We start from the raw sequence: 70,564 nt of genomic DNA, 5'->3' as shown, positions 1-70,564 counted from the left end.
CCTAGTACACTAACTCTACCCCTAGTACTCTACCCCTAGTACTCTACCCCTCGTACCCTACCCCTAGTACTCTACCCCTCGTACCCCACCCCTCGTACCCTACCCCTAGTACAATAACCCTAGTACACTCACTCTACCCCTCATACCCTACCCCTAGTACACTCACTCTACCCCTCGTACCCTACCCCTAGTACCCCACCCCTAGTACTCTACCCCTCGTACCCTACCCCTAGTACTCTACCCCTAGTACCCCACCCCTAGTACTCTACCCCTCGTACCCCACCCCTAGTACTCTACCCCTCGTACCCTACCCCTAGTACACTCACTCTACCCCTCGTACCCCACCCCTAGTACTCTACCCCTCGTACCCCACCCCTAGTACTCTACCCCTCGTACCCTACCCCTAGTACACTCACTCTACCCCTAGTACCCCACCCCTAGTACTCTACCCCTCGTACCCTACCCCTAGTACACTCACTCTACCCCTAGTACCCCACCCCTAGTACTCTACCCCTAGTACCCCACCCCTAGTACTCTACCCCTCGTACCCCACCCCTTGTACTCTACCCCTCGTACCCTACCCATAGTACTCTACCCCTAGTACACTCACTCTACCCCTAGTACCCTACCCCTAGTACTCTACCCTTGGTACCCCACCCCTCGTACCCAGACTCTACCCCTCGTACCCTACCCCTAGTACTCTACCACTAGTACACTTACTCTACCCCTAATACCCCACCCGTCGTACCCCACCCCTAGTACACTCACTCTAGCCCTCGTACCCCACCCCTCGTACCCCACCCCTAGTACACTCACTCTACCCCTAGTACCCTACCCCTCGTACCCCCTAGTACCCAGACTCTACCCCTCATACCCTACCCCTAGTACACTCACCCTACCCCTAGTACTCTACCCCTCGTACCCCACCCCTAGTACTCTACCCCTCGTACCCCACCCCTAGTACTCTACCCCTCGTACTCTACCCCTATTACACTAACCCTACCCCTAGTACACTAACCCTAGTACACTCACTCTACCCCTCGTACCCTACCCCTCGTACTCTACCCCTCGTACCCTACCCCAGTACACTAACTCTACCCCTAGTACATTAACTCTACCCCTAGTACACTAACCCTACCCCTAGTACACTAACCCTACCCCTAGTACACTCACCCTACCCCTAGTACACTAACTCTACCCCTAGTACACTCACCCCACCCCTAGTACACTCACCCTACACCTAGTACACTCACCCTACCCCTAGTACACTCACCCTACCCCCAGTACACTAACCCTACCCCTAGTACACTCACCCCACCTCTAGTACACTCACCCTACCCCTAGTACACTCACCCTACCCCTAGTACACTCACCCTACCCCTAGTACACTCACCCTACCCCTAGTACACTCATTCTACCCCTAGAACACTCACCCTAACCCAGTACACTCACCCTACCCCTAGTACACTCACCCTACCCCTAGTACACTCACCCTACCCCTAGTACACTCACCCCACCCCTAGTACACTCACCTCACCCCTAGTACACTCACCCTACCCCTAGTACACTCACCCTACCCCTAGTACACTCACCTTACCCCTAGTACACTCACCCTACCCCTCATACCCTACCCCAGTACACTAACCCTACCCCTAGTACACTCACCCTACCCCTAGTACACTCACCCTACCCCTAGTACACTCACCCTACCCCTAGTACACTCACCCTACCCCTAGTACACTCACCCCACCCCTAGTACACTCACCCTACCCCTCATACCCTACCCCAGTACACTAACCGTACCCCTAGTACACTCACCCTACCCCCAGTACACTAACCCTACCCCTAGTACACTCACCCTACCCCTAGTACACTCACCCTACCCCTAGTACACTCACCCTACCCCTAGTACACTCACCCTACCCCTAGAACACTCACCCCACCCCTAGTACACTCACCCTACGCCTAGTACACTCACCCCACCCCTAGTACACTCACCCTACCCCCAGTACACTCACCCTACCCCTAGTACACTCACCCCACCCCTAGTACTCTACCCCTAGTACACTCACCCTACCCCTAGTACACTCACCCTACCCCTAGTACACTCACCCTACCCCTAGTACACTCACCCCACCCCTAGTACACTCACCCTACCCCTAGTACACTCACCCCACCCCTAGTACACTCACCCCACCCCTAGTACACTCACCCTACCCCTAGTACACTCACCCCACCCCTAGTACACTCACCCCACCCCTAGTACACTCACCCCACCCCTAGTACAGTCACCCTACCCCTAGTACACTCACCCCACCCCTAGTACACTCACCCCACCCCTAGTACACTCACCCTACCCCTAGTACACTCACCCTACCCCTAGTACACTCACCCTACCCCTAATACACTCACCCTACCCCTAGTACACTCACCCCACCCCTAGAATACTACCCCTAGTACACTCACCCTACCCCTAGTACACTCACCCTACCCCTAATACACTCACCCTACCCCTAGGACACTCACCCTACCCCTAGTACACTCACCCTACCCCTAGTATACTACCCCTAGTACACTCACCCTACCCCTAGTACACTCACCCTACCCCTAGTACACTCACCCTACCCCTAGTACACTCACCCTACCCCTAGTATACTACCCCTAGTACACTCACCCTACCCCTAATACACTCACCCTACCCCTAGTACACTCACCCTACCCCTAGTACACTCCCCCTACCCCTAGTATACTACCCCTAGTACACTCACCCTACCCCTAGTACACTCACCCTACCCCTAGTACACTCACCCCACCCCTAGTATACTACCCCTAGTACACTCACCCTACCCCTAGTACACTCACCCCACCCCTAGTACACTCACCCCACCCCTAGAATACTACCCCTAGTACACTCACCCTACCCCTAGTACACTCACCCTACCCCTAGTACACTCACCCTACCCCTAGTACACTCACCCCACCCCTAGTATACTACCCCTAGTACACTCACCCTACCCCTAGTACACTCACCCTACCCCTAATACACTCACCCCACCCCTAGTACACTCACTCTACCCCTAGTACACTCACCCTACCCCTAGTACACTACTCCTAGTACACTCACCCTACCCCTAGTGCACTCACCCTACCCCTAGTACACTCACCCTACCCCTAGTACACTTACCCTACCCCTAGTACACTCACCCCACCCCTAGTACACTCACCCTACCCCTAGTACACTCACCCTACCCCTAGTACACTCACCCTACTCCTAGTACACTCACTCCACCCCTAGTACACTCACCCCACCCCTAGTACACTCACCCTACCCCTAGTACACTCACCCCACCCCTAGTACACTAACCCCACCCCTAGTACACTCACCCCAACCCTAGTACACTCACCCCACCCCTAGTACACTCACCCTACCCCTAGTACACTCACCCTACCCCTAGTACACTCACCCTACCCCTAGTACACTCACCTCACCCATAGTACACTCACCCTACCCCTAGTACACTCACCCCACCCCTAGTACACTAACCCTACCCCTAGTACACTCACCCTACCCCTAGTACACTCACCCTACCCCTAGTACACTAACCCTACCCCTAGTACACTCACCCTACCCCTAGTACACTCACCCCACCCCTAGTACACTCACCCCACCCCTAGTACACTCACCCCACCCCTAGTACACTCACCCTACCCCTAGTACACTCACCCCACCCCTAGTACACTCACCCTACCTCTAGTACACTCACCCCACCCCTAGTACACTAACCCTACCCCTAGTACACTCACCCCACCCCTAGTACACTCACCCTACCTCTAGTACACTCACCCCACCCCTAGTACACTCACCCTACCCCTAGTACACTCACCCCACCCCTAGTACACTCACCCCACCCCTAGTACACTCACCCCACCCCTAGTACACTCACCCCACCCCTAGTACACTAACCCTACCCCTAGTACACTCACCCTACCCCTAGTACAGTAACCCTACCCCTAGTACACTCACCCTACCCCTAGTACACTCACCCTACCCCTAGTACACTCACCCCACCCCTAGTACACTCACCCCACCCCTAGTACACTCACCCCACCCCTAGTACACTCACCCTACCCCTAGTACACTCACCCTACCCCTAGTACACTCACCCACCCCTAGTACACTCACCCTACCCCTAGTACAGTAACCCTACCCCTAGTACACTCACCCCACCCCTAGTACACTCACCCTACCCCTAGTACACTCACCCCACCCCTAGTACACTAACCCTACCCCTAGTACACTCACCCTACCCCTAGTACACTCACCCTACCACTAGTACACTCACCCCACCCCTAGTACACTCACCCTACCCCTAGTACACTCACCCTACCCCTAGTACACTCACCCCACCCCCAGTACACTCACCCCACCCCTAGTACACTCACCCTACCCCTAGTACACTAACCCCACCCCTAGTACACTCACCCTACCCCTAGTACACTCACCCACCCCTAGTACACTCACCCTACCTCTAGTACACTCACCCTACCCCTAGTACACTCACCCTACCCCTAGTACACTAATCCCACCCCTAGTACACTCACCCCACCCCTAGTACACTCACACTACCCATAGTACACTCACCCTACCCCTAGTACACTAATCCCACCCCTAGTACACTCACCCCACCCCTAGTATACTCACCCCACCCCTACTACACTCACCCCACCCCTAGAACACTCACCCCACCCCTAGTACACTCACCCACCCCTAGTACACTCACCCTACCCCTAGTACACTCACCCCACCCCTAGTACACTCACCCACCCCTAGTACACTAACCCCACCCCTAGTACACTCACCCCACCCTTAGTACACTCACCCCACCCCTAGTACACTCACCCTACCCCTAGTACACTCACCCTACCCCTAGTATACTCACCCCACCCCTAGTACACTCACCCACCCCTAGTACACTCACCCTACCCCTAGTACACTCACCCTACCCCTAGTACACTCACCCCACCCCTAGTACACTCACCCCACCCCTAGTACACTCACCCTACCCCTAGTACACTCACCCACCCCTAGTACACTCACCCTACCTCTAGTACACTCACCCTACCCCTAGTACACTCACCCTACCCCTAGTACACTAACCCTACCCCTAGTACCCTCACCCACCCCTAGTACACTCACCCTACCTCTAGTACACTCACCCTACCCCTAGTACACTAACCCTACCCCTAGTACCCTCACCCACCCCTAGTACACTCACCCCACCCCTAGTACACTCACCCTACCCCTAGTACACTAACCCTACCCCTAGTACACTCACCCTACCCCTAGTATACTCACCCCACCCCTAGTACACTCACCCCACCCCTACTACACTCACCCCACCCCTAGTACTCACCCTACCCCTAGTACACTCACCCCACCCCTAGTACACTCACCCCACCCCTAGTACACTCACCCACCCCGAGTACACTCACCCTACCCCTAGTACACTCCCCCCACCCCTAGTGCACTCACCAACCCCTAGTACACTAACCCCACCCCTAGTACACTCACCCCACCCCTAGTACACTCACCCTACCCCTAGTACACTCACCCTACCCCTAGCATACTCACCCCACCCCTAGTACACTCACCCACCCCTAGTACACTCACCCTACCCCTAGTACACTCACCCTACCCATAGTACACTCACTCTACCCCTAGTACACTCACCCCACCCCTAGTACACTCACCCCACCTCTAGTACACTCACCCTACCCCTAGTACACTCACCCCACCCCTAGTACACTCACCCTACCCCTAGTACACTCACCCTACCCCTTGTACACTCACCCCACCCCTAGTACACTAACCCTACCCCTAGTACACTCACCCTACCCCTAGTACACTCACCCTACCCCTTGTACACTCACCCCACCCCTAGTACACTAACCCTACCTCTAGTACACTCACCCCACCGCTAGTACACTCACCCTACCCCTAGTACCCTCACCCACCCCTAGTACACTCACCCTACCTCTAGTACACTCACCCTACCCCTAGTACACTCACCCTACCCCTAGTACACTAACCCTACCCCTAGTACACTCACCCCACCCCTAGTACACTCACCCCACCCCTAGTACACTCACCCTTGTACACTCACCCCACCCCTAGTACACTCACCCCACCCCTAGTACACTCACCCCACCCCTAGTACACTCACCCTACCCCTTGTACACTCACCCCACCCCTAGTACACTAACCCTACCCCTAGTACACTCACCCTAACCCTAGTACACTCACCCTACCCCTAGTACACTAACCCTACCCCTAGTACACTCACCCCACCCCTAGTACACTCACCCTACCCCTAGTACACTCACCCTACCACTTGTACACTTACCCCACCCCTAGTACACTCACCCTACCCCTAGTACACTCACCCTACCCCTTGTACACTCACCCTACCCCTAGTACACTAACCCTACCCCTAGTACACTCACCCCACCCCTACTACACTCACCCCACCCCTAGTACTCACCCTACCCCTAGTACACTCACCCCACCCCTAGTACACTCACCCCACCCCTAGTACACTCACCCACCCCGAGTACACTCACCCTACCCCTAGTACACTCCCCCCACCCCTAGTGCACTCACCAACCCCTAGTACACTAACCCCACCCCTAGTACACTCACCCCACCCCTAGTACACTCACTCTACCCCTAGCATACTCACCCCACCCCTAGTACACTCACCCACCCCTAGTACACTCACCCTACCCCTAGTACACTCACCCTACCCCTAGTACACTCACCCTACCCCTAGTACACTCACCCCACCCCTAGTACACTCACCCCACCTCTAGTACACTCACCCTACCCCTAGTACACTCACCCCACCCCTAGTACACTCACCCTACCTCTAGTACTCACCCTACCCCTAGTACACTCACCCTACCCCTTGTACACTCACCCCACCCCTAGTACACTCACCCCACCGCTAGTACACTAACCCTACCCCTAGTACCCTCACCCACCCCTAGTACACTCACCCTACCTCTAGTACACTCACCCTACCCCTAGTACACTCACCCTACCCCTAGTACACTAACCCTACCCCTAGTACACTCACCCCACCCCTAGTACACTCACCCCACCCCTAGTACACTCACCCTTGTACACTCACCCCACCCCTAGTACACTCACCCCACCCCTAGTACACTCACCCCACCCCTAGTACACTCACCCTACCCCTTGTACACTCACCCCACCCCTAGTACACTAACCCTACCCCTAGTACACTCACCCTACCCCTAGTACACTCACCCTACCCCTAGTACACTAACCCTACCCCTAGTACACTCACCCCACCCCTAGTACACTCACCCTACCCCTAGTACACTCACCCTACCCCTTGTACACTTACCCCACCCCTAGTACACTCACCCTACCCCTAGTACACTCACCCTACCCCTTGTACACTCACCCTACCCCTAGTACACTAACCCTACCCCTAGTACACTCACCCCACCCCTAGTACACTCACCCCACCCCTAGTACACTCACCCTACCTCTAGTACACTCACCCTACCCCTAGTACACTAACCCTACCCCTAGTACACTCACCCCACCCCTAGTACACTCACCCTACCTCTTGTACACTCACCCCACCCCTAGTACACTCACCCTACCCCTAGTACACTCACCCTACCCCTTGTACACTCACCCTACCCCTAGTACACTAACCCTACCCCTAGTACACTCACCCCACCCCTAGTACACTCACCCCACCCCTAGTACACTCACCCTACCCCTTGTACACTCACCCTACCCCTTGTACACTCACCCCACCCCTAGTACACTCACCCCACCCCTAGTACACTCACCCTACCCCTAGTACACTCACCCTACCCCTTGTACACTCACCCCACCCCTAGTACACTCACCCCACCCCTAGTACACTCACCCCACCCCTAGTACACTCACCCTACCCCTTGTACACTCACCCCACCCCTAGTACACTAACCCTACCCCTAGTACACTCACCCTACCCTTAGTACACTCACCCCACCCCTAGTACACTCACCCTACCCCTAGTACACTCACCCTACCCCTAGTACACTCACCCCACCCCTAGTACACTCACCCTACCCCTAGTACACTCACCCTACCCCTAGTACACTCACCCTACCCCTAGTACACTCACCCCACCCCTAGTACACTCACCCCACCCCTAGTACACTCACCCTACCCCTTGTACACTCACCCCACCCCTAGTACACTCACCCTACCCCTAGTACACTCACCCTACCCCTAGTACACTAACCCTACCCCTAGTACACTCACCCCACCCCTAGTACACTCACCCTACACCTAGTACACTCACCCTACACCTAGTACACTCACCCCACCCCTAGTACACTCACCCTACCCCTAGTACACTAACCCTACCCCTAGTACACTCACCCCACCCCTAGTACACTAACCCTACCCCTAGTACACTCACCCTACCCCTTGTACACTCACCCCACCCCTAGTACACTCACCCCACCCCTAGTACACTAACCCTACCCCTAGTACACTCACCCCACCCCTAGTACACTCACCCTACCCCTAGTACACTCACCCTACCCCTAGTACACTAACCCTACCTCTAGTACACTCACCCTACCCCTAGTACACTCACCCTACCCCTAGTACACTCACCCTACCCCTAGTATACTACCCCTAGTACACTCACCCTACCCCTAATACACTCACCCTACCCCTAGTACACTCACCCTACCCCTAGTATACTACCCCTAGTACACTCACCCCACCCCTAGTACACTCACCCCACCCCTAGTACACTAACCCTACCCCTAGTACACTCACCCCACCCCTAGTACACTCACCCCACCCCTAGTACACTCACCCTACCCCTTGTACACTAACCCTACCCCTAGTACACTAACCCTACCCCTAGTACACTCACCCCACCCCTAGTACACTCACCCCACCCCTTGTACACTCACCCCACCCCTAGTACACTCACCCCACCCCTAGTACACTAACCCCACCCCTTGTACACTCACCCCACCCCTAGTACACTAACCCTACCCCTAGTAACCATAGCACCCTACCCCTAATACCGTAACCTTAGTATCCTAACCCAAACCGGTACCATAACCCTAACGCTACCGTAACCCTCACCCAGACGCGTGTGCCGCCTACGACGCCGCCGCCCGCCATCGCTCCGTCGTCAAGGCCGCCGTCATCGTCTCGCTGGCCCTGGGAGTGGCGGCGATCGCGGGGGTCCTCATCTTCGCCCGGTCCCGCCGCGGCGGAGGGGGGCCCTGCCCCCCGTGCCCCTCGCTCTCTCGTGACTGCTGCCCCGTCGGCTACCGGCGCCTCCGGACCGCCGTGGGGGGGGACGACGCCAATTCGCGGGTCGGGGAGGCCCCCCTGAAGTTCAGGGCGAACGGAGAGGGGGTCACGCTGGTGGGGGCCGAGGAGGGGGCCGAGGAGGGGGACGGAGGGGACAGCGGGGACGAGGCGGGGACGGGGTTCAAGGTGATGTACGTGTCCGGCGACGGGAAGGTCTACCGCAAGTTCTACTACGGGTCGGACGACGAGGGCGCGGTGGAGGATCTGTGAGCACGAAGAGGAGGAGGACGGGGTGGTGGGGGTGGGGGAGCGTTGAGGCGGAGGCAGTGGCGAGAGAAAGCTGGGAGCTCATCGCCTGGCCGCACCACCGGCACCGGGGGGTCCGTGCCCGTCCGCCCGGCCCCCAAACGGAACCGCGGCCATCCTTGACGCCACCCACCGTCGCGTTCACGCCGTCTGGATGGTGGCGGAGACCCCTGGGTTGCACCCCCCCACCCGCTCAGCCGATCGGCCCAGGCCACGGCGCGGGCTACGCCACCGTGTGGAAGCACGGAGACCGCTCATGAAACTACCCGCAACGTCCGTTACACCTGGGACCGCGTTACGGTTCGCCGCCAGCACTGGACTTGCGACCTGGACGTGTCGGTTCGACCCCATATCCCGAAGCGGCAGTTAAAAGAATGGGCGCAAGTTCTATGGACGAGTAGGCCGAGTATCATGGGGGGTGGTGGGGAGGCTCTCGTGTTGTGATCCGTAAGGGGAGAGATTGGGGGGGCAGTGTGTGTGCTGGATCCCCTGGTGGGGGGGGGCGGTAAGATGAATGAGTAATTCGGGGGATTGCCGTGGATGTAAATTATTGGTTAATTAAAGGCCCCAAAGTGTTTCTGGTGAATCGCGGTGAGAGATGGCTGCGTGATTTACATCGTTTGTGCGTGGTGCACCGGTACATTGCGAGTATGTAAGAGGGTGTGTGTGTATGTGAGGGTGACTGAAACGTGGACCCCTCGAATGGAACATCTTCGTCGGTTATAAACATTTAGGCTGGCCTGCCTACGATCTATTCTGGGTTTAACCAGGCTGGATCGTGTGAGGAGCTCACAAATCTGGACAAAGTCCCATCGGTAAGCTCTGGCATGCAAGGCTGCGTTGGCTAGGTCATGCAGCCCGCATGCCCAGCCACCGGCAGGATAGAGGGAGTGGGGGCTAAACGGGCGCGGCACGGGCTAGAGAGGAGATGGAGTGACGTGGTACAGGAGGACGTGGAGCTGAGTGGACCTGCCGATGACTGGTACCAGAGGTGTCAAGATCGGCCTCTGTGGAGGAGGCTCGTCAAGGACGCTACTGGACAGTTGTAGGCAGTCGCCCTCCAACAACAACGGAGAGCAGAGGAGCGACGCTCACAACAACGAGCCGAGTGCCGGGTGGCTAAAGCACAGCGAGTTGGCACAGTAAGGGGCACAGGTGGTGCATCGGCCAGTCATCTTAGTCAATCCATGGCATCTGGGTCTGTCCCGTGACCTATTTCCAGCGGGCGTTCGACACTTCACGTGGCCTTAACGTGCGCATAGCCTGGCACAAGCGCCGTGGTGACGTCACTGCCACTTCGTGGCGAATGGCGCTTGTTGTGGGGAGCGGTCGTGTACCGGTTATCGCGCTGCCGCTACGAACCCGGCGACTCGAGTTCGATTTCCGCTCACGGACAACACCAGCGACGATTATTTTGAACCGGTCCTGGGCTTCCCCTAGGTCGACTCAGCCTCAAATGAGTACCCGGTACTCGGGAGATAAAGGGGGCCGGGCGTGATGCTGGCCACCCACCCCCTCGTGTGCCGTGCCGTGCTTCATAGGTGCTCGCTAACAGCACTGCCCCTACAGTCTGTTCAGGCTATACTGTGGATCTTTGTCTTTTGAGGGTGTGTGCGTGTGAGAGTGTGTGTGAGGGTGTGAGTGAGGGTGTGTGCGCGTGAGAGTGTGTGTGAGGGTGTGAGTGAGGGTGTGTGCGCGTGAGAGTGTGTGTGAGGGTGTGAGTGAGGGTGTGTGCGCGTGAGAGTGTGTGTGAGGGTTTGAGTGAGGGTTGGCATCGTCCCCCACTCCTCCTGATGTCGAGGGTAAATGGGCGAGATTTAGGACTATGACTCATGCAGCTGCAATGGCTGCTTTGGGTACGCGGTCCAGAGACCCTGGCTGACAGGATGGTTCAGAAAAAACGACAGGCCCACTCTCATCGGCTACAGCATCCCACGCCACAGAATGAGGAGGCTTACCGCAGCCTTCGCTCGGAGGTTCGGAGAGCCGTGAGGCGCTGCAAGGATGGGTGGTGGTCGCGGATTGCTGTGGAGATGGAGTCTGCCTTAGTGGCCCACGATCACAAATCCCTATTTAACTCCATCAAAAAAGTAACCTGCAGCGCCACACCTATTACCATCATTAGGCGAAAAAACTGTGATCCAATCTCCGACCCCCAGGAACAGGTTTGCAGTTTTGCTGAGCATTTCTGTGAGGTCCTGGGGGAGGGGAAATCCCTCAGGCAGGAAAACATCGTGGCACAAAGTGGGAATGACCCTGCTGAGGCTGCGGTGCCTCAAATATTGGAAGAAGAAGTCACCCCCTGTGAGTGGCTGGCTGAGGTGCCATCTGTTGCGGAAGTACTGAAGGCGATCCAGAGTCTGAGACCAGGAAAGGCACCGGGCAGAGATGATCTCCCAAGCGAAATGCTGAGGGAGGGTGGCGTTTGTGCACAGACTGCCCTACATGACATTATAACAACAGTCTGGGCCACTGGACGGGTTCCGCAGGATTAGAAGGATGTCCTGGAGGTCCCCCTGTTTAAGAATGGGGACCGCACAGACTGTAACAACTACAGGGGCATCTCACTCCTCAGTGTGCCGGGAAAGGTCCTGGCAAGGATTATTCAACATCGCCTTGCTAGGCACGTTGAGGAGAGGCTTGCGGTGCCCCAATGCGGTTTCAGAAAAGGGCGGTCTTGCACAGATGCCATATTTTCTGTCCGTCTGCTACAGCAGAGGTGTAGGGAATTCTAACAAGACCTACATCTCTGCTTTATTGACCTGGTCAAGGCCTATAATACCATCAGTAGGCCTGGGCACTAGGTTGTTCTTCGTGCTTTCGGAGTCCCTGACCCTCTGCTCACGATGATTAAGGACCTTCATGATGGTGAGCGGGCCTGGGTAAAACTACGTGGCCTTGGGTGCGACAGGGGTGTCCTCTGGCCCCTACACGAGTGTGCCACTAAGAGGTGGGGCCTTACCATCAGCCCCACCAAACTAAGCACCTGCCTGGGTATGTTGTACCATCGGACACTCCACCCCCACAACTCCCAATCGGTGATGGGGCAGTTGTGGAGAGAGTGGAAAGTTTCCCATACCCGGGCAGTGTGCTCATGACCGGCTCCGGTTTGGCAGCGGAGGTCTCACTCCGAATCATTCGAGCGGCAATATATTTTCATCGGTTGCGTAACGTTGTGTGGAAGCTGCCTGGTCTGTCGTTCCGCACGAAGCTTCAGGTCTTCTCGGCCACAGTCATTCCCTCCCTTATCTACGCTTGCGAAACGCGGACCCTCCTAATGGAGCATCTTCGCCAGTTAGAAACATTTAGGCTGGTCTGCCTACGATGCATCCTGGGTTTAACCAGGCTGGATTGTGTGAGGAGCTCACAAATCCTTGACAGATCTGGGCAAAGGCCCATCTGTGATCTCCTCCAGCAGGCAAGGCTGCGTTGGCTGGGTCATGTAGCCCGCATGCCCAGCCACCGCATGCCTAAACAGCTTTTGTTCGGCCGGATCGAGAGGGCTAAAAGGGAGCAGCACGGGCTAGAGAAGATATGGAGTGATGTGGTACAGGAGGATGTGGAGCTGAGTGGACTTGCCGATGACTGGTACCAGCGGTGTCAAGATCGGCCTCAGTGGAGGAGGCTCGTGAAGGACGCTACTGGGCAGTTGGAGGCAGTCGCCCTCCAACAACAACGGAGGGCGGAGGAGCGACGCTCACAACAACGAGCGGAGCGCCGGGTGGCTAAAGCACAGCAAGTTGGCACAGTAGGGGGCACAGGTGGTAATTCAGCCAGTAATCTCAGTCATCTCAGTCAGTCGACCCGTGGCACCTGGGTCTGCCCCCGTGATCTCCTGCCAGCGGGCGTTCGACATTTCACGTGGCCTCAATGTGCACATGGCCTGGCACAAGCGTCGGGGTGACGTCACCGCCACTTAGTGGCGAATGGCGGTTGTTGTTGTTGAGGGTGTGTGCGTGTGTGTGAGGGTGTGAGTGAGGGTGCCTGTGTGTGTGTTTGAGGGTGAAGAGATGTATGAATGCGGTAAAGGAGGATGTGGAGCTAATTGGACTTGCCGATGACCGGTGTACCAGCGATGACACGGTCGACCTCTGTGCAGGAGGCTCGTGATGGACACTGCTGGGGAGTTGGAGGCAGTCGCTCCCCAACAACAGCGGGGGGGGGGCGGAGGAGCGACGCTCACAACAACGAGCGGAGCGCCGGGCGGGCAAAGCACAGCGAGTTGGCACAGTGGGGAGCAGCACAGGTGATGCATCTGCCGGTCATCCCGGTCATCTCAGGCAGTCAGCCCACGGCACCCGGGTCTGTCCCGTGACCTGTCAGCGACCCTTCCACACTTCACGTGGCGTCGGAGTGCACCTAGCCTGGCACAGGCGCCGTGGTGATGTCACCGCCACTTCGTGGCGAATGGTGGTTGTTGTTGGGTGTGTGAATGACCGAGGGTGTGTGTGGGTTTTGGGGGAGCGGTGGCGTGGGGGTTAGTGCGCTGCGCTTCGAACCCCCGTGACCCTAGTTCGATTCCCACTCACGGCCAACACCAGTGACGATTATCTGAACCGGCCCTGGGCTTCCCCTCCGTTGACTCAGTCCCAAATGAGGACCCAGCGTGATGTGTAAACATCGCCACTGGGGAGGCAAAGGCGGTCGGGCGTAGAACTGGCCACCCAACCCTTCGTGTACTGTTCCGGCTTTCATCGGTGCTCGCGAACAGCACTTGCCCTCAAAGTCTGGTAAGGCTATAGGGGGATATTTGTCTTTGTGTGGGAGCATACTGTGCGTGTTGCAGTGAGTGGGTTTGGTATTGAGTTCCCATAACCCTCGCGGAGTAGACCCCCCCCCCCCCCCGGCGGCCCCCTGTGAAGATTCCCCCACCACCCCCACCCTAAAACACCCCCCAGCCCCCCTCTCAGCCCCCCCCCCCCCCTTTCCTCCATCTCGTGCGCCCACCACGATGTCCACTACTCTAACCCCCCACGGAACCCCCCAATGGCTGGACCGGTTCATCTCCCCCCTGGCTCCACCTCCGCCCCAGCCACGACCCCGCGCGTCCCCGGTGTCGCGACCATGCTGATGAGACGCCGAATGGCGAAACCGGTCCAGCCTGTTTTGTTTTTATTGAAGCAATACACGCCCAGGAGAAAGGCCGTGCTGCTGATGGGATGTGTAAAATAAAATGCTTTCATTTTATTTGTCAGCGGACAGAGGAGGAGGCGGCTTTGTCTGCCCGTTCATCCCGGGCCACGGCGGTGGCGCCACGTGGCTCGGTGTGGCGCGTCTCCACAGCCGTTGGCAGGCGTGCTGGCTCGGCTCGTTGACGACCACGACGGCGGTCGCGTGCACGACGAGCCGAGTTCTCAGTCGTAAAATGCGTGACGGTACTTGTCGGGCGGAGACATGGTCACCTCGCCCACAACGATATCTGCACCACGCTTCGCGACTCATATCAACCATTCCCAGACCATGCCTTACCCCCCCCCCCCCCAGTGGCAGCTGTCCCTGTGCGGCAGAAGGTGACGCAGCACCTGGTCAGTCGGGGTGGTGGGGGCGATAATTCGGACCGAGACGCCGGCACACCAATGGCCTGCTTGTTTCGAATGACGTCACGCCCGGTTGTCCAAATGTTCACGGTTAATTCAACACACGGCAGTATTAACCAGGGCGGCATTCTGCAATTGAACCATGAATCTCTACCAGCTGCGTTAGGATGCACTCACTGAGTTGGGATGCACTCACTGAGTTGGGATGCACTTAGTGTGTTGGGATGCACTTAGTGTGTTGGGATGCACGCAGTGTGTTGTAGCGTTTGAAGGCGCTGAGCAGAAACGGGAGTGTTGATACTCTTTGTTTTTTTCGGTAAAGTCACGTAGGTAAAAAAATGTAATCAATTAAATCACGACGTCTCGGGCGCAACACAAGCGTCCTTCTTCAGGTGGGGACAACTTAGCGAAAGCACACCGCACCGCACCAACTTGCTTTCGCTAAGTTGTCCCACCTGAAGAAGGACGCTTGTGTTGCGCCCGAAACGTCGTGATTTAATTGATTAAAAAATTTTACCTACGTGACTTTACCGAAAAAACCAAAGAGTATGAATCCTTGCAGTCACGGAAACTTCAAATCTAGAAGGAGTGTTGATTTAATGGAGCAAAGCAGTCGTGGCTCTCCATGCGACTCTACGATTGTCCGTGTGAGTCTACGGCTCTCCGTGTGAGTCTACACGGCTCTCCGTGTGAGTCTACGGCTCTCCGTTGGAGACTACACGGCTCTCCGTGTGAGTACACGGCTCTCCGTGTGATTCTGCGGCTCTCCGTGTGAGTCTACGGCTCTCCGTGTGAGTCTACGGCTCTCCGTGTGATTCTGCGGCTCTCCGTGTGAGTCTACGGCTCTCCGTGTGAGTCTACGGCTCTCCGTGTGATTCTACGGATCTCCGTTGGAGTGAGTCTGCGGCTCTCCGTGTGAGTCTACGGCTCTCCGTGTGATTCTGCGGCTCTCCGTGTGAGTCTACGGCTCTCCGTGTGAGTCTACGGCTCTCCGTGTGAGTCTACGGATCTCCGTTGGAGTGAGTCTGCGGCTCTCCGTGTGAGTCTACGGCTCTCCGTGTGAGTCTCCGGTAGCGACAGAGGCAGTCAAAGGTTGAGGAAGAGGAGAAGAGGACGGACGGGAGCCTGGACTCGAGCAGCAGCACGGAGTCGACAGCACGGGGGGGCTCGGGGCACCTTTGTCCCCCCCCCTCCCCACCGGGCCCGAGATGAGCGTTGTCGAGGGCAATGTTCACGTGACGAGCGTCTCACCGTGGGCGCAGAGGGGAGGGGCCGCCCGGGGCGCAGCGCTCGTGGGAACTCGACACGCGGCCTGGCAGGGTCCTGGGGGCTGCCTCCGTGTGCCCCCCCCACCACCCCCTATCACCCACTAACCACCACCACCGCCCACCACCCCCTATCACCCCCCACCACCCCCTATCACCCACTAACCACCACCACCGCCCACCACCCCCTATCACCCCCCACCACCACCCCCCACCACCCCCTATCACCCCCCATCACCATCCCCCACCACCCCCCATCACACCCCACCACCCCCTATCACCCCCCACCACCACCCACAGGGTCGCGTTGCCATTGCGCAGTGATTTGTGATCATCGCCAGCCTCGTCGGCCATGCTCAGTCCACTGCAGGACTGAACATCATCAGTGATTCATTCATGAATAAATAATGCGTTCATTTACCCCGGGAAAGCTTCACTGAGTATCAAGACTCGTTTTCAGGAGGGTGGTGGCGCTGTCGCTGAGATGTTTGACGATTTCCATTCGTGATGCGAGTTTGGTTTCTTGTGTGCGGGGCTGGTGGAGCGGGGGGAAGCGGAGACCCCGGGGGGGGGGGGACCCCCAAAACAACACGTACGAAGGCGGGTGACAAAGCCCCTGCACAGATGGATTCAAGAATCCCCTGGCCGTCTCGCAGCCTGGATGTTTCACTCCTGTATGTAAATCGATGAATGAGAGCTTCGGCTTCGTGTGGGAGGAAACCCGAGCGGCGCAAGATTCTGTTGCGCGTCGTCGCTTTAAGATGTTCTCTGTTCATATTTTGTTTGTTGTGGTTGCACCCGACTCAAGAGCCGCATGGCTCACAGTGCTACACCTAATACATGAAACTTGAAAACTTCAACAACACCCGCTCCCTCCTCCAGCACTCACCTACACCCACTCACCTACCCCCACTCACCTACCCCCACTCACCTACCCCCACTCACATACCTCCACTCACTCACCTTCCCCTACTCACCTACCCCCACTCACCTACCCCCCCCCCTCATCTACCCCCCTCCCGAATCTATCCCCACTCGCCTACCCCCATGCACCCCCCCCACTCACCTACCCCCACTTACCCCCCTCCCTCCCCCCAGGGCTTCACTCTGTTCTACTTGGCGCTGGGGACGTGGGAAGCCTCGGGCCATGGACCCGTGACGGCAGCTGAACTCACCTGGGCGCCAAACCCCGCCCCTCACCCCCCTTCACCCGCACCGCCCCTCCCCGTCTCTCACCCCCCCCCCTTCTCAGGTGCGGAAGCACCATCAGCACCACCACCGCCAGCCATGGTCACTCTCCTGCAGTCGGTGCACCGCGCGTGCCTGGAGTGCGTGTGGGCGCCACCGCTCTGGGAGCCGGTGGGAGGAGGCGGAGCAGCGGGGAGCGAGGGGGAGACGCGGGCGGAGGTCACCCGCCATCCACTGTAGCTCCGTGGACACCGCGACACCCCGAGACCCGCTCTCGTGAACCCCCCTACTGACCCTCTTCCCTGACCCTCTGACCCTGAGCCATCCTGGCAGCAATGGCGCCTCGCATCCCCTCGTCCTCCTCCTCGTCTCCCTCCTCATCGGCGTCGCCTTCACGGCTGCGTCGGCAGTTCCGCTGGTGCCGCCACCGCCTTCTCAACGCGCGCGCCTCCAGCCTCCTCCTGCTCCTCGCCTTCCTCCTCCTCCTCTCCTTGTTCTACCTGCTCGCCTCCCGCGACGGACCCTGGGACCCCCACGCGCGAAGGCGCCACCACGGGGGCCCCGACGCCGGGACCGAGGCCCCCCGCGGGGCTCCTGCGGGGGGGCTGCCGGACCTGCGGGAGGAAGACCCCGCGCTGCGTCTCCCCTGCGCGGCCATCGTCAGTGGCGACGAGAGCGCCGTGGAGGAAGCGAAGCGCCTGGTGAGAGCCGTAGGGGTCGGGGGGGAGTCTCCAGGTAACGAGCGGGAGATCCAGGTGAGGTTGAGAGGGAACAGGGCGCTCCAGGTGAGGTGGGTTCCAGGTGGGGGGGGGGGGGGGTGTTCCAGTGATGTAGTAGCGACGTGAAGTGGTTTTGATCTCAGAGCGGGGGCCCCAACTCAGGCCTGCAAACTGTGAGGGGGCCACGGGGCAGGGTGCGCGTCCCCCTGATCGCGCTGCTCCCCTCGTCCCCCCCTACCCCCTCTCGCGCCCCCCTCCCCCCGCCCCCTCCCCCCGGGCCAGGAGCGCTCGGCGGGCTACCGGACGGCGCTGCTCTCCTCGCAGGCGCGGCAGGGCGCGGCGCTCTCCCGCCTGCAGGAGGAGCTCTCCGCCGCCCTGCGCGCGGGGACAGACACGGCCCCGGCATGCGAACGCTTCGTGCGCGCGCGGCGCTACGCGGGCGAGGCGGCGGCGTGCGAGGAGGAGCGCCACTTCCCGCTCGCCTTCTCGCTGGTCGTGCACGAGGACGCGGCCGCCGTGGAGCGGCTGCTGCGCCTCCTCTACCTGCCGCACAACCGCTACTGCGTGCACGTCGATGCCAAGGTGCGCCAAGGGGCCGTCCATACATGACGTCACGCACCTGGGCGGGGGGGTCAGACATTTGTGACGATGTGTGACGGGGGGGGGGGGGAGAAACGTGACGTCACATCAAAATGCGTAACAACATCAGAGTGTGACGGCACATTAAATGCGCACTACAACGACAATAGTTTAAAGCGATTTGAAGCATGTTTTATTTTCAAAATGGAAATATGGTTTTGGGGGGGGGGCAGAGCTTTGTGACGTCATATTTGATGGGGGGTCTGACCTTTTTGTGCCGCCGTGTGACGAGGGGGGGGGGGGTCAAAAATCGTCCAAAATCGCGTGACGTCATTTATGGACGGCCCCCAAGGCCACCTCGGGCTGCTCCTCCATCGTCTCGAGCTCCTCTCCGGTTCCTTGATGCAGCGCTGGGTGACTCCCACTGGGTGGCTCCCACTGGGTGACTCCCGCTGGGTGGCTCCTGCTGGGTGACTCCCGCTGGGTGGCTCCTGCTGGGTGACTCCCGCTGGGTGGCTCCCAGAGGTGGGACAAAGTCATTGTTATGCAAGTCCAAGTCGAGTCGCAAATCATCAAATTCATGACTCGAGTCTGACTCGAGTCCAAGTCACATGACTCGAGTCCACATCTCATAGGTGGGACAAAGTCATTGCTATGCAAGTCCAAGTCGAGTCGCAAGTCATCAAATTCATGACTCGAGTCTGACTCGAGTCCAAGTCACATGACTCGAGTCCACACCTCTGGTGACTCCCACTGGGTGGCTCCCACTGGGTGACTCTCACTGGGTGGCTCCTGCTGGGTGGCTCCCACTGGGTGGCTCCCACTGGGTGACTCCCGCTGGGTGGCTCCTGCTGGGTGACTCCCACTGGGTGGCTCCTGCTGGGTGACTCCCACTGGGTGGCTCCCACTGGGTGACTCCCGCTGGGTGGCTCCTGCTGGGTGACTCCCACTGGGTGGCTCCCACTGGGTGACTCCCGCTGGGTGGCTCCTGCTGGGTGACTCCCACTGGGTGGCTCCCACTGGGTGACTCTCACTGGGTGGCTCCTGCTGGGTGGCTCCCACTGGGTGGCTCCCACTGGGTGGCTCCCACTGGGTGGCTCCTGCTGGGTGACTCCCACTGGGTGACTCCCACTGGGTGGCTCCCACTGGGTGGCTCCTGCTGGGTGGCTCCCACTGGGTGACTCCCGCTGGGTGGCTCCTGCTGGGTGACTCCCGCTGGGTGACTCCCACTGGGTGGCTCCCACTGGGTGACTCCTGCTGGGTGGCTCCTGCTGGGTGGCTCCCACTGGGTGGCTCCCACTGGGTGACTCCCGCTGGGTGACTCCCGCTGGGTGACTCCCACTGGGTGACTCCCACTGGGTGGCTCCTGCTGGGTGGCTCCCACTGGGTAGCTCCTGCTGGGTGGCTCCCACTGGGTGGCTCCTGCTGGGTGACTCCCACTGGGTGACTCTCACTAGGTGGCTCCCACTGGGTGGCTCCTGCTGGGTGGCTCCCACTGGGTGGCTCCCACTGGGTGACTCCCGCTGGGTGGCTCCTGCTGGGTGACTCCCACTGGGTGACTCCCACTGGGTGGCTCCCACTGGGTGGCTCCTGCTGGGTGGCTCCCACTGGGTGGCTCCCACTGGGTGACTCCCGCTGGGTGACTCCCGCTGGGTGACTCCCACTGGGTGGCTCCTGCTGGGTGGCTCCTGCTGGGTGGCTCCCGCTGGGTGGCTCCTGCTGGGTGACTCCCGCTGGGTGGCTCCCGCTGGGTGGCTCCCACTGGGTGGCTCCTGCTGGGAGGGCAACTGCGAGTCCCGGGATCCCGGCGAGAGCTCGCCGACCCCCGTCAGCGACGCTGCTGCTGGTGGTGCTGGCGGTGGCTTTTATACCTCCACCGAAGATGAACATCAGTTGAGGGACGCAGGTCGCAAGGCTGCAGAGTCAGATGCCTTCTATGGCCGACTGTTCCAGGTGCTGGCTAGGGTGGCCCCTCGGGATATTGCATAGAAATAGGACGACGTTTCGGGCAATTGTTCTTCACAGTTCACAGGCCAGACAGGGTAGGGTCCGCCTCGAGTGAAAATTCGATCTCTCTCTTTGTTCCGTGAAAGAAGGGCGATTGCCTGAAACGTCACCTATTATTGAATAGTTATTTTCCTTTTAAGGCCACGCACGCGGCGTTGTACTTGACACGGAACGCGATGGTTGCTTTGTTGTTTGTGCGCCGTGACTGCCAAATGCAGTAGCAGCGCCAAATTGCTCAGGGTGCAAGATGGCCTTGTTCGACCAGGTGAGCTAGAGAGGCCAGGTTGAAGTCTCATTTGTAAGAGGGACCTGGGTGTGCATAGGCAGGTGGGTTGGTGGGGAGGTGGGTGAACAGGTGGGTTGGTGGGGGTGTGGGGAGGTGGGTGAGCAGCTGGGTTGGTGGGGGGTGGGTGAGCAGATGGGTTGGTGGGGAGGTGGGCGAGCAGGTGGGTTGGTGGGGAGGTGGATGAGCAGGTGGGTTGGTGGGGGGTGGGTGAGCAGATGGGTTGGTGGGGAGGTGGGCGAGCAGGTGGGTTGGTGGGGAGGTGGATGAGCAGGTGGGTTGGTGGGGAGGTGGGTGAGCAGGTGGGTTGGTGGGGGGGGTGGGTGAGAAGATGGGTTAGTGGGCGAGCAGGTGGGTTGGTGGGTAGGTGGGTGAGCAGGTGGGTTGGTGGGAAGGTGGGTGAACAGGTGGGCTGGTGGGAAGGTGGGTGAACAGGTGGGCTGGTGGGGAAGTGGGTGAACAGATGGGTTGGTGGGGAGGTGGGTGAGCAGGTGGGTTGGTGGAGAGGTGGGTGAACAGGTGGGTTGGTGGGGAGGTGGGTGAGCAGGTGGGTTGGTGGGTAGGTGGGTGAGCGGGTGGGTTGGTGGGGAGGTGGGTGAACAGGTGGGTTGGTGGGAAGGTGGGTGAACAGGTGGGCTGGTGGGGAAGTGGGTGAACAGATGGGTTGGTGGAGAGGTGGGTGAGCAGGTGGGTTGGTGGAGAGGTGGGTGAACAGGTGGGTTGGTGGGGAGGTGGGTGAGCAGGTGGGTTGGTGGGGAGGTGGATGAGCAGGTGGGTTGGTGGGGAGGTGGGTTAGCAGGTGGATTGGTGGGGAGGTGGGTGAGCAGGTGGGATGGTGGGGAGGTGGGTGAACAGGTGGGCTGGTGGGGAAGTGGGTGAACAGGTGGGTTGGTGGGGAGGTGGGTGAGCAGGTGGGTTGGTGGGGAGGTGGGTGAGCAGGTGGGATGGTGGGGAGGTGGGTGAACAGGTGGGCTGGTGGGGAGGTGGGTGAACAGGTGGGCTGGTGGGGAAGTGGGTGAACAGGTGGGTTGGTGGGGAGGTGGGTGAGCAGGTGGGTTGGTGGGGAGGTGGGTGAGCAGGTGGGATGGTGGGGAGGTGGGTGAACAGGTGGGCTGGTGGGGAGGTGGATGAACAGGTGGGCTGGTGGGGAAGTGGGTGAACAGGTGGGTTGGTGGGGAGGTGGGTGAGCAGGTGGGTTGGTGGGGAGGTGGGTGAGTAGGTGGGTTGGTGGGGAGGTGGGTGAACAGGTGGGTTGGTGGGGAGGTGGGTGAGCAGGTGGGATGGTGGGGAGGTGGGTGAACAGGTGGGATGGTGGGAAGGTGGGTGAACAGGTGCGTTGGTAGGGAGGTGGGTGAACAGATGGGTTGGTGGGGAGGTGGGCGAGCAGGTGGGTTGGTGGGGAGGTGGGTGAGCAGGTGGGTTGGTGGGGAGGTGGGTGAGCAGGTGGGATGGTGGGGAGGTGGGTGAACAGGTGGGATGGTGGGGAGGTGGGTGAACAGATGGGCTGGTGGGGAGGTGGGCGAGCAGGTGGGTTGGTGGGGAGGTGGGCGAGCAGGTGGGTTGGTGGGGAGGTGGGTGAACAGGTGGGTTGGTGGGGAGGTGGGTGAGCAGGTGGGATGGTGGGGAGGTGGGTGAACAGGTGGGATGGTGGGGAGGTGGGTGAACAGGTGCGTTGGTAGGGAGGTGGGTGAACAGATGGGTTGGTGGGGAGGTGGGCGAGCAGGTGGGTTGGTGGGGAGGTGGGAGAGCAGGTGGGTTGGTGGCATTTGAGCTCAGATGTCTGAGACGCACGCTGAGGATTTCACGGCAAGACGGGAGAAGCCATGCAGCAGGCTGGGAGATGAACGTGACATATTATGACTGGTCAGGATGGGGGGAAGGGGAGGGTGAACAGCTTGGGCCACCATGGCCCAACGCTGCACATTGGCCGGTAACCGCGCAGTCGAGGTGCCTGTCGCACGAGTCGGCCATACCTAAACGACGACTCGTGCGCTTACATCGCGTCGCGGGGATTGACACCCCATGCCCCCCTCCCGTGCCCCCCCTCCGTGCCCCCCTCCCATGCCCCGCGCCCAGGCGGAGGAGGCCGTGTATTCGACTGTGGAGGCGTTGTCGCGCTGCCTCCCGGCGCTACGGCCCGCGCCACGCCGCGTGCGCGTCACCTACACGGCTTGGAGCCGCGTGGAGGCCGACCGCGCGTGCATGGAGGTGCTGGACGCCGACCCCACGCCCTGGAAGTATCTCATCAACCTGTGCGGACAGGTGAGGCCTGGGTGGGGAGGGACGAGTAGAGGGGGTGGGGGGGGAGTCAAGGGGAGATGGGGGTGAGGAGGAAGGTTAGTACGGGCAAGGGGCCGTCCATAAATGACGTCACGCACCTAGGGGGGGGGTCAGTCATTCGTGACGATGTTTGACGAGGGGGGGGGTTTGAGAAATGTGACGTCACGTAAAAATGCGCCACTTTAAATAAATATAGACAACACGTTCTACTTAATTAAATAGACTTTTTGATAAATATTTTCTCCTACAACATCAGAGTGCAGCGGCACATTAAATACGCACTACAATGACAATAGATTTGAAGCATGTTTAATTTTTTTTGGGAGGGGGGGGGGCAGAGCTTTGTGACGTCATATTTGAGGGGGGGAGTCTGCCTTTTTGTGACGCCGTGTGACGAGGGGGGGGAGTCAAAAATCGTCCAAAATCGCGTGACGTCATTTAGAGCCTCCGGTTGCAGCTGACTGAGGCTGTCAGAGACGGAATGGGGGAGATGTAGGGGTGGTGGCTGTGGCTTTGAGACTCGAGAGGGGGGGGGGGAGTTCAATCCCCACCCAACTCCAATAGCACACAGCAAACACGAACAACCGGCCAACAGGCTACCGAGGGTCACAGCCGCACTTTCTCACAGCAGCAAGTGAAGGATTTCCACACGCGGGCGCCCACGGGAAGACAGTCAGCACAGAGAGAGTGAATGCTTTACACGAGGCACCACCCCGACATAGGCACAGAATCTAGATCTCCAAATAGAATGTTCCCCATGACAGGGCTTTGCTACACCTCTGGCTCACCAGCACGCCCCCACCCTCGTTCCCACCGTTTCCTCTCTCTCTCTCTCTCCCACACGCGCCCTCTCAACCCTGGAGCTCGGCCCGCGGGGCCCGGCCTGACCGCCCTCGTCCCGGAACCCTGTTCGCTGTTGTGCGATGTCTCTCTCGCGCAACAGCGAACACCGCCGACTCGACACGCTCCGCGTCAACAACAACATCACGTGTGTGGGTGTGTGTGTGGCCCGAAGTCGAGAGGTGGGGGGGGTGTGGCAGATGTCCCTGTGCGGCACGAGGTGGCTCAGCAGCTGGCCTTGCGAACAGGCATGAGTCTCCTGTCAGTAGGGGGCGATTATTGCTGCTGCTGCTGCTTGTGATCCCAATGGGTGACGATGACGGTGGGTGATGATGCATCCGAGGTCGCCGTGCCGCCCGTGGGTTGTGTCGGAGTGGAACTCTCCCTCCCATCTCCTGCCTCTTCCCTCTTCCCTCCCTCCTCAAGGACCTGCCGCTCAAGACCAACCTGGAGATGGTGCGCGCCCTGCGGGCCCTGCATGGCCGCAACTCGCTTGAGAGCGAGCGCGGGCCGCCGCAGAAGCAACGGCGCTGGCGCTACCGCCACGTGGAGGGGCTGGTGCGCGGGGCCCCGCGCATGGTGCCCACCAACGTCACCAAGGAGCCCCCCGCGGGCCCCGTCTTCTCGGGCTCGGCGTACTTCGCGGGGACGCGCGCGTTCGTGCGCTTCGCGCTGCGGGCGCCGGCGGCCTTGGCGCTGTCGGCGTGGCTCAGCGACGCCTACAGCCCCGACGAGCAGCTGTGGGCCACGCTGCACCGCCTGCCGGGGGCTCCCGGCGGGGTCCCCGCACACCCCAAGTACGACGTGTCCGACATGAACGCGCTGGCGCGCCTCGTCAAGTGGCGCTACCTGGAGGGCGACGAGTCGGAGGGGGCCGCCGCGTACCCCCCATGCAGGGGGCGCCACCGGCGCTCGGTGTGCGTGCTCGGCGCCGGAGACCTGGCGTGGGCGCTGCGCCAGCCGCACCTCTTCGCTAACAAGTTGGACTCCCGCGTCGAGCCCGCGGCCGTGCAGTGCCTGGAGGAGCATGTGCGGGGCGCTGCCATCCGGCAACGGAAACTCGACAAGTGCTCGACTAGAGCTCGACCACTAGAGCTCGACCACTAGAGCTCGACCACTAGAGCTAGACCACTAGAGCTCGACCACTAGAGCTCGACCACTAGAGCTAGACCACTAGAGCTCGACCACTAGAGCTCGACCACTAGAGCTAGACCACTAGAGCTCGACCACTAGAGCTCGACCACTAGAGCTCGACCACTAGAGCTCGACCACTAGAGCTCGACCACTAGAGCTCGACTACTAGAGCTCGACCACTAGAGCTAGACCACTAGAGCTCGACCACTAGAGCTCGACCACTAGAGCTCGACCACTAGAGCTCGACCACTAGAGCTCGACCACTAGAGCTCGACCACTAGAGCTCGACTACTAGAGCTCGACCACTAGAGCTAGACCACTAGAGCTCGACCACTAGAGCTCGACCACTAGAGCTAGACCACTAGAGCTCGACCACTAGAGCTCGACCACTAGAGCTCGACCACTAGAGCTCGACCACTAGAGCTCGACCACTAGAGCTCGACCACTAGAGCTAGACCACTAGAGCTAGACCACTAGAGCTCGACCACTAGAGCTCGACCACTAGAGCTCGACCACAAGAGCTCGACCACTAGAGCTAGACCACTAGAGCTCGACCACTAGAGCTCGACCACTAGAGCTCGACCACTAGAGCTCGACCACTAGAGCTCGACCACTAGAGCTCGACTACTAGAGCTCGACCACTAGAGCTAGACCACTAGAGCTCGACCACTAGAGCTCGACCACTAGAGCTAGACCACTAGAGCTCGACCACTAGAGCTCGACCACTAGAGCTCGACCACTAGAGCTCGACCACTAGAGCTCGACCACTAGAGCTCGACCACTAGAGCTCGACTACTAGAGCTCGACCACTAGAGCTAGACCACTAGAGCTAGACCACTAGAGCTCGACCACTAGAGCTCGACCACTAGAGCTCGACCACTAGAGCTCGACCACTAGAGCTAGACCACTAGAGCTCGACCACTAGAGCTCGACCACTAGAGCTCGACCACTAGAGCTCGACCACTAGAGCTCGACTACTAGAGCTTGACGACGACTCGACAAGTGCTCGACTAGAGCTCGACTATTCTATTACCAGGTGAAGCCCACTGAGCTATTGGCTCGGTTTCAGAGGCGACCTGGACCCTCGTGATGACAGCTCATCGCAGTGGCGGATATCATCACCACACGTGTAGAATAATTTATAGTAGGGTCCAAATAATCTCAGCGCGCTTTGATTCTTAATGTGGAGGAGAAAGGCAAAACCGTAGGAACACGGAGAACAATCCACATGACCACCACGCGGAGAGAGACCACGCAGACTCCAAATATAGAGGGGTCAGGTGTCGGGATCGAACCCACGGCCTCCTGCGCACAAAGGCGAGGGAGATCAAATCTCCTCACCACTGCTAGGTCCGCTGGGCCTCGAAAGAGATCCACCCGTTCACCCCACGTGGTGGTCGTGGTGGCGGTCGCGGTGAGATCAACAGAGCCAAATGCGGAGCGTGTGGGACGATGGACAGGCCCAGGCATAGGTCCGCTCAGCCGTGTGATTGTGGTGATTTTTTGATCAGCTTTGTGGCCCGGGTACCACCACCTCGAGCCGTGATGGCCTTAATAGGCGCTCGCTAACAACTCGCCAGACCGCGTGTCGTATGTTTACGTGAGCGAGTGAGCTTACATGCGTTTGCATGTGTGCTTAATGTGAGTCCTATTGGTAGACTCGCCCCCGCCATGGGAACGTGGTTTTGCAAGGTTGTGGACTGGAGATGTACACCGGTGACTCTGCTCATTGAGCAGCAGGAGGTCACCGTGGCTTGTACAGAGATTACGCGTTGTGGAGGAGCGGTGGCCCAGTGGTTACCGTACTGCGTCACGAACCCGGCCACCCCAAATTCGAATCCTGTCTATGGCCACCATCGATATCAGGACCGATATCCTAGGCCTAGTTCTACTCTGCTTTAAAAATCTTACCTGGTGCGGTATTAAACATCAGCACTAGGGAGACAAAGGCGGCCGGGGATGACGAGCTTCTGACCACACCAGCCCTCATTGTTTGCCTTTCTGGCCATCATAGATGCTCGCTAATAGAACTTGCCCCAACAGCCTGTGTGGGCTACACGGGGAATCTTTGGTTTGTCTTCATAAGATTGGCTGATTACACTGCTATTGTCAAGTTTAAATAAACTTTCATAAACACAACTAACCACATATCCACCGTGTCCCATCCACATCATAACCACCTCCTCCATCATCACCTCATCCTAACATCTCCCCAACCACCTCCTTAGGGGCCGTCCATAAATGACGTCACGCACCTGGGGGGGGGAGGGGAGTCAGACATTTGTGACGATGTGTGACGAGGGGGGGAGGGGGGGGGGTTGAGAAATGTGACGTCACATCAAAATGCGCAACTTGAAATATAAACAACACGTTATACTTAATTAAATAGAATTGTTATAACAACACTAATTTTGATAACTTTTCATTATTAACTATTTGATTATTTCAATTTACTAAGGTCACCTTTTATTTATTCCATGAAGGAGCATTTTGCTTCTCCATGGGAGAATGGAGAAGCATAAATGTTGTACATTTTTTAATGATTGTTATTAAACATTTTGATTTTAATGATTCTACCAGGGCTTTTCATTATGTGGAATGAATATGTGATTGTTATAATTGTACTCTCCATTTGACTTCCTTCTACTACGAAATATTTTTTATAGTTAGAATTACTTTTAATATTTTATAATTATAAAACAATTTTAATATAATAGTCTGAACATCTGCAGTTTTAGTTAGACGTTGAATATTTTGAAGTGAATTTTATGCTAAGTTTCAACTTTCCAATGCCACCTTTTTAATACATTACTTCTCCTACAACATCAGAGTGCAGTGCCACATTAAATACGCACTACAATGACAATAGTTTAAAGTGATTTGAAGCATGTTTTATTTTCAAAATGGAAATATGGTTTTTTTTGGAGGGGGGGGGGCAGAGCTTTGTGACGTCATATTTGAGGGGGGGTGTGACTTTTTGTGACACCGTGTGAAGAGGGGGGGTCAAAAATCGTCCAAAATCGCGTGACGTCATTTATGGACGACCCCTTATCGCATCATCAGTTCCACCTCAGTAAAACCGCCTCTTCAACCACCTCATTTCCATTTGTGAATAATTATCCCTCTGCTTGTTGACCCAGGAAAGCCTCACCGGGGCTCAATACTCTCTCAGGAGGGTCCTGCCACGTTTTAGCAATAGGGGGACGATGCTGCTGCTGCTGTGTGAACCCGATCGTGGGGAGCGGTGGCGCAACGGTTAGCGCACTGCATGACGAACCCGGCTACCCGAGTTCGATTCCCGCTCACGCCAACACCAGTGACGATTATCTGAACCGGCTCTGCGCCTCCCCGAGGTCGACTCAAACGAGTGCCTGGTGCGGTGTGTAAAAACATCGCCACGAGGGAGACAAATGCGGCCGGGCGTGTGCCGTGCCGGACTTCATCGGTGCTCGCTAATAGCATTTGCCCCAGCAGTCACTTAAGGCTACACGGGGGATCTTTGTCTTTGATTCCGATTGAGTAATCTGCGGGTAAATGTTCAGCATTGGGGATGGAGTGTGAGTTTAGCTGTGGGAGGAAATCAGAGAAAAACACAAACTCCACTCACAGCAAACACCAAATGACACACAGGGGGCGTGTCTTTACGTGTCTAACACGCCCCCCTCAGTGAGGCAGATGTGATAGCTGCCTCCCCTGGTGCATTTTCATTGCAGTTTCATGACGAGACCAGCGAGCCTAAATATCTTTATACACGTACGTGAAATAAGTCACCTGGAGTATGGAAGGCGAGGACATTAAAGGAAGGGGTCTACAAACATTAAATTGGTGACATACTGAGATAGTAACAGGCACGCGCTTATTGCCTGCGCTCCATCCAGTTACTGAGGGGTTGCGCAATCAGAGGGGAGGCTGAGCTCGCCGCTGCCTCACCTCTCGTCTCTTCCTGTTTTTGCAGCGGAGCTCCGCATATTTGGCGATTTTGACTATAAAAATGTAATAAAGGACTTCGCCACACACTGCTTGGTCTCCGTCACTCTTTATTCGGGTTGATACCCGCACCCGACAGCGGACCAGCTGCTCCTCGCGCGCATCCCGCACGCGCCCTCTCGTCAGTCCTTCCCGCTCCCCCGCTCCGCACACCGCTGGCCGACGGTGTGACGAAGCTCCTGCAGCCACATGGCTGATGGCGCGGATTCCCTCCGGCCACCCAACGTGGTCCAGCTTCGTGACTCTACCAACTGACCAGGAGCCCTTCCGGGCTCCCACCTATATCCCCTTCACCACGTGACCCTGTCTCCTCCCTCTCACCACGCCCTTCTGAACCTTCCAGATCCGGCCTCCCCATAGCGCCCTGCTGGCTCCGCCCCTAGGTTCCGCCCCCACTCACCCCGCTTCCGATTGGACCCGAGGTGAGCGGCGGACCTTCACATACGCCCCCATACTGGCTCCGCCCCCAAATACCCCGGGCCGTATGATTGGCCCAGAGCCCAGCAGCGAACCCTGCTTACGCTCGCATTACAAAAATGATTGGAATCGTACAGAAATGACATTTATAACAGATCAGTGGAAAAATCTTAATATTTATTTTATTGTTCTATTTTGATTGGAGTATGGCAGGTGAGGCTCTGCCTCCCCTGCCTCCCCTGGCCGCACGTCCCTGCTTAACAGACTGTTGGGGCAAGTGCTGTTAGCGAGCACCTATGAAGCCCGGCATGGCACGCGAGGAGGTGGGTGGCCAGCACAACGCCCGGCCGCCTTTGTCTCCCCAGTTGCGACGTTTACAGATCACACCAGGTACTCATTTGAGGCTGAGTCTACCTAGGGGCAGTTCATGACCGCTTCATATAATCGTTACTGGTGTTAGCCGTGAGCGAGAATCGAACTCGAGTCGTCGGGTTTATAGCGCAGCGCGCTAACCACGACACCACCGCTCCCCACACGTATATACAACAACAACAGCCGCCATTCACCACGGCGTTCGTGCCAGACTAGGTGCGTGGAAGGCTGCCGCTGCTGGCAGCAGGTCACGGGCCAGACCCAGGTGCTATGGGTTGACTGAGATAACTGGCAGATGCAATGTGCCACACAAACACGCACACACGCACACGCGCACACGCACACACACGCACGCACACACGCGCACGCACACGCACACACACACACGTGTTCTCTGTTGTTTCTGATCTTGCCCCAGACAGGCGATGCCATCCGTCTGTCAGCGCTACGCACGTGCAGAGCGCGCGCGTGTGCGGTTGGTCGGGAGTGGTGGCGCAGTCGTTAGCGCACTGCACTCGGAAGTTGAGTTCCATTCTTGCTTGATGGCCGACTCAGCCTTAAAACGAGTACCTGGCGCGGGGTGTAAACCTCAACACTGGGGAGACAAAGGCGGCCGGGCGTAGTGCTGGCCACCCAACCCCTTCGTGTGCCGTGCCAACCTTGATCGCTGCTCGCTAACAGCACTTGCCCCAACAGTCTGCGTGGGCTACACGGGGTGGAGGCGCCGTAGGCTGCGTGCAATGTTCCTGCCGCGTTGTTTACGCAGCAGAGGCCGCGTCTCAAGACTCGCGCACGTTGCGACCAGGAGGCAGCTTCATTGTGCGCGAGGAAACCCGAGAGCCCCGAGGAAACCCGCGCAAAAACAGGGGGAGAACATGTTAAAACTGTACACATCGAGACAAAGACCCCCGCCCCCGTATCGCCTTCAGCAGGCTGTGTGGCTGTATATGAATAGCGTGTTCTCGGGGTGTGTAATGTGCACTGGCATCACACTGTGTATATGTGTGTATGTGACGGTGTTGTAATGTGTGTGTCTACAAATACACACAGACACGGTGTGCAAGATCAAGATGAGCCCAATAGCCTGAGCAGGCTATTGGGGCAAGTGCTGTTAGCGAGCACCATTCCACTGAAGGCTGGCACGGCGCACGAGGGGGTGGGTGGCCAGCCTCACGCCCGACCGCCTTTGTCTCCCGAGTGGGGATGTTTACACACCGCACTGAGAACAGTACTCATTTTCGGCTAAGTTGACCTCGGGGAGGCCCAGGACCGGTTCAGATTAAGCCTCACTGCTGTTTGCCGCGAGCGGGACTCGAGCTCGGGTGCGTGAAGGCATTGCGCGCACGTGGGGAGCGGTGGTGCAGCGGTTAGCGCGCTGCGTCGCGAGCCCTGCGATCCAGAGCTCTGAGTCCAGCTCACGGCCAACATCGGCGAAGAATGTCTGAAGCAATCCTGGGCCTCCTCTAGGTCGACTCAGACTAAAATTAGTACCCGGTGCGGTGTGTAAATGTCGTCACGAGAAAAAAAAACAAAGACGGCTGGGCGTGGTGCGGGCCACCCTTCCGCCCTCGAGTGCCGTGGCCGGCCCTCATGGGTACTCTCTAACAGCACTTGCCCCAATAGCGTGTTGAGGCTACACGGGGGTCCTTTGTCTCTGCACATGCGTACGTGCGCGCACGTGTACACACGCATCGCGTGTACACACATGCGACCCCACCACCCCGCCCCGCACTGATGAATGATTAAACGCGGCTCGTAATTGGTTCGGGGCGGGCCGAGACGAGAGATGGAGGAGGCGAGGGGGGAGGAGAGGGGAGAGGAGAGGGGGGAGAGGAGGGGAGAGGAGGCGAGGGGTAGGAGCGAGGAGAGCTCGGACCCTCAGCGCAGGAGGGGAGAGGTAGAACGAGGGGAGTAAGAGCGGAGGAACGGGAGCGCGGAGAGGAGGGCGAGGAGAGAGGAGAAAGGAGCGAAGAGGGAGGGGAGAGAGCGAGTCCCGAGGTAGAGAGAGAGGGGAGGGGGAGGGAGAGAGAGAGGGGAGGGGGGATATCCCCCGTGCCATCAGCTCATTCGCGAGGAGCAGGAGGAACCTTCCTCGTCTCTCCCCATCCCTCACCTCTCCTCACCTCGTCACCTTCTCGACTTAACCAGTGAGCGTTGGTGGCGAAGGGGGTCGCTCCCGGAACCCGCTGGGACTCTGCGCGGGGTCCACAGACAGGTACGGGGTACGCGTATGTGTGTGGGGGGGTGTGTGTGTGTGTGGGTGTGTGTGTGTACGTGTGTGGGTGTGTGGGTGGGTGTACGTGTGTGTGTGTGGGGTGTGTGTGGGTGGGTGTACGTGTGTGTGTGGGGTGTGTGTGGGTGGGTGTACGTGTGTGTGTGTGTGGGTGGGTGTACGTGTGTGTGTGTGGGTGGGTGTACGTGTGGGGAGTGGTAGTGTAGCGGTTAGCGCGCTGCGCTATGAACCTGGCGACCCAGGTTCGATTCCCGCTCACGGCTAACACCAGTGACGATTATCTGAACCGGTCCTGGGCCTCCCCTAGGTCGACTCAGCCTTAAATGAGTACCTGGTGCGGTGTGTAAACATCGCCACTGGGGAGACAAAGGCGGTCGGGCGTGGTGCTGGCCACCCACCCCCTCGTGTACCGTTCTGGCCTTCATAGGTGCTCGCTAACAGCACTTGCCCCTACAGTCTGTTAAGGCTATACGGGGGATCTTTGTGGGTGTACGTGTGTGTGTGTGCGTGTGGGGTGTGTGTGCTGTCGGTGTAGGATTAACCAGATCCATGACATCCGCGTGCGTGGGGCAGGTGCGGTTGTCGGTAAAATACACAGCCGTGGGGGTGCGTGTTCACGTGTGTGCGCGCGTGTTCACGTTCGTGCGCGTGTTCACGTTCGTGTGTGTGTTAACGTGCGCATGTGAGGGAACAGTTCGCGCAGCGGTTAGCGCACGTGGATTCGAATCTGGAGACCCGAGTTCGATTCCTGCTCACAGACCAACACCAGTGACGATCCTTGGCCTCCCCAAGGTCGACTCAGCCTCAAATTAATACCTAGGCAGACAAAGGCGGTCGCGAGTGGTGCTGGTCACCCACCTCCTCGTCTGCCGTGCCGGCCTTCATAGGTGCTCGCTAACAGCACTTGCCCCAACAGCCAGTTAAGGCTATACGGCGGAGGGTTTTTTTTGTAGTTGCATGTATAGGCGGTAACACCTCTGCAGGATTGACCCAGTTATGAGCCTCAAATATTGGGGGAAGTAGTCACCCGCTGAGGGTCTACCCTTGTAAGTGAGTGGCTGGCTTTGTTGTCATCTCTTGATAGCAGACGAAGAGCGATCCAGAGCCTGAGACCAGGTAAAGCGCTGACCAGAGATGACCTCCCAAGCGAAATGCTGAGGGAGTGTGGCGATTGTGTGTGTGGGTGGGTGATCGGGTGAATGAGTGGGTGGGTGAGTGAGTGAGTGAATGAGTAACTTGTGAATGAGGGGGTGAATGGGTAGGTGAGTTCAGTTCAGTTTATTTATTAGGTATAGCCCTGTGAGCCATGCGGCTCTTGAATCGGGTGCAACCGCAACAAACAAAAACGCGAACAAGAAACATCTCAAAGTGACTACGCGCACCAGAAAAATACAGGAAAAAACAGCAAAGTCTTCCAGAAAAAGCACCGTATATCAACGCTGTGTGCAAAAATCCCAGTGGTATGCAAGTCAAACAATAACAACCATAAGACCAAATTAGATTAAAGTTATCAGTCTCTGTACTACAACAAGCAAATATGGCCCACAGGACGGGTTTTGCAGGATTGGATGGGTGCCCTGGTGGCCCCATTTTGAAGAAGGGGGGCACGCTGATTGTAACAATTACAAGGGTATATCCCTCCTAAGTGTGAGGCCGCGAAAGGTACTGCCAAGGATTATTCAACACCACCTTGCCAGGCATGCTCAAGAGAGGTTTGCGGAGCCCCAATGTGGTTTCAGACTGGCGGTCTTGCACAAACACCATATTCAACAGCAGAGGTGTAGGGAATTTAAACATGACCTACATCTCTGCTGTATCGACGTGGGTGGGGCTTATTATACCATCAGTCGGCTCGGGTTATTCTTCGTGCTTTCCGTGTCCCTGACCCTCTGCTCACAATCATTAAGGTCCTTCATGATGGTGGGTAGCCCGGGCAAAGCTGCGTGGCCGGGAGTCGGAGCCATTCCCTATCCACCTTGGGTGCGACAGGGATGTCCTCTGGCCCTTACACGATTCAACACATTTTTTGTTAACGCTGAATAATGAATGCACTGTACGTGGCGATGAACGCGGGGCGGTGTGCGTGATAACACAGGCTGGCAGGGTGATGATGCTGTGGTGCATGGAGGTCGCTGAGTGGTGATGATGATGATGATTCAGAGAGGGGAGTAAACATTATATGATGCAGAATGGTGATGATAGAAGAGGCAGGGTGATGACCCTGGGTGATTAGTACAGGGTGCAGAACGACTAATGCAGGAGGCTGAGTCATGATGATGATGCAGGGAGCAGGGTGGTGTTGTTGAATGATGTATGCAGAGTGCTGAGTGGTGGATGTAGGATAATGAGTTATGAGTGCAGGGTGCTGAGTGGTGGACGCAGGATGCAGGGTGATGGATGCAGGTTGCTGAGTGATGGATGCAGGTTGCTGAGTCGGTAATAACCCCAGGCCACGCCCTGCCTCCACCTCATTCATTATTCATCCGGGCGCCAAGGGCGTTCAGGGCGACACATGGGCGGGGTGGGGGTTGGAAGGGAAAGGGGATAAGGCGGTGGGGGGGTGACCCCCACCGCTGCCCCCCCCCCCCCACTGCTAACCCCATGTCCATCAGCCCTGTCGATCCGTGGGCTCGCGGCGCTGGTTCTGAGCTCAGGCAAGCCAAGCAGAGCTGCCCGGGGGGCGAGGTGGCAGTACACCACGTGGGCTCGTGAGCGACTGGGCGCTGTCCGTGTCAGAGAGTTTTGACTCCTGAAAGCTCGGCAAGACGTTGAGCATGGTTGTTACTTGGGAGAATTCCTGCAGGGAATACCAGATGTTATAGGCTTGAGTTGCAAAGTGGCAACACATGCGATGTCAGTACAGCTATAAATGATTTAATCCATCTGTGCGGAGCTTTGAGAGTTACCCCTCGTATACAGCAGCGTGGCGCTGGGTTTTCTCCAGGTTCTCTGGTTTACACCACACGAAGTTAAAGTCACTACTCATGGAATCCATAGAGACCCATATGCTCGCACAGAGACTCATAGACTTGCACAGGGACCCAAATTCTACCACGGAGACCCATAGATTCATAGGCCCATAGACTCACAGAGACACATAAACTCACCTAGAGACACATAGACTCACACAGAGACACATAGACACACATAGAGACACACACTCACAAGGATACCCCAGACTCAACATAGAGACTCATACTCGCAGTGAGACCCACACTCAATAGCATAATTCATGGCCAAACATCCCAATGTATCAGCACCCTCCTGAAAACGAGTCTTGAGTTTGGGTCAGGCTTTCCGTGTAAACAGAGGATCCGTTTTACGTTCATGTCCATGTGTTCACGTGTGTATATGTACACGTGTTCAATGTACGCGTGTATCTATGTGCCTTGTAGGGGCATTCATGTATGTACACATGACCACGTGTGTTGTTCATGCCTTCGTGTACACGTGTGTGTTCGTGTGTGTTTTCATGCGTGTGTACACACGTGCGTGAGGAGCGGTGGCGCAGTTGTTAGCGCAACGAACCCGACGACCCGAGTTCGATTCCCGCTCACAGAGCAAATACTGTAATAGTGGTGAATATCTGAACAGGTCATGTGCCTCCCCTATGTCGACTCAGCCTTAAATGAGTACCTGGTGCGATGTGGAAACTAGAGAAAGGCGGCCGGCGTGTGCCGTGCCAGATATCAAAGGTGCTGGCTAGCAACACTTGCCCCAGTAATCTGTTGCAGGCTATACGGGAGTCTTTGTCTTTGTGCACGCCAGTGCCCGCGTCTGTATTCATGATTATTTCGGATCGATCCAGTGATGGATGCGAGGGGCGGAGTTGGCGGGGGGGTCCGGCGAGGGGGCACGTGGGTGGGTGGGGGCTAACGGTGATTGTGAGTGGGTGAGTGTAAGGGTGGGGAGGGGTGATAGTGTATGGGTGAGCGATGGTGAGTATGGGGTGAGTAATGGTGAGTGTAAGGATGAGTCATGGTGAGTGTGGGGATGAGCGATGGTGAGTGTAAGGGTATGAATGAGTTTAGGGGTGAGGGTAAGAGTGTGTGATTGACGAGCTGAGAGTAATTGTGAGTGTGAGGGTGAGTAATGGTGAGTGTGGGGGTGAGTCATGGTGAGTGTGGGGGTTAGTGTGGGGTGAGTAATGGTGAGTCTGGGGGTGAGTAATGGTGAGTGTGGGGGTGAGTAATGGTGAGTGTGGGGGTGAGTCATGGTGAGTGTGGGGGTGAGTCATGGTGAGTGTGGGGGTGAGTCATGGTGATTGTGGGGGTGAGTCATGGTGAGTGTGGGGGTGAGTCATGGTGAGTGTGGGGGTGAGTCATGGTGAGTGTGGGGGTGAGTCATGGTGAGTGTGGGGGTGAGTCATGGTGAGTGTGGGGGTGAGTGTGAGTCATGGTGAGTGTGGGGGTGAGTAATGGTGAGTGTGGGGGTGAGTAATGGTGAGTGTGGGGGTTAGTCATGGTGAGTGTGGGGGTGAGTAACGGTGAGTGTGGGGGTGAGTAATGGTGAGTGTGGGGGTGAGTAATGGTGAGTGTGGGGGTGAGTAATGGTGAGTGTGGGGGTGAGTCATGGTGAGTGTGGGGGTGAGTAATGGTGAGTGTGGGGGTGAGTAATGGTGAGTGTGGGGGTGAGTAACGGTGAGTGTGGGGGTGAGTAATGGTGAGTGTGGGGGTGAGTCATGGTGAGTGTGGGGGTGAGTAATGGTGAGTGTGGGGGTGAGTCATGGTGAGTGTGGGGGTGAGTAATGGTGAGTGTGGGGGTGAGTAATGGTGAGTGTGGGGGTGAGTCATGGTGAGTGTGGGGGTGAGTAATGGTGAGTGTGGGGGTGAGTAATGGTGAGTGTAGGGGTGAGTAATGGTGAGTGTGGGGGTGAGTCATGGTGAGTGTGGGGGTGAGTCATGGTGAGTGTGGGGGTGAGTAATGGTGAGTGTGGGGGTGAGTAATGGTGAGTGTGGGGGTGAGTCATGGTGAGTGTGGGGGTGAGTAATGGTGAGTGTGGGGGTGAGTAATGGTGAGTGTGGGGGTGAGTCATGGTGAGTGTGGGGGTGAGTCATGGTGAGTGTGGGGGTGAGTAATGGTGAGTGTGGGGGTGAGTAATGGTGAGTGTGGGGGTGAGTCATGGTGAATGTGGGGGTGAGTAATGGTGAGTGTGGGGGTGAGTAATGGTGAGTGTGGGGGTGAGTAATGGTGAGTGTGGGGGTGAGTAATGGTGAGTGTGGGGGTGAGTCATGGTGAGTGTGGGGGTGAGTCATGGTGAGTGTGGGGGTGAGTAATGGTGAGTGTGGGGGTGAGTCATGGTGAGTGTGGGGGTGAGTAATGGTGAGTGTAGGGGTGAGTAATGGTGAGTGTGGGGGTGAGTAATGGTGAGTGTGGGGGTGAGTCATGGTGAGTGTGGGGGTGAGTCATGGTGAGTGTGGGGGTGAGTCATGGTGAGTGTGGGGGTGAGTAATGGTGAGTGTGGGGGTGAGTAATGGTGAGTGTGGGGGTGAGTCATGGTGAGTGTGGGGGTGAGTAATGGTGAGTGTGGGGGTGAGTAATGGTGAGTGTGGGGGTGAGTAATGGTGAGTGTGGGGGTGAGTAATGGTGAGTGTGGGGTTGAGTCAGGGTGAGTGTGGGGGTGAGTAATGGTGAGTGTAGGGGTGAGTAATGGTGAGTGTGGGGGTGAGTCATGGTGAGTGTGGGGGTGAGTCATGGTGAGTGTGGGGGTGAGTAATGGTGAGTGTGGGGGTGAGTAATGGAGAGTGTGGGGGTGAGTCATGGTGAGTGTGGGGGTGAGTAATGGTGAGTGTGGGGGTGAGTAATGGTGAGTGTGGGGGTGAGTCATGGTGAGTGTGGGGGTGAGTCATGGTGAGTGTGGGGGTGAGTAATGGTGAGTGTGGGGGTGAGTAATGGTGAGTGTGGGGGTGAGTCATGGTGAGTGTGGGGGTCAGTAATGGTGAGTGTGGGGGTGAGTAACGGTGAGTGTGGGGGTGAGTAACGGTGAGTGTGGCGGTGAGTCATGGTGAGTGTGGGGGTGAGTAATGGTGAGTGTGGGGGTGAGTAATGGTGAGTGTGGGGGTGAGTGGGGGTGAGTGTGGGGGTGAGTAATGGTGAGTGTGGGGGTGAGTAATGGTGAGTGTGGGGGTGAGTGGGGGTGAGTGTGGGGGTGAGTCATGGTGAGTGTGGGGGTGAGTAATGGTGAGTGTGGGGGTGAGTAATGGTGAGTGTGGGGGTGAGTGGGGGTGAGTGTGGGGGTGAGTAATGGTGAGTGTGGGAGTGAGTAATGGTGAGTGTGGGGGTGAGTAATGGTGAGTGTGAGTAATGGTGAGTGGGGGTGAGTGTGGGGGTGAGTCATGGTGAGTGTGGGGGTGAGTAATGGTGAGTGTGGGGGTGAGTCATGGTGAGTGTGGGGGTGAGTAATGGTGAGTGTGGGGGTGAGTAATGGTGAGTGTAGGGGTGAGTAATGGTGAGTGTGGGGGTGAGTCATGGTGAGTGTGGGGGTGAGTCATGGTGAGTGTGGGGGTGAGTAATGGTGAGTGTGGGGGTGAGTAATGGTGAGTGTGGGGGTGAGTAATGGTGAGTGTGGGGGTGAGTCATGGTGAGTGTGGGGGTGAGTAATGGTGAGTGTGGGGGTGAGTAATGGTGAGTGTGGGGGTGAGTCATGGTGAGTGTGGGGGTGAGTCATGGTGAGTGTGGGGGTGAGTAATGGTGAGTGTGGGGGTGTGTAATGGTGAATGTGGGGGTGAGTAATGGTGAGTGTGGGGGTGAGTAATGGTGAGTGTGGGGGTGAGTAATGGTGAGTGTGGGGGTGAGTAATGGTGAGTGTGGGGGTGAGTCATGGTGAGTGTGGGGGTGAGTAATGGTGAGTGTGAGGGTGAGTCATGGTGAGTGTGGGGGTGAGTAATGGTGAGTGTAGGGGTGAGTAATGGTGAGTGTGGGGGTGAGTCATGGTGAGTGTGGGGGTGAGTCATGGTGAGTGTGGGGGTGAGTAATGGTGAGTGTGGGGGTGAGTAATGGTGAGTGTGGGGGTGAGTCATGGTGAGTGTGGGGGTGAGTAATGGTGAGTGTGGGGGTGAGTAATGGTGAGTGTGGGGGTGAGTAATGGTGAGTGTGGGGGTGAGTAATGGTGAGTGTGGGGGTGAGTAATGGTGAGTGTAGGGGTGAGTAATGGTGAGTGTGGGGGTGAGTCATGGTGAGTGTGGGGGTGAGTCATGGTGAGTGTGGGGGTGAGTAATGGTGAGTGTGGGGGTGAGTAATGGAGAGTGTGGGGGTGAGTCATGGTGAGTGTGGGGGTGAGTAATGGTGAGTGTGGGGGTGAGTAATGGTGAGTGTGGGGGTGAGTCATGGTGAGTGTGGGGGTCAGTAATGGTGAGTGTGGGGGTGAGTAACGGTGAGTGTGGGGGTGAGTAACGGTGAGTGTGGCGGTGAGTCATGGTGAGTGTGGGGGTGAGTAATGGTGAGTGTGGGGGTGAGTAATGGTGAGTGTGGGGGTGAGTGGGGGTGAGTGTGGGGGTGAGTCATGGTGAGTGTGGGGGTGAGTAATGGTGAGTGTGGGGGTGAGTAATGGTGAGTGTGGGGGTGAGTCATGGTGAGTGTGGGGGTGAGTAATGGTGAGTGTGGGGGTGAGTAATGGTGAGTGTGGGGGTGAGTGGGGGTGAGTGTGGGGGTGAGTAATGGTGAGTGTGGGGGTGAGTAATGGTGAGTGTGGGGGTGAGTAATGGTGAGTGTGGGGGTGAGTGGGGGTGAGTGTGGGGGTGAGTCATGGTGAGTTGTTTCCTGCAGGTGCCACTGGACTCGATGGGGCTCCCGCCCCCCCTCCTCCTGTGGCTGCTGCCCGCGGGGGCGCTGCTGCTGCTGCTGCCCCCCCCGCGGGGAGGTGAGGGGAGGGGCTCCTTCCCCCGCGACGTGGAGGCGATCTCCCTGGTGGAGGCTTCGTGTGAGTGGGGTGACCTCCCCCACATGTACAACGTGGTGTGTGTGGTGTGTGTGTGTACTGTGTGTGTACTGTGTGTGTGGTGTGTGTGTACTGCGTGTGTGGTGTGTGTACTGTGTGTGTGTGTACTGCGTGTGTGTACTGTGTGTGTGTGTACTGTGTGTGTGTACTGTGTATTTTGTGTGTGTGTACTGTGTGTGTGGTGTGTGTGTGGTGTGTGTGTACTGTGTGGTGTGTGTACTGTGTGTGTGGTGTGTGTGTGTGTACTGTGTGTGTGTACTGCGTGTGTGTACTGTGTGTGTGGTGTGTGTGGGGTGTGTGTGTACTGTGTGTGTACTGCGTGTGTGTACTGTGTGTGTGGTGTGTGTGTACTGTGTGTGTGGTGTGTGTCTACTGTGTGTGTACTGTGTGGTGTGTACTGTGTGTGTGTGTACTGTGTGTGTGGTGTGTGGTGTGTGTGTGGTGTGTGTGGTGTGTACTGTGTGGTGGGTACTGTGTGGTGGGTACTGTGTGGTGGGTACTGTGTGTGGTGTGGTGTGTGCTGTGTGTGTGTGTGCTGTGTGTGTGTGTACTGTGTGTGTACTGTGCGTGTGTGTGTACTGTGTGGTGTGTGTGTACTGTGTGTGTACTGTGTGGCGTGTACTGTGTGGTGTGTACTGTGTGTGTGGCGTGTGTGGTGTGTACTGTAGGTGTGTACTGTGTGTGGTGTGTACTGTGTGTGTGTACTGTGTGTGTGTGCTGTGTGTGTACTGTGTAGTCTGTGTGTACTGTGTGTGTACTGTGCGTGTGTGTGTACTGTGTGGTGTGTGTGTACTGTGTGTGTACTGTGTGGTGTGTACTGTGTGTGTGGTGTGTGTGGTGTGTACTGTGTGTGTGGTGTGTGTGGTGTGTACTGTAGGTGTGTACTGTGTGTGGTGTGGTGTGTACTGTGTGTGTGTACTGTGTGTGGTGTGGTGTGTACTGTGTGTGTACTGTGTGTGTGTGTGCTGTGTGTGTGCTGTGTGTGTACTGTGTAGTGTGTGTGTACTGTGTGTGTACTGTGCGTGTGTGTGTACTGTGTGGTGTGTGTGTACTGTGTGGTGTGTGTGTACTGTGTGTGTACTGTGTGGTGTGTACTGTGTGGTGTGTACTGTGTGGTGTGTACTGTGTGTGTGGTGTGTGTGGTGTGTACTGTAGGTGTGTACTGTGTGTGTGTAGTGTGTGTGCTGTGTTTGTACTGTGTAGTATGTGTGTACTGTGCGTGTGTGTACTGTGTGTGTACTGTGCGTGTGTGTGTACTGTGTGTGTACTGTGCGTGTGTGTGTACCGTGTGTGCACTGTGTGTGTGCTGTGTGTACTGTGTGGTGTGTACTGTGTGGTGTGTGTACTGTGTGTGTGTGCTGTGTGTGTACTGTGTGGTGTGTGTGTACTGTGTGTGTGTGGTGTGTGTGTACTGTGTGTGAGTGGTGTGTGTACTGCGTGTGTGTGCAATGTGTGAGTGGTTTGTGTACTGTGTGTGTGGTGTGTGTGTACTGTGTGTACTGTGTGTGTGGTGTGTGTGTACTGTGTGTGTGGTGTGTGTGTACTGTGTGTGTGGTGTGTGTACTGTGTGTGAGTGGTGTGTGTACTGCGTGTGTGTGCAATGTGTGAGTGGTGTGTGTACTGTGTGTGTACTGTGTGTGGTGTGTGTGTACTGTGTGTACTGTGTGTGTGGTGTGTGTACTGTGTGTATACTGTGTGTGTGGTGTGTGTACTGTGTGTGTGGTGTGATGTGTGTACGGTGTGTGTGGTGTGGTGTGTGTGCACTGTGTGTGTGGTGTGTGTGTGTGTACTGTGTGTGTACTGTGTGTGATGTGGGTACTGTGTGCGTACTGTGTGTGTTTGTGTACTGTGTGTACTGTGTGTGTACTGTGTGTACTGTGTGTGTGATGTGTGTACTGTATGTGTACTGTGTGTGTGATGTGTGTACTGTGTGATGTGTGTCCTGTGTGTGTAATGTGTGTGTGTACTGTGTGTGATGTGTGTACAGTATGTGTCCTGTGTGTGAGGTGTGTCCTGTGTGTGTAATGTGTGTGTGTGTACTGCGTGTGTACTGTGTGTGTGTACTGTGTGTGATGTGTGTACTGTGTGTGTGTGATGTGTGTACTGTATGTGTACTGTGTGTGTGATGTGTACTGTGTGATGTGTGTCCTGTGTGTGTAATATGTGTGTGTACTGCGTGTGTACTGTGTGTGTGTACTGTGATGTGTGCACTGTGTGTGTGATGTGTGTACTGTGTGTGTGTGTGTACTGCGCAGACACGGCGCGGCACCCGGTGTTCGTGGGGGGCCCAGCCCCGGGGGTATCGACCCCGGAGGGGGGCGGCGCTCCCCCCTCGCTTCACTTGCAGCTGATGGCGCAGGTGGGGAGGGAGCTCCTCCTAGGTGGCAGGTGGGGACCCGAGCCCCGCCCCTCATCCCCCACAGAGCCCCGCCCCTCACCCCCCCACAGAGCCCCGCCCCTCACACCCCTTAAAGCCCCGCCCCTCACCCCCCAGCCTCGCCCCTCACACTCCCACAGAGCCCCACCCCTCTTTCCATCTCAAGGTTCCATCTCCACGCGCCCCCGTCTCCTTTCATTTTCAAATTACAACCTGTTTTGTTTTATTTCGATTTAAAGCTTTCGTGACTGCAGGGATTCATCTTCTTGATTCTTTCGGTAAAGTCACGTAGAATGGGAATAATAAAATAATAAAATAAAGCATAATTAAATAATTCTCACGGCGTTTCGGCCACAACGCAAGCAGCCGTCCTCAGGTAAAGACCAGGTCTGTCGGGGAGACAGCGTCTGAATGAAACAGCACCATGCTTGGAGCGTATATTTAAGCTGAGTTGGAAGGGGGGGAAGGGCGCCTTGACAAAATAATTTGCATTTCAAGAGGAATTTAGCATATTTATGGGAAATGCAGGTATGTGATTAGTACTACTTATGCCCGTGCATTATGCAGGATTAGCAGCATCAAAGGGAGGGGATATAGGAAATGCAGGTATGTGATTAGTACTACTTATGCCCGTGCATTATGCAGGATTAGCAGCATCAAAGGGAGGGGATATAGGAAATGCAGGTATGTGATTAGTACTACTTATGCCCGTGCATTATACAGGATTAGCAGCATCAAAGGGAGGGGATAGGGGTAGCATTAATAAAGGGAAGGAGTGTTAATAGTATGTAGCTGCAGTAACTGACCTGGTATCGACAATCAAGGGGATTTCCCTGTCTCCAGACGACCTGCTTGTCAGTTTTGATGTGGTTTCCTTATTCACCAAAGTTCCTGTACCTGACACCATCGCAATCATTGAAGACTTGGTTCATCAAGGACTGAATACTGGGGTACCCCCCCTGGTGAGACACTGCTTAACCAATACATACTTCACCTGGAATGGAACTTTCTACAAACAAACTGAGGGCACCCCAATGGGCTCCCCCCTATCTCCGGTTGTAGCCAAGGTTTTCATGGAGAAATTTGAGACTGACGCCATCCAGACTGCCACTCTACGCCCGACCTTATGGAAGAGGTACCTAGATGACACTTTTGTCATCTGGCCACATGGCCGGCCTGCTCTAGACCAATTTCTCGACCACATCAATTCCATACACCCAGCCATCAGATTCACCATGGAAGTCGAAAAAGATGGCAAGCTACCCTTTTTGGATGTCCTAATTAAAAGGAGACCTGATGGTTCAATGAGCCACTCTGTCTACATGAAAGCCACCCATACGGATGCTTACCTAAAACGGATTCCGACCACCATCCATCCCAGAAGAATTCCCTCATCAAGACTCTATACCATAGAGCCCAATGCATCTCCGACCAGGAACACATTGCCAGTGAACTCAAACACGTACGCCAAGCTCTTAAGGCTAATGGTTACTCCGACTACACAATCCGCAAAGCCATCACTCCAACCATCAAGAAGGATCCTGTTGAGGAGCCATTCAAGACCATCACATTACCCTACATTGCTGGGGTCACAAAAAAGATCTACAAAATCCTGATAAAACACAAGATCCAGGTCCGATTCAACACAGTACATAAAATCCGTGATCTGGTCCCGTCTGTAAAAGACGTGGTTCCAGACATACAGTACCCTGGCGTCTACAAACTAAGTTTCCTCTGTGGTAGCAGTTACATTGGAGAAACCAAACGACATGTCTCGGACCGCATCCGTGAACATAAAGCAAATTTGAAACACGGTAGGACAAACATCTCAGCCGTGGCAGATCACTGTTACAATTCAGTGGGCTCACATGATATTGACTTCTCCAAGACAGAGGTTCTCTGCAAGCCATCTGGCTACCATGAGAGATTCGTTCATGAGGCGATCCACATTTACAAACACAGAGACAATTTCAACCGAGAAGATGGATTCTGGCTTAGCAATCATTGGAAGGACGTAATAAACCATTTCGGATCTTAACTGATTGTGTTCACGTTTACGGTGACTTTCAGACCGCGTTCCACTCACTGGCATTGTATTCTCCACAGGGAATGGATTCTTTGCTCCGCTGCAAGTTTCCTCTACTACTCCCCCATTGACATATTTCGTTGCTTCCTCTTAGTATCTTTCACACGACGGTCAATGGTACAGTGTATAATAATAAATAGTATAAAATGTATATGCTTAATACAATGTACAAAGTAATATATAGTATCGTAATTGTATAGTGAATATACAGCAGTGTGATATACATTAGGGTGGGTAGAATAATATATAGTGTAATATTACAATGTGTGGTTTATAGAAATACAGTATATAATTTAATGTTGGGTTTGTCTATGGCAGTATATAGTACGGTGTAGACTCGTGTGATGTAAGAGAATAAAGTTTAGATGGAAGCATATTATATTTTTTGCGACGTAGAATTGTAATGTATTACTTACTGCTAGTAACTCAGCTTATTGTAGAGTATATTTAGTATACTGATGATACTATGTAGTTTATACTTTAATTGTTTACGTGGTGGTTTTAGTTACTGCAGCTACATACTATTAACACTCCTTCCCTTTATTAATGCTACCCCTATCCCCTCCCTTTGATGCTGCTAATCCTGCATAATGCACGGGCATAAGTAGTACTAATCACATACCTGCATTTCCCATATCCCCTTCCTTTGATGCTGCTAATCCTGCATAATGCACGGGCATAAGTAGTACTATTCACATACCTGCATTTCCCATAAATATTCTAAATTCCTCTTGATATGCAAATTCTTTTGTCAAGGCGCCCTTCCAACCCAGCTTAAATATACGCTCCAAGCATGGTGCTGTTTCATTCAGACGCTGTCTCCCCGACAGACCTGGTCTTCACCTGAGGACGGCTGCTTGCGTTGTGGCCGAAACGTCGTGAGAATTATTTTATTATGTTTTATTTTATTATTTTATTATTCCCATTCTACGTGACTTTACCGAAAGAACCAAGAAGATGAACCTGTTTTGTGTTCACGTGGTTGTGTTCACCCGGTTGAGATCACGTGGTTGTGTTCACCTGATTGAGATCACGTGGTTGTGTTAACGTGGTTGTGTTCACGTGGTTGGGTTCACCTGGTTGTGTTCACCTGGTTGAGATCACGTGGTTGTGTTCACGTGGTTGTGTTCACGTGGTTGTGTTCACGTGGTTGTGTTCACGTGGTTGTGTTCACGTGGTTGGGTTCACCTGGTTGGGTTCACCTGGTTGGGTTCACCTGGTTGAGATCACGTGGTTGTGTTCACCTGGTTGAAATCACGTGGTTGTGTTCACTTGATTGTGTCTCGCAGGGATCACGTGGTTGGGTTCACCTGGTTGAGATCACGTGGTTGTGTCTCGCAGGGATCACGTGGTTGGGTTCACCTGGTTGTGTTCACCTGGTTGTATCTCGCAGGGATCACGTGGTTGTGTTCACCTGGTTGTGTTCACCGGGTTGTGTCTCGCAGGGATCACGTGTACAGCCTGGATCTGGACGCGCGGCACGGACCAGAAATCGGGTTCAGCAAAGTGAGGGGCGGGGGCGGGGTATGAGCGGGGGGGGGGGTGTTCATGAGCGTGTGAGCGTGCTGGGGAGTTCTTGGAGTGATGGAGTGAGAGTGTGTGAGAAAGCGTGGAGAGTGTGAATGAGTGAGAGTCCGAGTGAGGGTGAGAATGAGTGAGTGTGCGAGTGAGGGTGAGAATGAGTGAGTGGGAGTGAATGACTGAGTGTGAGTGTGTGAGGGGTGTGGGTCTCAACACGCCCTCCCCGTGTCACACAGAGACTCGTATGGAGAGCAAGCGTCGACGAGCAGCGGCCGTGCGCGTGGAAGGGGAAGAGAGCGGTGAGCAGAGAGAGTGTGGTGAGAGTGTGGTGAGAGTGTGGTGAGAGTGTGGTGAGAGAGAGACTTCGACGAGTGGAGCCCCAGGGACCATGGCCATACCAGCAGCACAGTAATGACCCCCTGCGTGAGTCTACGAGTCTCTGTGTGAGTCTGAGTCTCTGCGTGGGTCTACGCCACACGGTCGTGACCCACTGTCACCTCACGAACTGCTCCCCCCAACTTCAACCCTTCGCCCTCCCCCTAATCCCACCCCGCCTCTCCAATCTCCCCCTGCTCACAGCGCGACTGCTTCAACTACATCAAAGTGCTGCTGCTCCGCCCGAGGAGCGGGGAGGGGCAGGGGGCCACCCTCTTCATCTGTGGCACCAACGCCTTCAACCCCACGTGTCGCGACTATGAGGTGACTGTCATTCCTTCATTCCTTCCACGAGTACATCGTCCCGTCAGTCATTCGTGCCATCAATCATTCCCTCATTCATTCATTGAAGCGACAGACCTCGCGGCCGCTGGGGCTTCGCGGCCACGATTCTCCCAGGACCCCGAGTTGCCCACCGGATAAGGGAGGATCCCAGCACCCTCACGGCAGCAACACCACCCCCCGCACACAAACGAACACACACACCAACAAAGACGAAGAGCCCCCCCCCCCCGTGTAGCTTGTTAGCGAGCACCTATGAAGGCTGGCAATAGTACATGAAGGGGTGGGTGGCCAGCACCACACTCGGCCGCCTTTGTCTCCTCAGTGGCCATGTTTACACACCGAACCAGGTATGAATTTGAGCCTGAGTCGACCTAGGGGAGGCCCAGCACTGGTTCAGATAATCGTCACTGGTGTCGGCCATTAGCGGTAATCGAACTCGGATTTCCGGGTTCATAGCACAGAGCACTAACCACTGCCCCCCACACACCAACATACACACCCCAACACCAATATATACACACACACACACCAACACACGCAACACACACAACACACACACACACAAATATACACACACACACCAACACACACCAACACACACCAACACACACCAACACATACACACCAAAACCAATATATACACACACACACCAACACCAATATACACATACGCAACACACACACACCAACACACATCAACACCAATATACACACACCAACACCAATATACACACACACCAACACACACGCAACACACACACCAACATATACACCCCAACATACACACCAAGACCAATATATACACACACACACCAACACACACACACACGCAACACACACACACACACCAACATATACACCCCAACATACACACCAAGACCAATATATACACACACACACCAACACACACACACACCAACATATACACCCCAACATACACACCAAGACCAATATATACACACACACACACCAACACACACACACACACCAACACACACACACCAACACACACACCAAGACTAACGTGTGTGATGGTTTCCCCCGCCCCCCCCAGTTGAGCTCTCTGCAGCAGCGCGGGGTCGATGTGAGCGGCATGGCCAAGTGTCCGTACGACCCCGCACACAGCAACGTGGCGCTGTTTGCCGGTGAGAGGCCGGGGGAGGGGGGGGGGCAGCCTGGTGGTTGTTGTTGTTGTTGACTTGGTGGTTGTATTAGACTGACATCTGCACTCGGACTCCGTGTGGTTGTGGTGGTTCTAGATGGACACCTGTACTCAGGCACGGTGTGGTTATCGTGGTTGTGGTTATTGTGGTTGTGGTGGTTGTGATGGTTGTGGTGGTTGTCGACGGACACCTGTACTCAGGCACGGTGTGGTTATCGTGGTTGTGGTTATTGTGGTTGTGGTGGTTGTGATGGTTGTGGTGGTTGTCGACGGACACCTGTACTCAGGCACGGTGTGGTTATCGTGGTTGTGGTTATTGTGGTTGTGGTTATTATGGTTATTGTGGTTGTGGTGGTTGTGATTGTTGTGGTGGTTGTAGACGGACACCTGTACTCGGGCACGGTCACGGATTTCCTGGCGATCGACGCCGTTCTCTACCGCAGCCTGGGCAATGGCACCACGCTGCGTAGCGTGAAACACGACTCCAGGTGGCTGAAGGGTGCGCCCAGCCACACCGCGGCACACCGCACCGGCCACACCGCGGCCACACTGCGGCACAACACAGCACCACGCGCCACGGCACAGCACAACACGGCACCCTGCAATACACCGTACCACGACACAACACGGCACCCTGCAATACACTGTACCACGACACAACACGGCACCCTGCAATACACCGTACCACGACACAACACGGCACACAAAAACCAAGACGTGCCGCACGAAACGACAACACTCACAGCACAGCAACAATGCCCACACACTGTGTGTGCGGTGTGGTGTTGCATGGTACGGTGTCTGTGCAGTGTGCTGTGCCACCGTGTGTGGTGTGGTGTGTGTGTTCGTATGTGTGTTCGTGTGTGGAGTGGTGTGTGTGTTCGTGTGTGGTGTGGTGTGTGTGTTCGTGTGTGGTGTGTGTTTGTGTGTGGTGTGGTGTGTGTGTTCGTGTGTGGTGTGGTGTGTGTGTTCGTGTGTGGTGTGGTGTGTGTGTTCGTGTGTGGTGTGTGTGTTTGTGTGTGTGGGGTGGTGTGTGTGGTGTGTGTGTTCGTGTGTGGTGTGTGTGGTGTGTGTGTGTTTGTGTGTGGTGTGTGTGTTCGTGTGTGGTGTGCCTCGGGTTATGGTGTGTGGCGCGGAGTCCCACGGTGCGGTGTGTCTCTGTGTGCGGTGCGGCGTGGCACAGAGCCACACTTTGTCCACGTGCTGGAGCACGGAGCCCACGTCTTCTTCTTCTTCCGCGAGCTCGGGGTGGAGATGGGTGCTCACGAGCCGGTGAGGGGGCGGCTGGGGTGGTGCGGTGAGGGGGTGGTGAGATGGCAGGGGGTGTAATGGGAGTGTGTGTGTTGTGGGGAGTGGTGGCGCAACGGTTAGTGCGCTGCGTTACAAACCCAGCGATTCGAGTTCGATTCCCGCTCGGCCGCCAAAATCAGTGACGAGTATCTGAACCGGTCCTGGGCTGTGGTGCTGGCCACCTTACCCTCTTGTGTGCCGTGACGGCCTTCATTGGGTGCTGCTACTCACTGACAGCACTTGCCTCAACAGATTGTGTGGGCTACACGGGGGTTATTCGTCTTTAAGCTTTCTATTTTACCAGGTAAGGCCCACTGAGCTATATAGCTCTTCTTAACAAGTGACCTGGACACAAATGATACCTCAACTAAGTGGCTTATCACGTGTAAATAAATCCCAGCGAAATACTCTAAACACATGGTGATTCTAAATGCGGAGGGTAAAACCGGAGGACGTGTAGAACAATCGATGTAATCGTGGAGAGAGAGTGACCGCAAACTCCAAATATACAGGCTTCGGGGTCGGGGTCGAACCTACGACCTCCTGTATACCAGGCGAGGGAGTTAACATCTCGCCTGGTATACAGGAGGTGGAGTCACGAGACTGAGTTTCCTGGGTAACCAAGCGGAATGGTGACGATAACAATCCCAGCAGTGCGACCAACACAGCATGATATCCGATGATGATATCTCATGGTGCTATCTGACAGTGGGATGATGCTGCCCTACCCCAGCACAAGCAGACACCTGACAGCAATGGTGATTGATATCCGAACTTGTCCTGGGTTCCCCCCAAGGTCGACTCAGTACTTGGTGCGGTGTGTATTCAGCAACAGCATTGGGGATACAAAGGAGGAGGGGTGGGGAACCGGAGGAGCCGCAGGAAAATAAACGCTGCCACAGGAAAAGAGAGAAAGACATGCAGACTCCAATTCTACAGCAGGAGTCGTCGGGATCGAACCCACGTCCTCCTGTACAACCAGGCGAGGGAGCTGATATCTCGGGGCCACCGCGGTGTCTTTGCAGGCGGTGGTGTCGCGAGTGGCGCGCGTGTGCCGGAGCGACGCGGGGGGCTCGCCGCGTGTGCTGCACCGCCACTGGAGCTCGTTCGCGAAGGCGTCGCTCGCCTGTGCCGTGCCCGGGGAGCCCCCCTTCCCCTTCCCCGAGCTCCACGCCCTCGTCGGGCTGCAGCCCGCGGGGGGCCCCCACCTCCTCGTCGGGGTCTTCACCACCCCGGCAAACAGGTGGGACCCTCCCCACCGCGCACAGCGGGTTGGGGTGACGTGTGGGGTACGAGCAGACGGGGCCCCCTCTAGCATCTCTTTGAATAGGCACACGTGTCTTTGGTGCACGTGGGGAACAGTGGCGCAGCGGTTAGCACGCTGCGCTTAGAACCCAATGACCCGAGATTGATTCTTGATTCTGGCCAGCACCAGTAAGGATTAGCTGAACTGGTCTTGGGCTTCTGCTAGGTCTGCTCAACCTCGAATGAGTAGCTGATGCGCTGTGTAAACATCACCACCCCCTCGTTGCCGTGCCGGCCTTCGTAGGTCTTCCCTCAGCACTTGCCCCAGAAGTCCATTCAGGCTACACGGGAGACCTTTGTCTTTGGTGTGTGCGTACGTGTGTGTCTGCATGCAGCATCACCGGATCGGCTGTGTGTGCGTTCCACATGGAGGAGGTTGCCCGTGTGTTCTCCGGCCGTTTCAAGGAGCCGAGGTCCGGAGACCACGGCTGGACGACCGTGCCGGAGGAGAAGCTTCCCACGCCCAGGTGAGCTCTCCAGGACTCACCTGCACTCTGTGAACACTCCAGGACTCGCCTGCACTCTGTGGACATTGCTGGACTCACCTGCACTCTGTGAACACTCCAGGACTCACCTGCACTATGTGAACACTCCAGGACTCACCTGCACTCTGTGAACACTCCTGGGCTCACCTGCACTCTGTGAACACTCCTGGGCTCACCTGCACTATGTGAACACTCCAGGACTCACCTGCACTCTGTGAACACTCCAGGGCTCACCTGCACTCTGTGAACACTCCAGGACTCACCTGCACTCTGTGAACACTCCAGGACTCACCTGCACTCTGTGAACACTCCAGGACTCACCTGCACTATGTGAACACTCCAGGACTCACCTGCACTATGTGAACACTCCAGGACTCACCTGCACTCTGTGAACACTCCAGGACTCACCTGCACTATGTGAACACTCCAGGACTCACCTGCACTCTGTGAACACTCCTGGGCTCACCTGCACTCTGTGAACACTCCAGGGCTCACCTGCACTCTGTGAACACTCCTGGACTCACCTGCACTCTGTGAACACTCCTGGGCTCACCTGCACTCTGTGAACACTCCTGGACTCACCTGCACTCTGTGAACACTCCTGGACTCACCTGCACTCTGTGAACACTCCTGGACTCACCTGCACTCTGTGAACACTCCAGGACTCACCTGCACTCTGTGGACACTCCAGGACTCACCTGCACTCTGAACACTCCAGGACTCACCTGCACTCTGTGAACACTCCTGGACTCACCTGCACTCTGTGAACACTCCAGGACTCACCTGCACTCTGTAGACACTCCAGGACTCACCTGCACTATGTGAACACTCCAGGACTCACCTGCACTCTGTGAACACTCCTGGGCTCACCTGCACTCTGTGAACACTCCAGGGCTCACCTGCACTCTGTGAACACTCCTGGACTCACCTGCACTCTGTGAACACTCCTGGGCTCACCTGCACTCTGTGAACACTCCTGGACTCACCTGCACTCTGTGAACACTCCTGGACTCACCTGCACTCTGTGAACACTCCTGGACTCACCTGCACTCTGTGAACACTCCAGGACTCACCTGCACTCTGTGGACACTCCAGGACTCACCTGCACTCTGAACACTCCAGGACTCACCTGCACTCTGTGAACACTCCTGGACTCACCTGCACTCTGTGAACACTCCAGGACTCACCTGCACTCTGTAGACACTCCAGGGCTCACCTGCACTCTGTAAACACTCCAGGACTCACCTGCACTCTGTGAACACTCCAGGACTCACCTGCACTCTGTGAACACTCCTGGACTCACCTGCACTCTGTGAACACTCCAGGACTCACCTGCACTCTGTGAACACTCCTGGACTCACCTGCACTCTGTGAACACTCCTGGACTCATCTGCACTCTGTGAACACTGCAGGGCTCACCTGCGCTCACGCAGACTCACCCTGCCACCCATCTGGAACACACCTGGGCTCACCTGCTGGGCTTCCCTCTGTCGTCCCCCCCCCCCCCGGGCCCCCACCCCAGGCCCGGCTGCTGCGTTGGGGACCCATGCGCGAGAGGGTTCCACAGTTCTGCCGAGTTCCCCGAGGAGACGCTCCAGTTTGTCAAGTCCCATCCACTGCTGGATGAAACCGTGGGTAGCCTGGGCTCACACCCCTGGCTCATCCGCTCCATCGACCGGTGCGTGCAGCAGTTGTCGGTGTGCGGCAGAATGCAGGTGTCAGTGTGTGGAATAGTGTAGGGGTGTGAAGGGGAGTGTAGGGGAGTGCAGGCATCTGTGTGTAGGGCAGTGGAGGGGCTGGTAACCCCTCCACCTTCAATTAATGACCACAAAACCACGACTGAAAGTTTGAATTAATAAGCTTGTGCCGGAGGCCCCGGAGGGACAGGCGTCTATGACGTCTCCTGGCCAAACCCCATTTGGCGGAGCCAGGAGACTGAATCTTTACCCTCGGGGCTCCTCCAGAAACAACAAAAAACCTCTTGGTGGCCACGCGGAATGTTCTAACGCTCACTGCAGAGAAGAGGCTGCCACTCCTCTGTTGGGAGCTGGACCGGTACCGCCTGGATCTCTGTGGTATTCCGGAGGTCCGGTGGACTGGCTCTAGCTGCTGCCACCATGAGGGGTGGACAGTCCTCTACTCGGGACAGGAGACTGCCAAACAACAGGGAGTAGCTCTTCTTCTGAACAAAAGAATGAAGGGGGCGTGGGAGCGTGGCGGTGAGGTGTGGGAAGCTGTAAGCCCCAGGCTACTTTGGGCTCGCCTTCCCATCAACTAGAGGCGAGGAGCGGTGGTCATGGTTACTTATGCCCCCACCGAAGACGAACATCCGTGGAGGGATTCAGGCAAGGCCGATGAGTCAGATACCTTTTATGACCTCCTGTCACAGGTGTTGGCTAAAGTAGCCCATCGGGATAGAGTCATCTTGTTTGGGTGACTACAATGCCCGAGTTGGTCATGATGCTGGCACCTGGTCTGGAGTGATTGGAAGGCATGGGCCAGATCAGCTCAATAACAACAGCAGGAGGCTGCTAGATTTTTGTGCAGCCCATGGGCTTGTAATTACCAACACGCTGTTCCGGCATCAGCGCATCCACACATCATTGATGTGTAATAAAGGTCGTGGAAGCGACTTCTGTAATCAGGTTCTTTATTTCTCTTTCGTTCACAGCTCTCTTCATATAAACTCCACTACTGTCTTACTCCTTCACGCTGTTGACAGACAGCATGAGAGGGAGGGAGAGAGACTTTTGCTGCCACGTGGCAGGCCTGGACCCCCGCTCCTGCGTGGCCTCACCCTTCGTTCGTTCCAGATCTGACCACGTGTTACCCGTCTCCACCACTTTTAATACCTGGGTCACGTGGTACCTTTCCACCAGTCCTGGGTAACCTCCATGGAATCTTCCAGATTCCATCCTACGATCCCAGGACCACGCCCCTAACTCGTCCCCCCATTGGCTGTGGCTAAAGCCAGCAGATCCAATCATCTCCTTCCAGGTGTCACCTTCCCATTACGTCATGGCCACACCCCTAGACCTCTCCCCATTGGCTATGGGCCTGGACCGGTAGAGCCAATCATCATAACGATGTGTGATCAACCACCCGGATATACCCTCACATTACAGATGCATGCCGGGTCTAAGCAATAACATCTGCTGGACTACATAGTGACGGAACAGCGGATGTGGGCCCATATCCTTGATACCAGGACCTACCGTGGAGCTGATCTGTCCACTGACCATCAACTTATCATCTGTAAGATGCGCCTGCCATTCTTCCACTCCGGTGGTGGGTGTACACACAGGACCCCATTAAAATCCATAGTGGCATGGTCTCAGCTAGCTTTTGAAAGTTGCAAGTGAGAATTCCATCATCGCTTGCGGCTGGGGTTGGCTCCTGTAGCTGCAATGGCTGCTTTGGGTACATGGTCCAGACCTCTCCAGAGACCCTGGCTGACAGAGGAGATGTTCAGGCTGGCTGAGAAAAGGCGACAGGCCCACTCTCATCGTCTATAGCATTCCACGTCGGAGAATGAGGAGGCTTACCGCAGCCTTCGCTCGGAGGTTCGGAGAGCCGTGAGGCGCTGCAAGGATGGGTGGTGGTCGCTGGTTGCCGAGGAGATGGAGTCTGCCTCAATGGCCTGCAATCACAAATCGCTCTTTAACTCCATCAAAAAAGTAACCTGCAGCGCCATACCTATTACCATCATTAGGGGAAAGAACGGTGATCCAATCTCTAACCCCCGGGAACAGGTTTGCAGATTTGCTGAGCATTTCTGTGAGGTCCTAGGGGAGGGGAGATCCCTCAGCCTGGAAACAACGTGGGACAAAGTGGGGATGACCCTGCTGAGGCTGCGGTGCCTCAAATATTGGAAGAAGAAGTCACCCCCTGTGAGTGGCTGGCTGAGGTCCCATCTGTTGAGGAAGTACTGAAGACGATCCAGAGTCTGAGACCAGGAAAAGCACCGGCCAGAGATGATCTCCCAAGCGAAATGCTGAGGGAGGGTAGCGTTTGTGCACAGACCACCCTACATGACATCATAACAACAGTCTGGACCACTGGACGGGTTCTGCAGGATTGGAAGGATGCCCTGGTGGTCCCCCTCTTTAAGAAGGGGGACCGCACAGACTGTAACAACTACAGGAGCATCTCACTCCTCAGTGTGCCGGGAAAGGTACTGGCAAGGATTATTCAACATCGCCTTGCTAAGCACTCCGAGGAGAGGTTTGTGGAGCCCCAATACGCTTTCAGGAAAGGGTGGTCCTGCACAGATGCCATATTTTCTGTCTATCTGCTACAGCAGAGATGTAGGGAATTCCAACAAGACCTACATCTCTGTTTTATTGACCTGGTCAAGGCCTATGATACAATCAGTAGGCCTGGGCTCTGGGTTGTTCTTCGTGCTTTCGGAGTCCCTGACCCCTCTGCTGACGATAATTAAGAATCTTCATGATGGTGAGCCGGCCCGGGTAAAACTACGTGGCCTGGAGTCGGAGCCATTCCCTGTACACCTTGCGGTGCGACAGGGATGTCCTCTGGCTCCCACATTATTTCACATCTCTTTCGACCATGTAGTTCGTAAAGCCTTCAATAGCTATGCCGGAGGAATTTCCATCTGGTACAGATACAATGGGAGGCTGATCGATGCCCGGGTGCGGTCAAGGGATGGCTCCCTATTGCTCAATCATGTTATGTATGCCGATGACCTGGTAATTGTTGTTCACTCAGAGGAGGGGTTGGAGGTGCTGCTGCTGAACCTGGAGCTTGCCACTAAGAGGTGGGGCCTTACCATCAGCCCCGCCAAAACTAAGCACCTGCCTAGGTATTTTGTACCATCGGACACTCCACACCCACAACTCCCAATTGGTGATGGGGCAGTTGTGAAAGAGTGGAGAGTTTCCCATACCTGGGCAGTGTGCTCATGACCGGCTCCGGTTTGACAGCAGAGTTCTCACTCCGAATCAGTCGAGCGGCATTATCTTTTCATCGGTTGCGTAACGCTGTGTGGAAGCTACCTGGTCTGTCGCTCCACATGAAGCTTCAGGTCTTCTCGGCCACAGTTATGCCCTACTTTATCTACGCTTGCGAAACGTGGACCCTTCTCATGGAACATCTTCGCTGGCTAGAAACATTTAGGCTGGCCTGCCTACAATCCATCCTGGGTTTAACCAGGCTGGATTTTGTGACGAACTCACAAATGCTTGAAAGATCTGGACAAAGTCCGATCAGTGAGCTCCTCCAGCAAGCAAGGCTGCGTTGGCTGGGTCATGTAGCCCGCATGCCTAGCCACCACATGCCAAAACAGCTTTTGTTTGGCCGGATCGAGGAGGCTAAACAGGCGCAGCACGGGCTAGAGAAGAGATGGAGTGATGTGGTACAGGAGGATGTGGGGCTCAGTGGACTTGCTGATGAATGATACCAGCGGTGTCAAGATCGGCCTCTGTGGAGGAGATTCGTGAAAGACGCTACTGGCCAGTTGGAGACAGTCGCCCTCCAACAACAATGGAGGGCGGAGGAGCAATTCTCACAACGAGCGGAGCGCTGGGTAGCTAAAGCACAGCAAGTTGGCACAGTAGGGGCACAGGTGGTGCATCAGCCAGTCATCTCAGTCAGTCGACCTGTGGCACCTGGGTCTGCCCTGTGGCCTCGTGCCAGCGGGCGTTCGCCACTTTACGTGGCCTCAACATGCACATAGCCTGGCACAAGCGTCGTGATGACATCACCGCCACTTAGTGGCCAATGCCGGTTGTTGAAGGGGTTTGTAGGGGTATGCAGGGGCGTGTAGGGGCGTGTAGAGGTGTGGAGGTGTGCCTGTGTGTATGACGGTACTGTATGTGGTTCTAGCCACACCGCCCCCTCATGTGCCATGCAAGCCTTAATAAGTGCTCGCTAACAGCATCTGCCCTAGCATTGTGTGGGTTTCCTGGTGTATATTTGTCTCCGTGTATCTGTACGTTTGTCTGGGTACCCACCTATTGCCGTGGCGCAGGTGGAGGCTGACCCACGTTGCCGTGGATACGAGCGCGGGTCCCTACGGCAATGAGACGGTGCTGTTCGTGGGCTCAGAGGGCGGCCACGTGATCAAGGCGTTGCCCCCCCTGGAGTTGGAGGGCTCGGCTGTGGTGCTGGAACAGCTGGAGGCGTTCAACCCCCGAGTGTGAGTCATAGCTCAACACCAGAACGGGGCCACAACTTGTGACTGTGTCTGTGTGTCTGTGTGAGCTTTCGGATCCTTGAAATATATGTGCACAGTCTCATCATCTGTGAGCTCCTCCGGCAGGTGAGGCTGTGTTGGCTGGATCATGTCGGCTGCACGCCCAACCACCGCATGACCAAGCAGATTCTGTTTGGCTGGATAGAGCGGACTAAATGGTCTCGGTATGGGCTAGAGAAGAAATGGACTGATGAGGATATGGAGCTGAGTGGCCTTACCAATGACTCGTGAAGGACGCTACTGGGCAGTTAGAGGCAATTGCCCTCCAACAACAGGGTAAGGCATAGGACCAACACTCACAACAACCAGCGGAGCACCGGGCAGTTACAATGCAGCAAAATATGAGAATAGGTTTTATCCTTTCTGGCAATAAAACAGGTGTTAACATGTTAAAACGCCAAACTGAAACCTTTTGCAAGGAAAAAAATATATATATAAGAATAGGTAAAACCTATTCTTATTCATGTTTTGCTACTGGTGTAGCGGGTTCAAATTATGTGCACACACACACAGCTTGGAGGCAACACTATTTATTAAACGGTAAGTAATATAACACTGTACATGAGGTGGTGACCACCTTCCTCAACTCACTAACACTCTGGAACACGACACAGAGTGGACCAGGCAGGCAACGGGCTGCCTGGTCCAGGACGACGACCCGGGACTTGAGGACCGATGATGTCGTCTTCACTTCGGAGTTCAACAGCCCCGCTCTGCATCCACACCCTGCTTATATCCGCCCAGGCGTGGCGGCTCCGCCCAGGCGTGGCCGGCTCTGCCCAGGCCATGCCTCCCTTCCCAGGCCACGCCTCCCTTCCCCCACCTCACGGGAAGGTCTGGGTCCCTCCACCTCGTGACCCCCCAAGCACCCCCTTGGGGCCCCCAGCCCTCGTACGGGCCGACACAGTAGTGACATCCTATGTCACTACATCACACCCCCCCCTGTATAAACACACAGCCGTCCCGGCTGTAACACAACTGTAAAACATCGAAAAGGTGTGCCTCAATAAATGACCGGCGACCGATAAGAAATACAATCACGTAATATACACAGAATCGACGAGGGTAAAAGGAAGGGAACCGCATAGAAAACGAGGAATTAACAACAACAAATATACATGTGTAGGGGTGTTAGAGAGAGAGCCGTAATGCATGGCAGCTTATGGGAAACAAACACAGTGGGCGGGGCTACGTGAGTGCACGGGGGGGGGGTGCTCTCAACGACGTCCGCACCAGGCAGCCCGGGGCCCCACCCCTCAGCGGGGGTGGAGTATAAAGGGGGATGTGTCAGAGGGCTCGGGGCAGAATGTTAAAGCTAAACCAGTGAAGACCGAAGATCGTCTAGCTAGAGCCCTGGACTCCCCTGGGACGCCGCCCTTGTCAGGGCCGCGCAGGACCGAGCCAGCGGCGTGGTCCCGAGAGCCAGAGCCGGTGCTCTTATCAGAGCTGGTCTGGGACTCCGGGTACCGTGAGCCCGACTTACCAGTGTCGGGCCAGACAGCCTCCCCTAGCCCGTTAGTGGAGGACTAGGAGGTAGGTTAGGCATAACTAGCAAGTGTATCCCCAGCTAGCCAGGTGAGGGGGCCGATACCCCCTCCAGTGTTGTATGTCCGTGATTGTGCCAAATATCTCGGAATAAATACGTGTGTCTCCAACCCCGGCGTCCAAGAGTCTTCAACTATATTACATTGTTATTGATGTGTGTGTGTGTGTGCATGCATGTATTTGCGTGGGTGCGTGTATGTCTATGCGTGTGCGTGCATAGGTGCGGGGAGTCTGGGGGTGCACGCATCGTTGCACTCTCCGTGGACGCTGCGTCCCACGCGCTGCTCGTCGCCTTCTCCTCTTGCCTCGTGCGGCTCCCGCTCAGCCGCTGCGAGCGCCACGCTACCTGCCGGAGGTAATGGGGCGGTGATGAGGCTTGTAGTGATGGGGCAGTGATGAGGCTTGTGGTGATGGGGCGGTGATGAGGCTTGTGGTGATGGGGCGTGTGGTGATGGGGCATGTGGTGATGAGGCTTGTTGTGATGGGGCGGTGATGAGGCTTGTGGTGATGGGGCAGTGGTGGGCATGTGGTGATGGGGCATGTGGGGATGTTGGTTCGTGAGGGGCGGTGATGGGATGGGTAGGAGAAATCTGGGCGTTGAGTAGAGATGCAGGAGTGAGGGGTGAGTGATGGCTGAGGGAGCAGTGAATGAGGAAGGGCAGAATGACCCCCGTGTTGTGTATGGGGGTGGGGGCTCTGTGCTGTGGGGGTGTGCAGGGCGTGTGTGGCTGCGCGGGACCCCTACTGCGGCTGGGTCAGGGGGTCGTGCCAGCGCCTGGACCCCAGGGCCAGGTGAGGGAGGTGTCGTGCAGCGAAGGGGGCTCCCTCACCACCACACTAACCACCACCATCCTCACCACTACCATCACCACCACCACCGCTACCACAACTTTTGTCATCACCACCATGGATATCACATTCAGCACCACCATCACCAATAATACCATTACAGCTCTGACCACCATCTCCATCATGTCCGTATGTGTGTGTCTGTGTGTGTCTGTGTCTGTGTGTGTGTCTGTGTCTGTGTGTGTGTCTGTGTGTGTGTGTCTGTGTGTGTGTGTGTGTCTGTGTCTGTGTGTGTGTCTGTGTGTGTGTCTGTGTGTGTGTCTGTGTGTGTGTCTGTGTGTGTGTCTGTGTCTGTGTGTGTGTCTGTGTGTGTGTCTGTGTGTGTCTGTGTGTTGCTGGACCCACCAGGGAGCCGTTTGAACAGGATGTTGCCTACGGTGACACGAGCGGAATGGAGGAGTGTGCAGGTAGGGTGCTTGTGCATCTGTGCGTGTGTGTGTGTCTGTGTGTGTGTCTGTGTGTGTGTCTGTGTGTGTGTGTCTGTGTGTTAGGGTGCTTGTGCATCTGTGCGTGTGTGTGTGTCTGTGTGTGTGTGTGTGTATGTCTGTGTGTGTGTGTGTGTGTCTGTGTGTTAGGGTATTTGTCTGTGTGTGTGTGTCTGTGTGTGTGTGTGTGTGTCTGTGTGTTAGGGTACTTGTGCATCTGTGCGTGTGTGTGTGTCTGTGTGTGTGTCTGTGTGTGTGTGTCTGTGTGTTAGGGTATTTGTCTGTGTGTGTGTGTTTGTGTGTTAGGGTATTTGTCTGTGTGTGTGTGTCTGTGTGTTAGGGTATTTGTCTGTGTGTGTGTGTCTGTGTGTCTGTGTGTGTGTCTGTGTGTGTGTGTCTGTGTGTGTGTCTGTGTGTGTGTGTCTGTGTGTTAGGGTATTTGTGTGTGTCTGTGTGTGTGTCTGTGTGTGTGTGTCTGTGTGTGTGTCTGTGTGTGTGTGTCTGTGTGTGTGTTTGTGTGTTAGGGTATTTGTGCATCTGTGCGTGTGTGTGTGTGTCTGTGTGTGTGTCTGTGTGTGTGTGTCTGTGTGTGTGTGTCTGTGTGTGTGTCTGTGTGTGTGTGTCTGTGTGTTAGGGTATTTGTCTGCGTGTGTGTGTGTCTGTGTGTGTGTCTGTGTGTGTGTGTCTGTGTGTGTGTGTGTCTGTGTGTGTGTCTGTGTGTGTGTGTGTGTTAGGGTATTTGTGTGTTTGTGTGTGTGTGTCTGTGTGTGTGTCTGTGTGTTATGGTATTTGTCTGTGTGTGTGTGTCTGTGTGTTAGGGTATTTGTCTGTGTGTGTGTGTCTGTGTGTTAGGGTATTTGTCTGCGTGTGTGTGTCTGTGTGTTAGGGTATTTGTCTGTGTGTGTGTGTCTGTGTGTCTGTGTGTGTGTCTGTGTGTGTGTCTGTGTGTGTGTGTCTGTGTGTTAGGGTATTTGTGTGTGTCTGTGTGTGTGTGTCTGTGTGTGTGTGTCTGTGTGTGTGTGTCTGTGTGTTAGGGTGCTTGTGCATCTGTGCATGTGTGTGTGTCTGTGTGTGTGTGTGTGTGTCTGTGTGTGTGTGTCTGTGTGTTAGGGTATTTGTCTGTGTGTGTGTGTCTGTGTGTGTGTGTCTGTGTGTTAGGGTACTTGTGCATCTGTGCGTGTGTGTGTGTCTGTGTGTGTGTCTGTGTGTGTGTGTCTGTGTGTTAGGGTATTTGTCTGTGTGTGTGTGTCTGTGTGTTAGGGTATTTGTCTGTGTGTGTGTGTCTGTGTGTTAGGGTATTTGTCTGTGTGTGTGTGTCTGTGTGTCTGTGTGTGTGTCTGTGTGTGTGTGTCTGTGTGTGTGTCTGTGTGTGTGTGTCTGTGTGTTAGGGTATTTGTGTGTGTCTGTGTGTGTGTCTGTGTGTGTGTCTGTGTGTGTGTCTGTGTGTGTGTCTGTGTGTGTGTCTGTGTGTGTGTCTGTGTGTGTGTGTCTGTGTGTTAGGGTATTTGTCTGCGTGTGTGTGTGTCTGTGTGTGTGTGTCTGTGTGTGTGTGTCTGTGTGTGTGTGTCTGTGTGTGTGTGTGTGTCTGTGTGTGTGTGTGTGTCTGTGTGTGTGTCTGTGTGTGTGTGTCTGTGTGTTAGGGTATTTGTGTGTTTGTGTGTGTGTGTCTGTGTGTGTGTCTGTGTGTGTGTCTGTGTGTGTGTGTCTGTGTGTTAGGGTATTTGTCTGTGTGTGTGTGTCTGTGTGTGTGTGTCTGTGTGTTAGGGTACTTGTGCATCTGTGCGTGTGTGTGTGTCTGTGTGTGTGTCTGTGTGTGTGTGTCTGTGTGTTAGGGTATTTGTGTGTTTGTGTGTGTGTCTGTGTGTGTGTCTGTGTGTTATGGTATTTGTCTGTGTGTGTGTGTCTGTGTGTTAGGGTATTTGTCTGTGTGTGTGTGTCTGTGTGTGTGTGTCTGTGTGTGTGTGTCTGTGTGTTAGGGTATTTGTCTGTGTGTGTGTGTCTGTGTGTGTGTGTGTGTGTCTGTGTGTGTGTCTGTGTGTGTGTGTCTGTGTGTTAGGGGAGCAATGATGTAGCGGTTCGCGCGCTGTGCTACAAACCCGCTCACGACCAACGCCAGTGGCGATTATCTGAACCAGTCCAGGGCCTCCCCTAGGTTGAGTACCTTGTGCGGTGTGTAAACATCAGAGGTGTGGACTCGAGTCATGTGACTTGGACTCGAGTCAGACTCGAGTCATGAATTTGATGACTTGCGACTCGACTTGGACTTGCATAACAATGACTTTGTCCCACCTCTGGTAAACATCGCCACTGGGGAGACAAAGACGGTCATGCGTGGTGCTGGCCACCCACCCCCTCGTCTGCCGTGCTGGCTTTTATAGGTGTTTGCTAACAATACTTGCCCCAAAAGTTAAAAGTCTGTTCAGGCCATATAGGGGTTCTTTGTGTTAGAGTACGTGTCTGTATGTCTCTGCGTCTATGTATGTGAGTGTGCGTGTCTATGTGACTTTGTGTCTATGTGTTTATCTCTATTTATAGGAGAAATGGTGGCACAGTGTTTAGCGCGCTGCACTACGAAACTAGTTAGCCGAGTTTGATTTATCTCGGATAAACAAAGATTCTGATTCCCACTCACTGCCACCAATACTGGTGGTAATTATCTGAACCAGTTCTATGCCTCTCCGAGGTCGACTCAGTCTCAATGAGTACCTGGTGCAGTGTGTAAACATCGGCCCTGGGGAGACAAAGGCGGCCGGACGCAGCGTTGGCCACCCACCCATTGACCGCACCGGCCTTCATAGTTGCTCACCAAGAACACTTGCCCCAGCAGTCTGTTAAGGCTATACGGGGTATCAATGTCTCTATGTGTGTGTAGACGCCCGAGTCCCACTCGGTGACACTGGCAGCTGCTGCTGTGTGGCTCCACAAGGGCAACGCAAACACAGGAGGAACGCCCCCCCGCCTCCCTCGCTCCCCCCATCTGGCAATGGGATGGGGCACCGTGCTAGAGAGTGCAGAGTACTCGCCATACAGAGACTCGCCCTAAGCCCTTCCCCCAACCAGACTCACAGAGACAGCCAGACACAGATACCACACTTTCGAACCTTAAACATACTTGGGGGGAGGCCTTCATCTAGGGGTGGATTGATCATGGCTGATGCTAATTATAACCACATTATATAATTGTTATATATAACATGTAATTGCTATATTTTATAGCTTTGCATCGAACTAGGACCCACATCTAACGGAGAGGATCCTTGCTGATAAGCATCTGGCAATTCACCAGCATTGGTTCAAGCAAGCCCACTGGCAGAGCCAGTGGGGGGACGGGGTAGCACGTGCCCCCCCAATGATCCGATCGAAATCCCTAATTTTGATCGGATCATTGGGGTTTATTTGTAATAAATCGGCATTTTGCGACCCCCACTGCCACTGTGTAGCATATTATGTGCCAGGGACTCTATGAGATGATAGGACAATAGTCTGAGTCCATAATTGGCAATAAGTAACGGCAAAGCGGTTATAAGTGACTCACATAATTGTGCGCAGTTGCGTAAACATTACACGACTTCCCTGAAGCCATACCTTCAGCCAGCGTGATACCGATCACACACGGTTCGAATTCAATCCTCGATCGATGGCTGCGCCATCGCCGCACACGCAATAGAATAAAAAGCAATGGACAAGTCCTTACTAAAAACAACTCATTTTTCATAGCTGGAGGGGCTGCCCCCTCCTACCTGGAAATCCTGGCTCCGCCAGTGAGCAAGCCTGACTTTGCTCGGATTTTGCACTCAGAAAAGGAAGAAGGCCTTGGTGGCCGATGGGATGTATACACATTTATTTGTATTTTTGTATATGCCTCTCTCTTAATGGTGAATGCCTCTGTGCGTGTGTTTAATGCCTCTATGTGTGTGTGTCCGTGTTACAGATGAATGCATCACAGAGACGGGTTAGTCAGCAGTTGCACCAGTCTCCACCACCCTCACATGACCATGTGACCTTTCATGACCCCTCTTGTGACCCTGTGACCCTCATATTGAGCACCCAAAAGCGACAGTCTGGTATCTGTGTTAATTGGTGGGGTCATGTGGAGTCACGTGGGGTCGCCTGCTGCTGCCCGGAGATCCAGTGGGACAGCGAGCAGGGAAGCCCAGGAATATCGATACGAAGCGGCCCATCGCTTGGTTACATTTGTGGCATAACGGTGGACTCCAGGCTGGGCTAATTTGGTTCTGAAGCATTCTCCGCCACCATGTGCTCCATCTGTGGCGGAAATGGGGGTTTATATTTCGCCACGTCCACCCACACAAAATACCAAAACTTGGCTGAAAAGAATCCCCCTTGATTAACCCCACCAATACCACCAAAAGTAACTAAGTGGGGTGTCAGTGGGGAGTCCCCTTATCCTGAATGGCGAAGTGTGTCGAGGCAACAATTAAAACTAACAACAGCACTATGTCCCACAGTTTGCCCCCATGGTCATGTGGCACCTCCTCCAGTTCACAGAGTACCAGTCACAGGTCCTTGAGGTTTATCGCTCTGGAGAATACGATGAGTTGCCAGGACACGGCACGTGCACAACAGGCCCCGGGCATATGGTGGCCGTGAACTCCACATTGGGTGAAGGTCACCGACGCGTAAACCAGCAGGCGCTACACCACCTCCTGCTTCCTGTATCGGTTCACTCCACGTCAAAAAACAAAAGCATGTTTTACACTTCCCACCAGCCACACAGCCTTCTTTCTGGGAGTGCATAATCCCAGCGCAAGCATTCTCTGGACCAGTTTCAACATTCAGTGCCTCATCAATAGAGCCACCTTTCTTCAACTCCCAGATGTTACTGGCAAGAGCCCCGTCTGTTAGACATGGGTCCTGGCTCAACACAAATCTCTGCATTCATAACGCAGAATAATCAGTCGAAGAAAATGTATTCTCATTGTGGAGAATGAATAACGCAATAACTAAACGATGCACTGCCTCCTTCATGCGTGGCAGACGGGATGTTTAAAACATACTTGCAGTTTGTAGGCATGGCTGACTATCCCAACTAAGCGTCCATCTTTGTTAACGGGCGGCGGTGTCGTGTGGTTGCTGCAGGTCTCATCCGGGAGCGCCGCGTATCGGGGGGCCTGGGAGAGGGCCCCCCCCCCCTCAGGGTCCCTGCCTCCCTGCTGGTTCCTTGCTCGCTGGGCGCATTCCTCCTGGGGGTCGCCCTGGCCCTGCCCGTCGCCTCCCGACATTGCCGCCGCCGCCCTTCTTGCCAGCGCCCCCCCCCATCCCGCAGCCGCCCCTGGGGGGAGCGCCTCCGGTTGTGGAGACGTCAAGGAGATGGGGGGGGAACGCCCGAGGATGGGCCCCAAGGTTCTCCGGACGAACCCCGGCCAGACCCCGGCTCGCCCTGGACACCCCCCGCCGCGGGGCCCCTGCGTCAGCTGCTGCTGCTGGGGCTCCCCACACCAGATGCTACCCCCGAGATGCGGCCCAAGGGGGTTCCCGGTGCCAACCCCAAGCGGGGTCAGGGCCCTGGGGCCGGCGTGGAGAGAGGGGCCCCCCGTGCACGGGTAGAGCAGGGAGGAGGAGGTGGAGAAGGTGAAGGAGGATGTGGAGAAGGAGGTGGAGGAGGAGGAGGGTGTGATGATGAAGAAGATGAGGAGGGAGAGGAGGGGGAGCGACCCGTGTCCCCAACCGGGTATTCGCCACGGCCACGTCTCCGTCGTGTCCCGTGCGCCCTCATCACTCCCATCCAGCGGCACGGGGGCGACCCTTCACCTGGCCTCGACCTCGACCCCAACACTGACCCTAACCTATACTCTGACCCCAATCCTGACCTCTGTTCCAATCATGACCCCAATCTCGATCCTGACCCCACAATTGCCCCTGACTCGAACTCCAGCTTCCACCCCAAAAGTGACCACATTCACTCCCCCCCAAACCAATCACCCCCTAAGCCCAAACCCCGGACCCGCCTACTCCACTCCCACTCCACAACACAAACACCAATGCTAGACTCAGATCCTCGAGGAGACCCCTGAGGGAACCCAGGGGGTCAGGCATTCGTGTAACGGTGACGGAGGGGACTCACTCAGGGAGACCTGGACTCAAAACTGAACTTGACCAAACCCGGTCTCATCTGCGAGCCGTTCAGGAGGAGCTGTGGACTCACGGACCCAGGAGGTTTTGGTGTAAGGCTGCCATGTATCTGTGAAACTCAACCAGGAACCAAGGGGGTGAGCTGGCAGCCACCTATCTTCCTCTGTCAGCTCCTGCTCACATTTACATAGCCATGTCCACTCGACCACGAGCCCACTCACGACTCAGGTAACCCCGCCCAATACTCAGGTAGCTCCACCCACTGCTCGGGTCGCTCTGTCCACTGCTCAGGTAACTCCGCCCACTACTCAGGTATCTCTGCCCTTCGTCTGAGTCGTCATGAGTCGGGCACGAGACCAGAACATGGCCATTATGAGACTACCAGGACTATCCTAGCAAAATTGAGACTCCTCTGGGCTGAGACCCTAGCAAAAGCAGGACCTCCCCCATTGGGGCCCCCTGGGGGGTTGGCGACCCAGAAAGCATTTCCTTGCCCAGAACATGACATCCAGTATACCTCTCGCTTCTGTTGTGGCTAGGACTCGTCAGTTGCGTGACCACTCCAGTTTACCAGTAACCTCAAAAACATTCAGTGAAAAATTATGCTGGGGGGGCCTGGGTCCCCCCTGGACTCCCTGACCCCAATGTGTGGGGGACCTTGTTTTTAATCCCCCACTGTGAGCCCTCTTTGTTGGTTGTTTAGTAATTAATTTATTTATTATTGATTATTGGGATCTATTGAGGGTCAAAAGGTAAGCAAGACCTCTGTTTCACTATCTGAAGTCCGAATCTTTGACCCCAGCGATCCTGTGAGATATGGGGTTCACAATACTGGTCAAGTCGGATCCCCCTTGCGATAAGGGGAGGGGTGTGTGGAAGAGTGGCGTGATTCGAGGCACTGAAAGATGGGCAGCTCTTCTCTTGTAGCTGTGTCGAGCACACAAGTCTAAAGTGTCTTTAATAAATAAATAGAAAATGTGATTGTCTATCACGTTATCATGGCGCACAATTGTGATGTCACTGCAATCCCACTCCCAACACGGTATGACACGTGTGATATGTCACTGGCACAAAATGGTGGGACCCACATGACCCCTGATGTTAAACTCCCCATCCCCCTATCCCCTAGTTGGCTGCTCTGCCGCTCCGCGTGAGACGCGATGTAGGGAGTGAAGGTCGTGCGCGCCACTGGCACCATTAATGACATCGCTTGCGTAGCGAGGCCACGGCCTCGTGTGCGGAGGGCATGGGGCTCATAATTTTGGGGTGTAGCTACTAGACTAGAGCCGGGTGTAGCTACTAGACTAGAGCCGGGTGTAGCTACTAGACTAGAGTTGGGTGTACCTACTAGACTAGAGCCGGGTGTAGCTACTAGACTAGAGTCGGGTGTAGCTACTAGACTAGAGTCAGGTGTAGCTACTAGACTAGAGTCGGGTGTAGCTACTAGACGAGCCAGGTGTAGCTACTAGACTAGAGCCAGGTGTAACTACTAAACTAGAGCCAGGTGTAGCTACTAGACTAGAGTCGGGTGTAGTTACTGGACTAGAGCCGGGTGTAGCTACTGGACTAGAGCTAGGTGTAGCTACTGGACTAGAGCCGGGTGTAGCTACTAGACTAGAGCCGGGTGTAGCTACTGGACTAGAGCCGGGTGTAGTTACTGGACTAGAGCCGGGTGTAGTTATTGGACTAGAGCCGGGTGTAGCTACTAGACTAGAGCCGGGTGTAGCTACTAGACTAGAGCCAGGTGTAGCTACTGGGCTAGAGCCGGGTGTAGTTACTAGACTAGAGTCGGGTGTAGCTACTAGACTAGAGCCGGGTGTAGTTACTAGACTAGAGTCGGGTGTAGCTACTAGACTAGAGTCGGGTGTAGCTACTAGACTAGAGCCGGGTGTAGCTACTGGACTAGAGTCGGGTGTAGCTACTAGACTAGAGTCGGGTGTAGCTACTAGACTAGAGCCGGGTGTAGCTACTGGACTAGAGCCAGGTGTAGCTACTGGACTAGAGCCGGGTGTAGTTACTGGACTAGAGCCGGGTGTAGTTATTGGACTAGAGCTGGGTGTAGCTACTAGACTAGAGCCGGGTGTAGCTACTAGACTAGAGCCAGGTGTAGCTACTGGACTAGAGCCGGGTGTAGCTACTAGACCCGAGCCGGGTGTAGCTACTGGACTAGAGCCGGGTGTAGCTACTAGACTAGAGCCGGGTGTAGCTACTAGACTAGAGCCAGGTGTAGCTACTGGACTAGAGCCGGGTGTAGCTACTAGACCAGAGCCAGGTGTAGCTACTGGACTAGAGCTGGGTGTAGCTACTAGACTAGAGCTGGGTGTAGCTAATAGACTAGAGCAGGGTGTAGCTACTACACTAGAGCTGGGTGTAGCTACTAGACTAGAGCTGGGTGTAGCTACCAGACTAGAGCCGGGTGTAGCTACTAGACTAGAGCCGGGTGTAACTACTAGACTAGAGAAGGGTGTAGCTACTAGACTAGAGCTGGGTGTAGCTACTAGACTAGAGCCGGGTGTAGCTACTAGACTAGAGCCGGGTGTAGCTACTAGACTAGAGCCGGGTGTAGCTACTAGACTAGAGCCGGGTGTAGCTACTGGACTAGAGCCAGGTGTAGCTACTGGACTAGAGGCGGGTGTAGCTACTGGACTAGAGCCGGGTGTAGCTACTGGACTAGAGCCGGGTGTAGCTACTGGACTAGAGCTGGGTGTAGTTAATGGACTAGAGCCGGGTGTAGCTACTAGACTAGAGCCGTTTGTAACTACTAGACTAGAGCCGGGTGTAGCTACTAAACTAGAGCCGGGTGTAGCTACTAGACTAGAGCCGGGTGTAGCTACTGTAATAGAGCCTGGTGTAGCTACTAGACTAGAGCTGGGTGTAGCTACTAGACTAGAGCCGGGTGTAGCTACTAGACTAGAGCCGGGTGTAGCTACTAGACTAGAGCTGGGTGTAGCTACTGGACTAGAGTCGGGTGTAGCTACTAGACTAGAGCCGGGTATAGCTACTAGACTAGAGCCGGGTGTAGCTACTAGACTAGAGCCGGGTGTAGCTACTAGACTAGAGCCGGGTGTAACTACTAGACTAGAGCCGGGTGTAGCTACTAGACTAGAGTCGGGTGTAGCTACTAGACTAGAGCCGGGTGTAGCTACTAGACTAGAGCCGGGTGTAGCTACTAGAAAAGAGCCGGGGGTAGCTACTAGACTAGAGCCGGGTGTAGCTACTAGACTAGAGCCAGGTGTAGCTACTGGACTAGAGCCGGGTGTAGCTACTAGACCCGAGCCGGGTGTAGCTACTGGACTAGAGCCGGGTGTAGCTACTAGACTAGAGCCAGGTGTAGCTACTGGACTAGAGCCGGGTGTAGCTACTAGACCAGAGCCAGGTGTAGCTACTGGACTAGAGCTGGGTGTAGCTACTAGACTAGAGCTGGGTGTAGCTACTAGACTAGAGCAGGGTGTAGCTACTACACTAGAGCTGGGTGTAGCTACTAGACTAGAGCTGGGTGTAGCTACCAGACTAGAGCCGGGTGTAGCTACTAGACTAGAGCTGGGTGTAACTACTAGACTAGAGAAGGGTGTAGCTACTAGACTAGAGCCGGGTGTAGCTACTAGACTAGAGCCGGGTGTAGCTACTAGACTAGAGCCGGGTGTAGCTACTAGACTAGAGCCGGGTGTAGCTACTAGACTAGAGCCGGGTGTAGCTACTAGACTAGAGCCGGGTGTAGCTACTGGACTAGAGCCGGGTGTAGCTACTGGACTAGAGCCGGGTGTAGCTACTGGACTAGAGGCGGGTGTAGCTACTAGACTAGAGCTGGGTGTAACTACTAGACTAGAGAAGGGTGTAGCTACTAGACTAGAGCCGGGTGTAGCTACTAGACTAGAGCTGGGTGTAGCTACTAGACTAGAGCCGGGTGTAGCTACTAGACTAGAGCTGGGTGTAGCTACTAGACTAGAGCCGGGTGTAGCTACTAGACTAGAGCCGGGTGTAGCTACTGGACTAGAGCCGGGTGTAGCTACTGGACTAGAGCCGGGTGTAGCTACTGGAC

General features: G+C 55.7%; 3 protein-coding genes across 3 annotated transcripts in view; all 3 read left to right on the top strand.

The window, feature by feature from the left end:
• LOC144935372 (uncharacterized) overlaps positions 1–10,030 on the top strand; it is an 11,372-nt gene extending 1,342 nt beyond the window's left edge. Inside the window, exon 3 of the mRNA XM_078861945.1 lies at positions 9,201–10,030. Coding sequence (XP_078718071.1) covers positions 9,201–9,640 — 440 coding nt within the window. The 3' untranslated portion in view covers positions 9,641–10,030. The remainder of the gene's footprint in view (positions 1–9,200) is intronic.
• Positions 10,031–17,802: 7,772 nt separating this feature from the next.
• On the top strand, positions 17,803–25,481 carry LOC144935599 (beta-1,3-galactosyl-O-glycosyl-glycoprotein beta-1,6-N-acetylglucosaminyltransferase-like). The gene is made up of 4 exons (XM_078862424.1): positions 17,803–18,367; positions 18,668–18,967; positions 23,331–23,516; positions 24,801–25,481. The coding sequence occupies exons 1-4, from the start codon at positions 18,002–18,004 to the stop codon at positions 25,479–25,481; spliced, it is 1,533 nt and encodes a 510-aa protein (XP_078718550.1). The 5' UTR covers positions 17,803–18,001.
• Positions 25,482–32,125: 6,644 nt separating this feature from the next.
• Positions 32,126–67,507, top strand: LOC144935370 (semaphorin-6B-like). The gene is made up of 18 exons (XM_078861942.1): positions 32,126–32,499; positions 40,282–40,435; positions 42,709–42,841; positions 46,362–46,422; positions 46,674–46,736; positions 47,017–47,136; positions 48,212–48,302; positions 48,699–48,818; positions 49,503–49,591; positions 50,635–50,852; positions 51,250–51,381; positions 52,922–53,077; positions 57,389–57,556; positions 59,379–59,513; positions 59,876–59,950; positions 60,356–60,414; positions 64,364–64,384; positions 65,533–67,507. The coding sequence occupies exons 2-18, from the start codon at positions 40,297–40,299 to the stop codon at positions 66,465–66,467; spliced, it is 2,715 nt and encodes a 904-aa protein (XP_078718068.1). The 5' UTR covers positions 32,126–32,499; positions 40,282–40,296; the 3' UTR covers positions 66,468–67,507.
• Positions 67,508–70,564: the final 3,057 nt, after the last annotated feature.

Source organism: Lampetra fluviatilis, chromosome 13, assembly GCF_964198595.1.
Source record: "Lampetra fluviatilis chromosome 13, kcLamFluv1.1, whole genome shotgun sequence".
NCBI classification, from domain to species: domain Eukaryota; kingdom Metazoa; phylum Chordata; class Hyperoartia; order Petromyzontiformes; family Petromyzontidae; genus Lampetra; species Lampetra fluviatilis.
Note: the sequence above shows the minus strand (reverse complement) of the source record. Positions and strands in the feature narration are given on the sequence as shown.

Bases quoted from the DNA above. Each gene is read 5' to 3' on its own strand.
- LOC144935599 (XM_078862424.1), top strand. From the start codon at position 18,002: ATGGCGCCTCGCATCCCCTCGTCCTCCTCCTCGTCTCCCTCCTCATCG. The intron at 18,368-18,667 runs GTGAGAGCCGTA...CCCCCGGGCCAG, and splicing joins TGGAGGAAGCGAAGCGCCTG to GAGCGCTCGGCGGGCTACCG. The intron at 18,968-23,330 runs GTGCGCCAAGGG...CCCCGCGCCCAG, and splicing joins GCGTGCACGTCGATGCCAAG to GCGGAGGAGGCCGTGTATTC.
- LOC144935370 (XM_078861942.1), top strand. From the start codon at position 40,297: ATGGGGCTCCCGCCCCCCCTCCTCCTGTGGCTGCTGCCCGCGGGGGCG. The intron at 40,436-42,708 runs GTGAGTGGGGTG...TGTACTGCGCAG, and splicing joins CTCCCTGGTGGAGGCTTCGT to ACACGGCGCGGCACCCGGTG. The intron at 50,853-51,249 runs GTGGGACCCTCC...GTCTGCATGCAG, and splicing joins TTCACCACCCCGGCAAACAG to CATCACCGGATCGGCTGTGT.